Below are 65,567 nucleotides of genomic sequence, written 5' to 3' on the forward strand. Positions count from 1 at the left end.
TTAGTTTATTTAAGAAAAAAATCTGACTTATAAATAAAATTATCCAAACACTTATTTCAGTTATAAATATTTTTCTGTTTATCACTTATAATTCACTTATTTATTTTAAATCGTAATTTATTTATAGTAAAATTTACCAAACGGGCACATAGTTATAATAAGTTCGAAATAATCATAAAAGAACTACAGAATTGGTACTTGTTTCAAAATGGTTCACGTTTTTGTGTTTGATTTACATTTTATTTTATTTTATTTTTTTTATCGTAGGTAACCCGCACCCGAACCCTACAGGCTCACCGCATTTAAGCGATAAACTCTGACTCAGGAGGCATAATCATAGATTCTTCTCCCGTGAGATTCGAACATGTGACCAAGATGATAGTTTTCCTCTTTTTAACCAGCTAAGCCAACCCTTGCGGGCCCATTTTATTTTATTTTCTCCTTTTACAAGGGGAATATTACATGAATCAAACACCACCTTTGTGCTTTGTTAGGTTATTTCATATATAATTAAAACGAAACATTCTAATATTTCATAATGTTTACGCGATGATAAAGAAAACTTTTGCAGTAGATTTAGTGCAATTTAATATTACGTGTCCGAAAGAAAAAAAACATTATTACATGATGTGCTTGTGATTCAAGATTTTAATAGAATCAAATATATAAATTAACTTTCTACTCTAGGGACGTAAACGAGTTAAATTATTCGTGAGTGATCGAACTCGACTCGAAATTATTCGGATTTGGTTTGGTGATGATCGAGGGAAGCTCGAGCTATTTAAATTATTTATGAAATTGAGCTTGAGTTCGAGTAATAAATTACTCGACTCGTAAGGTTCGCAAACTTAACTACAACTTTATTATTTTCATTTTTTATATATCACAATTACATTTTTATATAAATAATTTGTAATCGAGTCGTACTCGAGTAGGAACAATCGTATTTAGAGATTTTGGCAATATTTAATAAAATTAATTTGAGCTTCCAACCCGAGTTCGAACTTATAAAATATTTTGGAGAAATTGCCAGAATACTGTTTTTTAATTTTTTTTGCGATTTTTCTATATTATTAAAATATTTGCAAAACACGGTGCAACCAAAATCAACCAGATGTGCAACTAGTTGCGTCGAGTTTTTTTTTTATTGCAATTGAGATTGCATGGAGTTGCAGTAACTCGTCAAATCTGCATATGATTGCATCGAAATGCAGAAAATCAGCATTTAAAAAAAATAAAATATAGTAAATTTGCATTTTTTTTTAAAAAAATTACAATATTTTTGCAACAATTTTTATAGACATGGTTATTTTTCAAAAAAGCGGTTAAAGTCTGTGCTTAAAAAATAAGACTTGGACGAACTTGACGATGACCATGTTCGACTTGTAAAAAGTGTAAAAAGTATAGTACCATAAAGTAGGGGTGTGCACGGTTCGGTTCGGCTCGATTTTTACCGAAAATTGTTACCGAACCGTGTATGTCGGTTCGGTTCGGTTTCTAGCTATTAACCGTAACCGAACCGTTCGGAACGGTTATTTTCGGTTCGGTTAACCGTTTATCGGTTTCGGTTTTTTTCGGTTTTTTTTAAAATAATTAAAAAATAATTATTTAATATAATACTAAGAATATTTATAGACGTTGTTTAATATAAATCTAAGAAAATTAATTATTTAGTATAATGTAACAAACAAGTAGCATCGTTAAATGAGGGATTCGTATTGATGAATTAATAGAGCTATAATATGAATGACTATCGAGTAAGGGCAAGTGCAAGTAAATGACTATCATGATACATGTATAGGCCCAACAACAAAAGATTTTTAAAATTCTTATATAAATTTGGCAAGTATCATATACTCATATTTGTATAAAATAGATAAGTAAATAAATATATATTAAATATTTTAAATTAATATTAGCGGTTCGGTTTTAAGGATAAAACCGTAACCGTTACCAAACCGTCCGGTCGGTTCGGTTCGGTTACGGTTTTTTTCGGGTTTTTTCGGTTTCGGTTTTTTCGGTGCGGTTTTTCGATTTTTCGGTCCGATTTCGATTTTTCGGTTTTTATTTGCTCACCCCTACCATAAAGTACTATGGTACAATATTTTTGATAGTATTCCGGAACTACTCTCTCCCAATTGTTTACGCTTTCTTTTTTGAGATATATCTTCTAATTATTTATATTTCAAAAAATTTCATAAATAGTAAAATTTTTATAATACAAAAAGTCACCACTATACCCACTTTATATATATAATATTAATCGGTTCCCTTACTTTACTCAATTTTTTTTATCTTTTTTTCACTATTTTATCATTTTTTTAGGTTGTGTTTCAGAAACATTTTTTGGAGAGAAAAGAAAAGAAATGTAAAGAATAGGTTTTTTTCAGCTTGTTCCTGAACAACTTTTATGAAAGAAAGGAAAAGAAAGCTGCAAATTTGGGAAGAAATTTTCTTTTTTTTTGTCTCCAAAATCTTCTTTCCATTTTTGAAAAAATTAGAAGAGAAAGAAAAATTAGTTATTTTCTATTATTTTCCTTTATATCCTAGATTCGGGAAGACAACATTAAGGTTCGTGCCCAAGAGACGGAGGGAGTATATCATAAGATATTTTGGATTGCCCAGATATTTTTTCCAAACAATCCACGTTCACAATCTGAGCGTTCTCATGCAAACCTACCAACAAAGCCCAAGGCCCAAGCCCAAAAGGCAACAGTTAATGGATGCACACACATCCATCACACAAACACAAACCGTTTTGTAATATAAAACCCAACCCAAAGACACACACAAATACACACAACAAACAACTCATCTCATCTCTCTACCGTCTTCTTCGTCTCCCCGTACACAACACCACAATCTCCCTAACCTATACATACACCTATACTTACACACACATTTTCATCCTCTCTCTCTCTCATCTCTCTCCCGATGATTCATTTCTCTACGATTCTCCACGCTTGAAGGTCCGATTCACATCTCTCTCTCTCTCTTATCTCTCTCTCTCTCTCTCTCCCCTCTCCCTCTCCCTCTCCCTCTCTCTCTCTCTCTCTCTCTCCCTCTCTCCTCTCTCTCTCTCCCGTCTCTCTTATTTTCACGCTTTTCGAGGCTTAATCGCATCTCTCTCTCTCTCTAGGTTATTGTTATGTTTTGTATCTATACATGTATCTATTGTTTTTTCAATTGAATCTGCGATTGTGTATGTACGTATGTGTTTATGTATTGTGTAATTGATGTTTTGCGTTGTTTTGATCATCGGATTGATGTTTGTTTTGTTTCGTTGAATATTGTGGATATAGATACAGATGTGTGTATGTATAGGTGATGATTGTGAAGTTTTTGTGGTAGTGTTGATGATAAGGATGAGAAATGAAGGTGCTTTTGGGGGAAAAAATTGTTGAGATGATTTGAGTGTGTGAAGGATCGGGTTTCACGAGAGTGAAGATCGGTAGATGATTTGATTGTTTGTTTATTGGTGATGTGGTGGTTATTGTGTGTTCTTGCTTTTTTAGATAGTAATGTGGTTGGAAGTGGTTGAGTTGTTTTTGCGATTGGTGGTAGTGTCACTGGTTTTGAGATCTTTAGAATGGGGGTTAATGTTTGGGTGTTGTTTTGTGTGTGGGATGTGTATGTAAAATGTGTGTGTTTCTTGGAAGAGTTTTTTGGGATTAGAATTTTATATATCGATTTGGGTTGAAATTAAATAGTTTTTGTTTAACGCAATGTGTTTTATGGTATGACTTGATTTTTGTGATGTTTATTGTTAAGTGAAGTTGAATAACTCTAATATGTTATGCAAATGTTGTCATCAGAGCGTGACTCCTTCAGAATGTACACAAAAAACAAGTAGTCGTGTAGTTATAACTGTGCAAATTTGATTATTTAAGTATTATCTTGGAGTCTTGGACAATGAAACTAATTGGCTTTCATGAGGTGCAATTTTCTGTATGTTAATAATGTTGTTTGCTATTTCATTGATACATCAGGGGTTAAGATATTTGAGGTTCCTCGTGGTTAGAGAAAAAAGTTTGGAGAAGATAAACTTTTGCATGGAAAAAATATGCCAGATTTGAGAAGTGGAGTTCGTCAATCAAAGAGGGGAAAAAATGTTGAGGATAACCCTGCTGTTGTAGCTCCTGCACCTCGACGAGGCACTAGAAGAGGTAATACTTTGAAAGCTGCAGTTTTAAGATCACCTGTGAATAATCCTGTGAACCCAGCAAATCCCAGTCCAATGTCAAGGCCTGCTGGTAGAGGTAAGGGTAGGCAGACAAACCAAGAGAAGAATGCTGAGATTTTTGGTGCCGGGGTTGGTGGTCGGGGACGAGCAGTTTTAGACGCAAGAGCAAAAGAAATGGCTGCTATTCCAGATGTAGTTGCAGAAAAGAGTGCGGAAAAGCTAGCTGCTGCTGAGGAAGAAGGAAGTACAAGTCCACTTCCTGAAAGGGTATAATTTCTTTGTAGAAATTTTGCTATATGTATAACATCGAAGATCTCCGTGCACAATCAAATTAAGTCAAATGTTTTCACAATGTCATCCACATTTAGGACTATAGGAAGCTTCAGACCGTTCTATCAGCTAAATATAATAATAAAAAAGGGGGAATACATGAATTATAATGCTGTGGTCCATTGAAGTTCATCTTGTTATACCATTACAGAACAAAGACATCCATGCAATTGTAAATTAAGGGCTTTAAAGGGTATATGGGACGAGGAGAATGTAAATTTTTTTTATGACATTATGGGTGAGCTTTCAGAAAGTTTGGGAAGCTGCTTCTTTCCACTTTCCTCTTAATGATATTAAGCAAACAATTACCTTATTTCTGGAATATCACTTGTTTATTAGTAACTCTTTAATAGTTGATAAATAAGCTCCAACAATTACTGTTTAAGCTCCAACTTTAATTTTTAGATATTTTAATTTCATATCTACCCATGATTTCTAAATAGTGGAATTCATTGATTTTATTTCTATCATGGGTAGTTGTGTAATTTACAAGTCTATTAGAGCTTAAATAGTTCTTTTTGGAGTTTATTTATGAATTACCTATCTTTATATTGAATAGGATATATTGGGGACAGATGTTTGTCTTCCGCTGTCAAAAATCTGGCTCGTCTACTGATATTATGTTTATTCATGTCACTAACAGGTGCAGCTCGGAAACTCCCCAGTGTACAAGCTAGATCGAAAGTTGGGTAAGGGGGGGTTCGGACAAGTTTTTGTTGGAAGAAGAGTTACTGGTGGCTCGGGAAATACTGGTCCCGATGCAATTGAGGTACTCTTATTATGGTTAAGCAACTAACTGGATATCTGTTAATTAAACTGTTACATTTTGTAGTGCATATGTTATTTCTTTCTTCTTTGACGTGCTATGTTGCATCTGCATGTTTTTAGGTTGCTATGAAACTTGAACATAGAAATGGCAAGGGATGTAGCTATGGTCCTCCTTATGAATGGCAAGTTTACAGGTAATATAATTTTTATTCTTCTGTCAAATGTTTATATATAATTTTGCACCACAACTTATTGACAGCTTGGTTATAATTTGTTAAACCCTCTTTTGCTTCCTCTTTTATAAAGCACTCTTAATGGATGCTATGGACTTCCTTTGGTCCATTATAAAGGTCGCCAGGGAGATTATTATATACTTGTAAGTTCCCCTCATTTTTCCATTTTAAGATTATCATTCTTTTAGCATGGAGTTAATAAATTTATCTAGTTGTGAAAATTTAAGTTTTCAACTGCACTTTTCTAACTATGTTGCGTTTTCCAAATCAGATCATGGACATGTTAGGACCGAGTCTATGGGATGTTTGGAACTCCAGTAATCAGATGTATGAATATGACCTTTCCTTTTAATAAAACATTACTTGTTACTATTGCATTAACTATTATTGATTTTGTTACAGGCTTTCGGAAGAGATGGTCGCTTGTATAGGGGTGGAATCAATATCAATACTAGAACAGCTTCATTCTAGAGGGTACTATTGCCTACCAGTTTTTATGTTGTTACTTTAGTTTATTAAAACCCTCAGTGTATACTTTATACGCATACTTAAATTTTATATTTCCTGGCAGCTTTGTACACGGAGATGTCAAGCCAGAAAACTTTTTGCTCGGTCAGCCTGGAACAGCAAATGAGAAAAAGTTGTATTTGGTGGATCTTGGTTTGGGTAATTCTTATCTGCTACCCCTGGTGTAATTCATATTTTTTAATATATTATGCTCTCCCTGTAAAATATGTTTTGGTAAACTAGTGTATTTTAACAATGTTAAGTTTTGATTGATCATAGCTTCAAAATGGAGGGATGCATCCTCTGGTCGGCATGTTGAATATGATCAAAAGCCTGATGTTTTCAGGTAAGTTTTCAGATAAATTATTTTTCCTTCGATTGGAATGCTAATGCTCCCTTTATTCCTGAAAATTTGAGGAATCCGTTGCAGACTTACAGTAGTATGTAATGTGTGTGTATTCTCAAAATTATTAAATCCAATGATTTACTGTCTAGTTTCTTTCTAAGATTTGATCTACAAGTATTGATGTCCAGGATCTGACTTGCTATTTGATCACATACATCATTATTATTCAAATTTTTTGAATGTGACTGATTTTTCTGTTCCATGTGTTGAGTATTACAGAGATTGTATATAATTTATGGTTGATTTTTTACCGTGTATAAGGTTTCTTTTTGATGTCAATTAAATGCTCTCAAATTATTAATAAAATGCTAGAAAGGTTTTGAACTTTTGTGTATCGCCCGTCAGACTATTTTAAGATCCAAGTGAGCATTATGTAGGCAGAGACCTAGAAAAGTTTTTTTTATTTGACAAAAGAAATGCAAAAATCCTTCAGAATTGCCGTATTTGCAAGTCTACAATGTAGAGTTCAGAATAAGTTTGCAAGCCACCCTCTAAACAAGGGGGAATGAGCTTGAAAGCTATTTATTCAGATCAAGGAGCCGCCCTCAGTCTATGAAAACTTGATACACTTTTAACTTTCTGGTTCAGGATACATATTATGAACTGAAAACATTTAGGTTGTTAATTAGCAAAAAGTGTCTTTTAAGTAGATAAAAGAAGAAAGTCTTTTGTTTCTTTTGTTTTGTCATTCTTGCAAAACTATTTCTGCGGTCACATGTATGTACCTGTTACCTAATCAAAATTATAGTGCTTTTTTAGTTTCCTTGTAAATTATGCATGTTTTGGGATTGTGCATGTTTCTTAAGAAAACAGTGTTTTTTGGTTTCATGTTAATTTTGTAGTCTTATGTGATAATTTTAACAGGGGAACAGTACGTTATGCAAGTGTACATGCCCATTTGGGGAGGACCGGAAGCAGAAGGGATGACCTTGAGTCGTTAGCTTATACTTTGATTTTTCTTCTTAAAGGAAAGCTCCCTTGGCAAGGTTTTGTGGTGAGTCCATCTCTCAAATTCACCTTACTCTAAGACGTGTTTTTACTTGTTGATCACTGGAGTGATTCTGTGTAATTGTCAATAGAACACTGCTCCTAAAGGTTAAAAGCATGCATCTAATATAATTTTAAGTAAATTGTAGTACTGAACTAAAAACGTTGAATGTAATCGCTATTCTGAAGATGGAGTACATATATATAATTCATTTAATTGTGTATTTCATTCGCAGGGAGAAAACAAAGGTTTCCTTGTTTGTAGAAAGAAGATGGGTACTTCTCCAGAGATGCTCTGTTGCCTATGCCCTCCCCCGTTTCAGCAATTTCTTGAGATGGTGACTGATATGAAATTTGACGAGGAACCTAATTACTCAAAGCTGATCTCCCTTTTTGATAACAGCATAGTTTCCACTGCCTCGTTGAGACCAATCAAAATAGATGGTGCATTGAAGGTCTGTGTTTGGTATTCTGTCTTTTCCAATAACTTAAATATTTTTGTAATTTTTCTGCCTTCTATCATTATAGCTTCTGCTCTTTTATAGGTCGGTCAGAAGAGGGGAAGGTCACCTTTTGAGTTAGAAGATAGTGGACCTAGAAAGAAAGTCAGACTAGGTACTCCGGCAACTCAGTGGATCTCAGTTTATTGTTCCAGGCCACCAATGAAACAGAGGTAAGTACAAAGAGTTAAGAATCCTTGTTTTAGTTTAACCTACATATGGCCGAAATGAGAATAATGAAAATCGGCAGCAGTAGTTATAACGAACAAAACACTGTCATGGTATCTTCCATAAAAAATCCGGGCCCTTCTCCATATATTTTTTGTGTGTGTTGTGTCATGCAAAGGAAATTAAAACTATAATGCTACTATATATACTAATGTTTTGGAGATTAATCAATAATTATATACCCATGGTTAATGGATGAGAAGACCTTGAGGAAAGAACAGCACTCGTAAAGAGATTAAATATGTGATGAATGCATGTTTTTGTCAACTGATTTAGCCACTTAAATGCAGATACCACTATAATGTGACGGATTCAAGACTATATCAGCATGTAGAGAAAGCGAAGGAAGATGGCCTGCACATTAGCTCTGTGGCTTCTTCGTCAAATTTGTGGGCTGTTGTTATGGATGCAGGGACTGGATTTACGTCCCAGGTTTATGAAATCTCACCTGTTTTCTTGCATAAGGTAATAGCTTACTTTGGTTTGCTATGATTTTTTTTTTAAACCATGCAAGTAATTTGCTCCCTAAAAGCTCTTCCTAATTTCCTGCATCAGGAATGGATAATGGAACAGTGGGACAAGAATTATTACATCACTTCACTTGCCGGTGCATCCAATGGCAGTGCCTTAGTAATAATGTCTAAGGGTGAGTTATATAACACATGCCTTTTCATCTTTCATACAGTAGTTTGATATTTTGGTGTATCAAACTTTGCAACTGTAATGGTATCATAGGATTTGATTAAGTTTTTCAATGCACGATACTTATGTGGGAAAGCATTGTATTGACAATTTTTTACTTCTTTATCTGGCACCATATATTGCCACCTGAAGGGACATCCTATACTCAACAATCATACAAAGTTAGTGATGTATTTCCTTTTAAATGGATCAATAAGAAGTGGAAAGAAGGCTTTTCGGTCACCTCAATGACCACTGCGGGTAGCAGATGGGGAATTGTCATGTCACGTGATGCAGGCTTTTCTAATCAGGTAATTGTTTTTCCTTATTAAGTGGCATGTCGTCTTAGTTAAGGACTATTTAAAGAGCTTATGGTCTTTGCTCTTATTCCAGGTTGTGGAACTTGATTTTCTGTACCCGAGTGAAGGGATTCACAGGAGATGGGAAAATGGATATCGAATTACTTCGGCTGCTGCAACTGCAGATCAAGCTGCCTTCATATTGAGTTCATCCAAGAAAAAATTGCAAGATATTACACAAGAAACTTTGCGAACATCTGCTTTCCCGAGCACCCATGTTAAGGTACTTGTCATTCTTTTATTTGACGATGATGTTTAATTTGACATATTTTGAGCTGGGTTACTGTTTTCCATATTTTCTGCTTATATCACCTACTATTCGGAGAATAAGGTGCTCTACATAACGTGGTGACACTTTTTTTTGTCTTTTTGACTTGTTCTACATTCAGAATTAGTTCTTAATAACGTTAGTATAGTTTAGTTGAAGTAGTTTGAATGTTTTTGTAGCTGGACAATGACTGTTAATATGTGTTCATCAAGAAGAAAGCTTGCATACTATTTATATTGAAGATGACTACAATTATAGCTGAATTTATTGTGATGCCTTTTTGTAAAAAGTAATATTGTGTCGTTTATTTGGCAGGATAAATGGTCAAGAAATTTGTATATTGCAACCATTTGTTATGGACGGACAGTGTCGTGAAGGCTTGGAGTGAACCAACTTTTAACTTGGGGGGTATGTCACTCTTGATTAAGGTGTTCGTTAAATTCGAAGGAATTTTTGTGAAGATTTTTACTTAAATGCTTGTATATAGAGGTTTAGAGGGCAGTAATGGTGAAGTCGATGAATTGTTTTGGATTGGTTTTCTAAAATTTGAAGTTAATATATATCGTATTATTCTGCGTTCCATAGCCCATCTGTTTCTTGTGCCTTTGTATCTTTAACTGTTCCTGTTTGAATACAAACCCTCTTGAATCCCTTTTTCAACCAAACGTGTTACTTTTTAATTTCTACAACATCTCAACCTTAACAGTGATTTTCTCGTCATACCTCCATTACTTTGTAACTAAATATTTATGAATATTGCGGTTGCAGTGTAAAATGGAGGTATGCTTGCATGATGTGGAGGATGGTGCCTGTAATTCTAGTTCTAGAAAGGGGATATGGAAAATGCTAGAATAATTTTATTCCGCCTTTTTGCCAGGGTGTAGTTTAAAAGTAAAAGATATCGGAATCAGAATGGGACATATAAACTAGGATTTTTGACTCTTGTAAAACTAGTTTTTGTAATACTCCCTCCGTCCCGGCAATTCTTTACGTTGGGCACGGAGGCTAAGAAATATTTATAAAGTAGTGAAAAAGAGAAAGAAAAGTGAGTGAAGTGGTAGGATCCATTGATTTTTAATATATAAAAGGGAGATAGTGGAGTAAAAGTAGTGTGAAAAGGGAGAAAAAGTGGGAAAGTGGTGGGACCCATTAACTATTTTTTGTAAGTTTTGAAATGTAAAGAATTGGATGGGACATTCCGAAATGGTTGGGACAGAGGGAGTATTAGTTTAGTGAGGTGTCTGAGATTTGAAGCTCTCGGCTTTGCAAATCTTACACATGATTACTACTTTAGGGTCCTTTGTTGTTACTGATAAAAAGTTCAATTTTAATGCAGGTTGATAACCATTTCGAATAAATTCTACTGCGCTCCAATGAAAGTGTAGATGGAGTTCTGCTGCATCATAACTTGGTCTCTATCAGGGGAGAACATAATAGAGGGGCTTGCTATATGCTCAGTGGTATTTCAGTAGCTTTCTTTTACCAAAACACAAGAGGTATTGTAAAAGAAATATCAAATATGCTTCGGCAAGGATAGGAAAGATGAGTCTCTTATTTTTCTGATTTTCAAGTTGACCCCCTAAGTGAAAGTGTTCCCGAGTCATTACCATACTGTATTACCCGCCGGTGCCTGGAGTCTGCTTCTAAATAATGTTATGTACTAGACTACTAGTTGCACACTCCTAATGAGCCACTTATTTAACCTTTATGCAGTTGTTGTAACTGGCGTATAGTATCTGTATTTGTTGTCAATATCATGAAGAATTGCTTTGAAGGTTTACAAGTATATAAGCATGACTATTGTGTGGAGTGGAATTGTGTGAGGATGAAAACCTTTTTTGTTTTTCCAATGGTGATTCCTCAATGTTCTTTTTTCCGTTCCCCTTTTTTACTGCCTTTGTGTTTACAGTAATACTTCTTGATTATTTATCGAGAAGTTCTAGGTACCCCGAATTGGTTATCAAAACTTTTTCCGAATGATGTGACATGTGGTGTGTTTTAATTCGTGTGCATATGCCCGTTGTGTCACATTTAATAATTAGGAAATAGGGTAGTTACCAACCATATGTTTTATACATAAGAATTTGAGAACGGTTTTGGGAGCCAATTCGTGACACCTAGCATTTTCCTGAAATTTTATTCACAAAATTCTAGTTTTTTGGTTTTAATTTTTTTTTGATTAATTTTCTTATTAATTCTTATAAGGTGTTCGAGGGAACGATTATTGAAATTCAATTAATTGTAACATATTTTGTTAAACCTAAATACTGAGGTTTATAAATCAAATTTAATTTTATTATTTAATATCTACAAATACTAAGAATTATCATTTTGATAAATTTTTGATTAACTAATTAATCACTATAACGAATTTACAACATTGATTTTTATTATCAAAAATCTTAAATTTGGTGATTCCCGAAATGCGAATTTTGGAAAACCGCGTTGTATATATTTAAAATAGATTCAACTCGGTTCTCATGGTAATGCATTTCAACTAGATTTAACATTTGGTGCATCGAAATTTCATTAGATATTTTTTCGGAGTGAAATAATAGGAATGACGGGAAATGGAACATATTGATTTTTGCTTATGTCAATTAGGAGATGGGGAGGAGGCTTTAAATTTAGAGTAATGTTTCGTAAAGAATTGTTTACAAAATTTTGTTACAGAATGACGTGGAAGCTCCAGCTCCACACTATATTAATGATCTTTGTCGGCCATTACGATTATAGTTGTTCACTATAGTTGTACACTCTTAACTAATTTTCATTGAGGAGTGCTGAGCTGCTCCATGACCAAGTAAAGATAAATGAGGTAACATATTCTAGTGTTCTTCATGCTATTTACCGAATAAAAATCATGAAAAATTCTGGGGAAATACAAATCGTATGTAAAATTTGACAGGCGTACATCACAAATGATAAAATGCACATGATAGTTATGAATTTGTAATTTGTATTTTACATGGTAAGATAGTGGAGTGGACTAATGGAGTATTAACAAGGTGGTGCTAAGTAGTTAATTAAGCAGTCAAGTAAGCTTGTCCCGCCATTAATTCAGTCATCTAATTTATATAATTAGGTGAATTAATTTAGACCTATTTGCCCTCTTCTTGAACAATGTATTGATGTTTTTTAAAACGGTCTTTCTAATATGTGCCCAAGGGCACACAATAAACACCAACTCTCATGAGTTTGATGCATTTTTATTGGTGGAGTTGTTGTAAATACTTATTGTGTGCCCTTAGAAAACCCGTTTTAAAGTTATATTTCATAAAAGTTTGGTAGTCAGCCGGTCGGTACTTGATGAAATTAATTAATTACCCTTACTTAATTATTTCAATTCTAATTATTGGGTTGATCAATTTTAATTCTAATCGATATTTAAGTCAACTTCCTCTATTATTTTACCAATTTCAATTCTATTTTATATCAAACTCTATATCATAATAATTTATATTAAAATCAACTTCTTCTACCAATTTATTAATTAATTCATATTGAATTCTATATTATTCTAATTTGTTACTTCGGGCTAAATTAATAAGCAAATTAAATATAATTATTAAGATTTAGTTGATATGTTATGTGAATCAGTTTAAGATAAAATATTAGTACTATCAGTCCTCCTAAAAAATTCTACAAATGAACTTGGATAAACAAAATAATATATTTTATTTATCTAGGATAAAAAAATACATTATACAATTGATTCAGACAAACACAAAACTAAAATAAAAATACAATTCGACCTACAAAAAAATAATATATACTAAATATTCAGTCTAAAACAAAATTATCTTATTGATCCAAACTTAAAAAAATTAAAATTAAACTAAAAATAATTAGTTTGATTTGGTCGGTGTATTGTGCATCGGGCTAAAATAAAATAATATAAACCACTGATCCGAGTTAAATCAAATTAATATTAGACTAACTATAATTCGTATCGTATTGATGTGAACTAAATATCAAATTTGTCCGCAAGGGTTGCTCAGTTGGTTAAAGAGGGGATAACTATCCTCTTGGTCACATGTTCGAATCCCACGGGAGCCTGTTGCTTAAATGCGGTTTACCTTGGTTCACGTGGTTTGCAGGTTATTACGTGAGCCTGTAGGATTTACCCGGTGCGCACCCAAAGGGTAGCGGCTGCTGGTTACCTACGATAAAAAAAATATCAAATTTTAATTAAAACATAAATATTATTTTTTTAAAAAAATACACATAGAATTATCAATAAAACTATATCGTTCAATCAATAATATTGTATTTTTCATATATTTTTTATAGAATTACTGTTAATAGATTAAGTAATCAACATGCTAAAATAATATTTTTTAAGGTCCCAACATAAGAAAGACATTATATTTTTACCCTCAATAAAATAATAATTTCGTTATAATAACATTTCCCTCCTTACCAATGCTATCATTTTAAATAATTTTAAATATTTTAAAAAGTTATGAACATATACGTCTACTAATATAATTATTATGAAGTCATGTCATTTAAAATTTTAAATGAACAAAATTCGAAATCGAATTCAAATTTTTTTAAAAAAATTATATAATATTAAAAAAAATCTGTGCGATCATATATATACTATATTATAATAGACAAAATATTAAAAGTTTGGTAGTCGGTCGGTCGGTACTTGTTGAAATTACTTAATTACCCTTAGTTAATTATCTTAATTATAATTAGTGAGTTGGTGGATCAGTCAATTTCAATTTCAATTGATATTACAGTCAACATCCTCTAACAATATAAATTATACTCCCTCGGTCCCTTCCAATTATTTACATTTCTGAGGAAGTGTCCGACACATATTTTAAGGTGCATAAAAAATATAGTTATGTAACTTATTTTTACAATTTTCTTTTTCTGAATAAAAGTTGAATATTTTAATTTTTATTCAGAAAAATAAAATTGTAAAAAAAAATTACAGAACTATATTTTATATGCACCTTAAAATGCGTGTCGGACACTCTCTAAAAAATGTAAACAATTGAAAAAAAGGTAAGAATTTAATAATATAAAAATCAACCACATCCACTACTTTCACCCACTACACTCACTTTATTTATTAAATATCGGTTTTTCTAGTGTGTGCCCAAGGGCAAATGCTAAGAATTCGTGCTTAATGAGTTGTCAACATTTTATTGGTGGAGATTTTTGTGCATGCACGGGGTCCATTATTATTAATAAGCTCCCCACCAATAAAATTTTGACAACTCATTAAGCACGGATTCTTAGCATGTGCCCTTGGACACACACTAGAAAATTCGATTAAATATTGATGAGTCCCACCACTTTACCCAATTTTACACTTTTTCTCACTAAACTACACTTTTTTATTCTCTCTCATTCCACTATTTTACCAAAACTAATACTTCCTCCGTTCGATATAACTGTCCACTTTTAAAAAAATTACGCATATTAAGAAATTCTAACATTTTTGAAAAAGCTATAAATAGTTTCGATATAACAAAACTAAAAAAAAGAAAAAGAAGACTAGCAAACAAAAAGGTGCTATAAATAGGTAAAGACCTGACTAAGCAGTGAGGAAAATAGGCAAGGATCCGAGTTAGCACCACATCATCCTCGTCTTGTCTAAACCACTTTACACCCCATTTTTGGAATAAATCCTAACGTCCTTAACACCATCTTCATCCTCATCCACACTTTCTTTCATAAGCCTAACAGCCCTCAACTTCATTCATAGACTACACATGCCAAAAACCAACCCCTCGTTACGCCAAATGCGTATGCCTCCTAATGAGGACAACCAATGTGTTATCATCCGATACGAAACACGCAATTTTTTCGGTTTTAAGTTCGTTGTGAGAAACCGGATGTTTTAGGCCATGACTCATAGTAACATAACACGTATCGTGAACTAATGAATAATGTTTTCTTTTATTTTTTATCGTAGAAAACCCGCGGCCACTACCTACGAGTGCGCATTGGGTAAACTCCACGGACTCACGCAATAGCCTGCAAATCACGTGAACCAAGGTAAACCGTATTTAAGAGACATGTTTCAGCTCAGGAGGCTAGGTTTGGTTTGATGGTTCTCAGGGGTAGATGTATGTGTGCGTGAGAATGGTAAGGGTGCGGAAATTGCAATGCGCTACTTGTATTACGATAATTCGTAGCTGCAGAGCATCTTGTACCAGCATCAAAACGCAGGACCCATTGCGAAGAAAAACTCACTGGGGAATTGGTGCTCTTGCCAATAGCTTGTATGATTATATACAACCATTTTCTAATACGTGGTCATTGTTAAGTAACCGTTTCATCTAAAACGTTAAGGTTTCGGAGTAAGGCTCCAACAAGATCTTATACTCTTCAATAGTCAAGAACAATCATCTAATATAAAACAAGAGTAAACTTGTCAATATCCTAATTTCATCGTTTTCAATTGGAGCTTCAAATTTATATTGCTATATCTAAACATTAGAAAAATATATTATATTATGGTGTACATTTTAACTTTCAAGATATAAGAAATATACCTTTTAACCCTCAAACCATTAAAAATATACTTTTTAACCCATAACGGTACAACTCGGAGGAGGGTAAATATCTTTTTTGTCTCTCTGATTTATACCGGTAACGATATAAAAGGCTAAATGGTATGAAATCTCATACCTTAAGGGTTAAAAGACACGAGTTCAAACATTTGGGCTGATAGGTATAACGCTATATACTTTAATGGTCAAAAGGTCATTAACCCTTTTTTAATATGTGGTCATTGTTAAGTAACCGATAGTTATGTTATCTCCCAACTCCGCCACTTGCACACGGACACTCGGTAATTTGACAACTTGAAGAAGCATCTTAATTATTTTCGTGAAAGTTGAACCTTTTGTCGATTCTGATCCTAAAGCTCTTTATACCCGCCTTTACTTAGCCACCTTTCTTTCCTTTTCTCCAAACTACTAAATGCCTTGACACACATATTCTTATGCTTTCCACACAAACCTTCTTATTTTGTTGACAACACAGGGAGGCCAAGGAACTAGAGAATACAAGAATGTGTCTCGCGCCTGAAGGAAATTTGGTGACACGATGGCATAGGCATGTTTTACGGGCACGTATCGTGGCAGAAACTAGGAGGCAGCGGTTACCAAGGAGTACGATGCCAGGGACAGATGACAGCAGCAAGCTGAAGCAGTGCATATGTTCACCAACAACGCACCCGGGGTCTTTTCGCTGCAGGCACCATCATGCAGACTATGTATGGGGATGTCGTAAGCTGTGAAGACATCGTGAAATTAAAATGAATGGAAGATCGAGGTGTTTATTATAATAAGGGTTAGCTTTCTTGCAATTTCTTTCTGTGTGAACTGCGAAATGCTTGGCTATGTTGTATTCTATCCAAAACGCACATATACCAGACATAAATGAAATCAGGTTCTTGAATCAATAAAATCACTCTTTATTCCTGCAATAATGCATATGTGCGGATTCTGAAATTTTATAATTTACAAAACGTGCAGTCTCGTAAATGTGAAAGTATCAAAGTAAAAACAAGCCAGATCAAGAAATCATATTTAACCATTGCGTATATTTGAGAGGCTAGTAAAAAATCGAGAAAGTGGAGAAGGGGTCGTATACTTTGGTTTTCAAAAGACCAGACTATGTAAGGGTTGCTGATGAAACTGCACGATGAGAGCGACAACTGTAACAGTCAACGTATAACACCAGAAACGAAATCATGAAAATGAAGCCTGAAACAAAGTAGTTATGGCATAGATATGATTGCAAATTCAAAAAATAAAAAGAATCAAGATATATCAGTGCTGCAGTGCACATTAGTTGCTGGAAGACCTCGTTAGAGTTGTTAAGTAACCAGTCGCACTAAAACCTTAAGGTGATAGAGGAAGGCCCGAACATGATCTTATACTCTTTAACAAATGTGAGTGGATCATCAACCAATTAGGTAGAGAGGGAGAAAGGACCGGAAACCACAGCTGAACAATCGACCTTTCAAAACAGATAAGTTGAAGCAATCCCGACGATTATGCATTTTTGGCATTGTGATTACCAGTGAAAGAAGCTCCTTAAATCATAACATGTTCATATGTACTTCAAGAGGTGCTAGTGCTACTATGATCTAAAATCTTAATTATCTAAACAAACAAGCTGAATTATAAAACTGACACCGAAACCCTTTCAATTGCAACAATGAAACTGCGATTTGCAGCCAACAGATGGCTAAAAAGACCAGTCCAGAAGAAACAGAACTTCTATTGACCTCGACAACATGAATTACAGATTAACGAGTATCTAAATTGTTCGTCGTATCCTACTGAATGATCAATGCTTACTGCATAGGCAGGGATCAAGTCAGTATGGGACTGCAGTGGCTTTGCATATCATAAAGTTCATCGTCAGTCATATTTTAGAAAGATTTTCAAGCTAACAAGAGGCGGATAAATGATACCCGATTTGGTACCTCTAGTACTACTCTTTTTCGAGTTTGGTTTTTCTGACTAAACTAATGAGTTCAAAATGTGCACAAGTATCAACCAAAGAGACAGTGAGGGTTAATTACATATTCTGTTACAAACAGCATCAATACAAAGTTTAAGCTTCCAAATAAACAATCACAGTGACCAAGGTTAAAACTTGATTCCTAGATACAGTCAAGTAGAATTTCAACCCATCTCGTATAGTTCATCTGGTTGAGACCGGGATTTTAGGGGTCTGCCAAACCCAATGTCGTAGGTTCGATTCCGAAATTATGAAAAGTCAAAGGCAGCTATCAAAAGTATTCTTCAACTGTCACTATTAAAAAAAATGGTCCAAACATCAAGATTTTCATGTACCTGTTTGCAGGAAATAAACATTTTTAGTTTATTTCATGTGGTGAGAAACTATTTGTTGTTACTTGTCAGTGTTACAGATTTCAGAAATCGGAACTATTCGGTTGAGGTACCGATTTACGATTTATCGGACGATTTTTAAAAAATCGGATGATTAATCGGCGATTTATTCTGAAATCGGTCAAATCGGACAAATATTTTTGACCAATTTTTGAGCTATTTATCGGCGAAGTTTGAAAAATCGGTCGATTTCTATAACAGAACCCGTTACCATTGAAACTCATGTTGTTCTTTCACATTTTTCCTATTGGTTGGTTTTTCTTTTTTTCATACACAGCTAGAATTTAAAATAAAATTAGTCAAATGATACAAAATTGGAGGATGATAATGTATAAAATTCCCATCATCTTGGACCATCCAAATCTCATCACGATCAATTTGTTTTGGACCGGAAATAATCGAATATAAAAATTAAAAAATATATATTTAAATTAACAAAGATGTGAATTTATAAAATGAATGGATGGGAACTGTTATATGATCCAGAATCTAGAAGACCAGAAACAAAAGTATTCATATTTTTTTCATGCAGTGTAATTTCAATCCGTAAATATCTTACCGATAGGGGTGTAATCGAGTCAAGCCGAATCGAAGACTATTAGGTTCGGTATCAGGTTCGGCTCGAGCTCGATTAAAATTTTGGCTTCGAACTCGAGCTCAAACTCGACCAAGTCTTTAATTTCAAGTTCGAAACTTCGTTCGTAAAAAGTTTAGTGCTCGAATTCGATTTGAAAGCTATTTCACTAAATAGGTGAATAATCTTGGCAAATGAAAGCGTTAATCTTTAGAAATAGTAATTTGTGTAAATGAGCAAAATTATGCGATTCATTATCATCTGTGCTACCTCACACACTGTGACGCACAGAGAAAATATAATTTTTTCTTCCAGAAGAACGATGGCACAGTGACCGATGCAAACATTATCTAAAATACCAGAATAACTGATTCATGCATAAGCATGTATCATGTATGCACGCAGTACTTGTTATTGTAGGGCTGTATTTTTAAGAAATCATCCAAAATCATATGAATATATATATACCTGATATGATGGGATAACTCAATTGGTTAAGAGTTTATACCCTCTCGTCGTTCTTTGATGGCTAGAATTCTGTCGTCCTAGGTCCTTGGTTCGACACAAACCAATAATTTCTTAGACATGTACTCAATTGTAAGGTTAAAAAAATGAATATCTGCACTATTCGGTTAAGCTATTTGTTTTCGTAAAATTTTAAGGTGTTAGAAAGCGGATATCACGAACGGATTCACAACTAAGGAATCAAGAAAACAAGCATATGATTGCATACTTGAATCTGTAACAAGAGAAGAAAACACTAGCATCACTATCATACACAGACCACACAGGATATTACAGTGCATAAAACACAAACAATATGTTATAGAGATCACAAATCACAACTCTGATACGAGAAGGATTAGACTAGGAGCCCAGCAGATCGCGATTTTAAGCCATAACTGATCATGTGGAGGACTCCACAGGTTTAGGAGAAACAGGAGGTGCATTTCTTGGTTGTGGTGGCATGGAATTGGATCTTTTGAACCAACCAGCTCCGCTACTGGATCGATGATACTTGCACCGGAATGAACCCTGATGTGTCGTCGGAGAGCACAGACACTGCCCCGGACCTCTTGGTGATCCAGATGCTGAACCACCACCTTTAGGAGATGATGAATAAGTTGTTGTTGTCGTCACACTGATTTTCTCTTGAGATGCCATGTATGATATAAAGTGTACGTGAACAGTGACGGAACCAGAATGGAATCAGAATTTCGAGAAGATGTATTTTGAACCAAATATAAGAATAAATGGATGGAGAGGGAGATGAAATGGTATGGGATTATATAGTGAGAAAGAGAGCTAGAGGAGAAGAAAATATAGAGGTTATGATATTTTTATTTATTTATTTTTTGTTGTTATAATGAAGAGATAATATATATTGTAAGTGGATGCACACCTATCATATTTATCTTAAAAAAGTAAGAGGTGAGCAACTGGCAAATGGTGAGCTCTGATTTGCTGTTGCTTTTGTCTAGTGTGAAACTAACTTAATACTACATAGGATTAGGATTTAGATACCATGATTTGATGTTGATTAGCAGCTTTGTAAAAATTAGCTGGAGCAATGAATGGTAATTGACTTTTTACTGTTGTACTAGTTCAATATTTTGAATAAAGAGGTAATATACTTACTCGCTCCGTCCCTCCCAATTGTTATCGTTTCTGGAAGAGTGTCCGACACACATTTTAAGATGAAGAGAAAGTATAGTTATTTAACTTTTTTCAAAATTTTATTTTTCTAAATAAAAGTTTAAACATTCTATTTTTATTCAGAAAAAGAAAATTTTAAAAAAAAGTTATAAAACTATACTTTCTATTCATCTTAAAATGCGTACCGGACATTCTCCCAGAAACGATAACAATTGAGAGGGACGGAGGGAGTATTTCTTTGCATTCTATTTTAATTAATGTTTATACTAATAGACCCATTGTTAGAATATGCCCCGAATGCCTCAACCTTTACGGTATCTTATTTTATACGTAGAATTATCTATTTTGTGCCTATTTATTTTGCACCTATTTTTCTAAACTATTCTGTAATTGTTTAGAGTGTACTATATAAAATCTCTACGGTATAAATTAAACATATGTTGTAACCTATATTGTCAAAATCAATAAAATTATTATTTTCTGTTAATTTGGGTTCTTTCTTTATATTTATTATAATCTTTTTTCCTTCTGTTATAACACCCATCACTACAAGAAAATATGTAATTATCGATCATCAAAGCTGGTACCAAATGTTAATGAAGAAAATGGTTGATTTCAAGAAATTCATTATCGTCTTTTTAGTCTCAAGAATTGCACGTAGCAACGTTGACATGGTTACATTAACTAAACTAACATTAAGATAGTCAACTTCAAGAAGTTAATTATTGTCTTTTTAGTTTCACAAATCAAGTAGCAAACCTGATGCGGTTACATTGGCTGAACCAATATTTAAAATTAGCAAAACTGATGCGATTATATTGGTGAACCAATATTTAAAATTAGCAAATCTGATGCGATTACATTGGCGAACCAACATTTAAACCTAGCAAACCTGACGTGGTTATATTGGCTGAACCAATATTTAAATAGACTGATTTTAAAAAAGAATAAGTATTATCTTATCAATCTCACAAATTACGTAACAAACCTGATACTGTGGGACTTTTAAATAGTCGACTATATTTAACCAGTATACCAATCCTTTGTGTTTTCTGGGAGGCAATACCTTGGCAAATACTCTAAAACAAGGTGTTGGATCAACAAATGAATTTCATAAAATAATTAATTAGGACATTATGAATTGTTTGTTTAAGATTAGATCCACAGTTCAAACATGAGAATGTGGGACAGAATCAAGATATGCTATAATGCTACTACACATGCTCATATGTTATAGAAAAGGTTATTAATGTCTATAAACTGAAGTACATGAAATATAAACTACCCTCTTGGTCATATGTTCGAATCTCACGACAGAAGAATTTATGATTATGCCTCATGAGCCAGAGTATGTCGTTTAAATACGATTTAACTTGGTTCATATGATTTGCAGACTGTTGCTTGAGCCCGTAAGATTTATCCAATACGCACCTGAAGGGTAGCGACTACGGACTACCTACTATTAAAGAAAAACTTGAAATTTGTTTTGTCAAGCACGATCAGGCCAGAGTCATCTAGATCTCTTCAAGTTCTTTTAAAGTTTTTGGTTTTGAGTGAATAATTAAAGCTTGAAAAAAAGAGAGAAAAATACAAGCACATGACAAGATGTTCAGTTGCTGCAAGATGAGATGAGGTTCCATGTGGGGGCATCATTCCCTTGGCTGTACTATGATTCTCTAATCCTCCCTAAATTTGATTAGTTTTCACTTAATCACTCACTAACATCTTGTAATTAAAGTTTACAAATTTGTTACTATGTTGTGGTTATACTATTAACGCCTGAACCAAATACCGCTTCGTTCAATTTTGTGAAATACACGTCAATCGTCAATCGTTGGCTTTGTTATTACGTCATGATTGTAATGACCAAATTACCTAACCAAATACCGACTCGTTCGATTTTGTGAAATACGCGTCATTTGTGCTAACAGAAGCATTTAGAATTGACCAAAGTTTCTAACTTTGATTAGTTTTCACATAACCATGACTCACTAACATCTTGTAACTAAAGTACAAATTTGTTACTACGATGTGGTTGTAATGATTAATGTCCGAGCAGAATACTGAATTGTTCAATTTTTTAAAATACGTGAATCCTTCCTAAATTTGATTAGCTTTCACATAACCATGACTTACTAACATCTTATAACTAAAGTGTACAAATTTGTTATTACGTCGTGATTGTAAAGATTAATGTCCGAGCCGAATACTGAATTGTTCGATTTTTTAAAATACGCGTTCATTATTGACCAAAGTTCCGAGATAGGATGCAATGATGCAGATTTGGATAGCATTTCAAGAATTCATGCCCTCACGGCTCTCGTATATTGTCCACATCAATTTTTATCTTTTTTCTTCTTTACGACAAATCTAAAACTTCATCTGAGCCCATGATGGATAGTTTAAACAGTTTTTCTAAAGATGGGATAGAAGGAGCCGCCACCGCTATAGACCAAAAGAAACAAATGTGAGTGACAATTTTCATTTTATTGTGGTGATAATGGGCTTGATTGGCGCCGAGCTTATAAGACACTTATGACTTATAAGTTCGTAACGTAACAACTTATTTACGATCGTTTGTCGACCTAATTTATAAGATGAATTTATAACTTATGAGCTGATAAGTTGAATGTTGGTAACGACGTACTTTTTCTCAACTTATTTTAATTTTTCATTGATTTATTAATTTAAGTTTTAAAATATATATTTTTAAATATTAATCTAACTTCAAATTCAAGAATTAAGATAATTATATTAAATAATTATTTATTTTAGTTCATTTAAGAAAAAAAAAATCTGACTTATAAGTAAAATTATTCAAACACTTATTTAACTTATAAGTATTTTTCTACTTATCACTTATAATGTACTTATTCATTTTAAGTTATAAGTTATTTATTTTAAAATTTTCCAAACGTGCACATTGTTACATTAGTTTCCAAATAATGAATGATATATATAGAAAACAAGACTATTTCATCAGCTTCTATATGCAGACAGAAGAAGAGTCTTGTGACATTAGTTAGCTCACAATTTCGACGATAAGGATAAAATTGCGTACATCAAAATCTTCTTCTGCCGATTGAGGAGACTTCTTGATATGATAATGATGTATCCGTGACGGAACCAGAATCTTAAAAGATCCAATAGTATACTTAATTTATAAATATACCATTAAGTTCTTAACCTATCAGTGTCGAAACTAGAATTTTAAATGATCCAAAGATAAAATGCGTAATTTATAAATACGCAATTACGTTTTCAGAATAGCTGAGAATAAAAAAAAAAGTTATTTGCTGTATTTAAATACGAGGTCAACAGGTTTCAGTGTCCTGTGGTCAACGTAGTGCATGAGATTTCTCATATAATTATATGATTGAAGAAGGGTTTGAAGTGAACAGAACTGTACTAGTCATTTGCTGCCCACTGGACTTGAATGTTAAGGTATCCTGGATCATAAAACTGGGCTTGTACACAATGTGGAGGGGATCAAGTGTTCAAATTGATTGGAAAACTAACAAGCAAGAAGCAGCACCGTAAGAGCAACTCCAACCCTTCCTAAGTGTTAGCTATATCAAGGGCTCGGTCTCAAGGTTCAAAGTCACTTAGCTATCTTCTATAAAAAACACCGCTCCAACCACACACTCCTGTTAGGCAAAATTTTAGCCATCAAAAATTCATACGCCAAATCTGTTGGTCCCAATCTCGTTTTCTATATTTATCCAACTCATCACACGCTCAATCACTCACCGCTTCCGCCTGTTTTTTTATTTGCTCCATCTACATCAGTTCCGAATTCAGAGGTATGAGTTTATCTTTAATCATTTAATTTGCTCGAATTAAGGTTGTTGATTTCTTCGTTATTTTGTTTGATTATATCTTTGGGGGTTTTCCACCAGCTTCCTGATTAAAGAAATTGCAGGTTTTTATCGGTGAAATCTTGCCGAAAGGTAAATACATTTGGGGTCAACATAGATATAGTGCTTTCTAAGAATGTTTAGTGACTTGTATGTACATTCAAGTTGGCAATTCTGTGGTCTGGCAAGTTGACATATCTTCCTGATTTATAATCCGCTGCTAATGAAATTTTGTCAAGTACTCCCGATAATTAATTTTTCGGGTGAATCTTTCGACAAAATGTAATGAATAGGCGACCAGGTGGAATTTCTATATTGTCTTGTGGACAAATTGTAAATATAATGATACTTTTACTGCTCAAACTTCTAGCAGTGTGTCTTATGAAACTTTAATCTACTGATTATTCATATTGCATTCAATGTACCAGTAGATTGAATTCAAAGTACCATCGCCATGGGCATGAATATAAATTCATGACCATAAATTTCTTTCTGTTTGAATTTGAAAAAAATATTAAAATATTTTTTAAGAAATATAGTTAACACTATTGGAGCACAACATCTTACAGATTCAACAAATTTTAGCTAACAATTATTTTACAATATTTTAGCTAACCATTATAGCTACAACAAATTTTAGCTAACCATTATTTTACAATATTTTAGCTAACCATTATAGTTACCCCTCAGAGATGCTCTAATAATTTAAGTGATCGTTTGAAAAATCTTAAAATAAATAACTTCTAATTTAAACTGAATAAGTGACTTATAAGTGAAAAGTTGATGAATGTTTATAAGTTATAAAAATGTTTGGATAATTTTACTTATAATTCAGAATTCTTTTTACTTATATGGACTAAAATAAATAATTTTTAAATATAATTATCTTAATTCTTATATTTTAAGTTAGATTAATATTTTAAAGATATTTTTTTAAACTAAAATTAAAAAAAAGGCAAAAAATAAAAAAATAAATTGAGAAAAAGTACGTCGTTACTAACATTCAACTTATGAGCTTATAAGCTGAAAATTCAACTTATAAATTGGGTCGACAAATACTCGTCGATAAGCTGTTGCGAGCTTATAAGTTATTAAGCTGACTTATCAGATTTGCCAAACACGCCCTAAGTTTATATAAGACTTGATTTTTTATATAAAAAAATTAATAATATAGTAATCAAGAGGGAGAAATATTTGTACTTGTTTTATTAGTTGAACAGTTACACACTCACCATATCTTTGACAAGGTTCGAATTTTCAGCATCCCGTAAAAGAAGTAAGGGAGATCATCCCGTAAAAGAAGTAAGAGAGATACCAACATGAAGAGGTGCTTCTTTCTTCATTTGACAGTGAGACGCCTGTTAACTATATATGGTGAAAAAGAAAGGAGAGGTAAAGATTATTAAATCACATTTATAACCTGTACATTCTGCTGTATCTAGATGGCAAGCTGCAAACAGCTGACTCCAATAAGAGCATCTGAAAAAGCACTGAATGGGAGACAGAAGTAGCCATTTTATACAGTACCAAATGGATGAGACGTACATGATACAGCCATAAAGTTGTAGTATAATTTACATAGCAATTTCAGCTCAAGTCTTTTTTATACTCTTTTTTAAAATTCTGAATTTCAGGCATACTCTCCACTACCATAAATATTCAATTTAGGTTGGACGTTTTTTTCCGCCTTTGAACATTTTATAAAATACTACTAGCTTAAATATCGTGCGATGCACGGGTTTCCGTTATTATTTAAATTTTTTATTTATTCTGTTATTCCCTCTGTCCCGTTGGATAATTTACGTACACTGTTTGTACGTATTTCGAAATTTCAATAAAATATAGTTTCATAATGTTTTTTTTTAAAATTTTTTTTGAATAAAAGTTTAAACATGATTTTTAAAAAAAAATATTATGGAAGTATACTTTAAACGAGTATTGAGAAGCGTGCTGAAAAGTTACATAAACAATCCAGTGAGACTGAGAGAGTATATTAAAATTTTAAAATATTTATATAAATATGTAATAATTATAAATTTATAATAAAAATTATAGGATAGCACGTGGTCGTAGTTTAGTAGGATAACTAGACTATCTCTAGTAGTTTAAGAATTTAGTAGTTTAGCGGATATATACCACTATTTATTTATTTTTTAATAACAGAATAAGTCGTGGTCTTAGTTTACCGGTACTCTAAGTCTTTTAGTTTAAAAATTTAGTAGTTTAACGGATATATAACACTGTTTATTTACTTTTTTAATAACTAAAATTAGGTGATAACCGTTGAAAAATTTTCTAAAAAATTATATACTTGTTAAATGTCGATCATCCAATAAATTACCAGAGTGAAATAAACTCTCTTGAAAAATATGAATCCTAGAAGAGTTGATCATCTAATAAATTATACGAGTTCTGGTAATAACGAAAGGTACAAGTCTGAGTTCTATTTCAATAATTTGATCCAGTAAATTATACGAGTTCCGGTAATAATGAAAGGTACCCGTCTGAGTCCTATTTCAATCATTTGACCATCTAATAAATGATACGAGTTCTGGTAATAACAAAAGGTACAAGTCTGAGTTCTATTTCAATAATTTGATCCAGTAAATTATACGAGTTCCGGTAATAATGAAAGGTACCCGTCTGAGTCCTATTTCAATCATTTGACAATCTAATAAATTATACGAGTTACGGTAACAATGAAAGGTAGAGTCTTGAGTCCTATACGCGAAGATATTCGAGTTTTAGGTTTGATACAAGATTCTATATGCTACACTTGATAGTTTATGCAGGTGCATTATGTATGACAGTGTAAAATGAAAACTCAGTCCTGTGACTTTACACAAGAACAAATTCATGCCAAAAAAGAATGAATATTCGTGCAGGGAAAGAAACAAGATTCATTGTTATGTAATTAGAAAAGTTCCAAAATGTTGCAGTTGTGTACTCTTTAATGTCTTGGATGAATTGAAAAATCAGCAAACGAGGTTCATAAAAAACAGAGTCATTTGCATATTTTACAGACCTGTTTTGGCTCACCACGCTTCACATGCATCTTCACAATCCCAACACTCAAAACAGACAAAATAAGCAGGTTTCTTCTTCTAGATTTACCTCTTCAACATCAAGTGAATGGGTAGAATAATCCAAATCAATATCTTGAATTAAGGGTAAAAATTTTATAAGCTTTTAACTGATTTTTTTCGACAGTATAGGTTGGGATGTAATACTGGTCGAGCTGAGCACTGATTTTTTTTCAACACTATAAGTAGGGATGTACTACAGTCTATAGGTCGAGCTGAGCACTGATTTTTTTCGACACTATCGGTAGGGATGTACTACAGGTCGAGCTAAGCACTAATTTTTTTTCGACACTGTAGGTAGGGATGTACTACTGGTCGAGCCGAGTGCTGATTTTTTTCGACACTATGGGTAGGGATGTAATGCAGGTCGAGCTGAGCCGATTAGCTGATAAACGAGTTCCAGTTCGGGATTAAGTATTTTGTTACTAATGGGGTGTATTCAATTGGGATTTTGAAGGATTTTTATGGATTTTAGAAATCATGGGGTATTCAATTTGGATTTTAAATAATGCTTTAAAATCTGAAGGTATTCAACAAGGATTGGAAAAAGTCTTTTAAAATCTGAGTGTATTCAATTTAGATTTTAAAAAGTCAATCAAAATTTGGTGGTATTCAATTTGGATTTTAAAAAATCCATCAAAATCTGATGGTATTCAACAGTCCATGGATTTTCTTTTATTTAAAAAAGTTGTGGATTTTGATGGATTTGCTAGTACATTTTTAATATCTTGAAATCTCTTTAAAATACATGACATTATGATGGATTTCCAAAAAACTCCACAAAATCTGCAAGACTCTACAAGATTTTGGATCAACTCCATCAAAATCCACGAATAATTGAAATCAACGAAAATCTTTTAAAATCCATAGATTATTAACAATCCTTTAAAATCAGAAATGAATACACCCCCTTAAGATGAGCTTACTGTGATTCATTTTTCAAATCCTAAATAGAATTTAAAGAATCCTTTTTAATAATATATCGAGAAAATAGAAATGGACAGAAGAAAAAGAAGGGTGAAGGACAAATTTAGCCTAATTTTTTTATAAAATTAACAAAAATGACCGATTTCTAAAAAATTGGTCAACTTTAGCCGATGGGATACCTAGCTATATTCATTTTATATGAGATACCCGACTGTTAGTGGAATATCCCATATATGAAATATCCAACTACTAGTGGAGTATTGTATACAAATTGGAATACCCAACTAACTGGAGTATTCAATCGGCTAAAATTGGTCATTTTGTTCGGAATGACTTATTTTTGTAATTTTTTTTTAAAAATCAGATATTTTGTCACTTTTTCGAGAGAGAATGAAAGAGCTTGGTTAGCACTTAGCATAGGAATGCTTTTAGTAAGAAACATGGACATAGCTGAGCAAACAAAGGTTATTAGAGACTAGTATATGAAGTCTCTATCATAAGCAATTTGACCATAATCAGCAGTTCAGTACAGTATGCACAAAAAAAAGTGACATTCTAACAAAGTTAACAAGATTGCCAAAAAAATTTGAACTCTTATAGCGGTGCTAGCTAGTCGAATCATAACATAAATTGAATCCGAATCACCAAGGATGAGAAGTGGAAGGAGATCCGGAAGATGATGAAGAAAGATCACCATCATTACTATTGGAATAACTAGCTGTCGTGCCAAGTGACCGAGCATCTTTAAGAGGAACCGAGCATGCCTCGATGGGAAGCTTCTTCATCGGTGTCAATGGAGGTGTAATAGGGAATGCGGTACCACCATCATCCTCCTCGCTGGAGGAGCGACTTATCTCTAACCGGGATGGTGATGAGTCAGGAGTTCCGAATGGTGTATCAACGATACTTGTCTGGTTGACTGCGTTATCGTAAACTGGATTCGATATGTACACTAGATTTTCCTCACAATCAGAACCTGCATTCTTAGAAGTACTAGCACCACCATTATGATTTGGGACCTTCAGAACAGGCTGGAATGGGGCTGGAGGGGAAAGGGGTTCGGCAAAAAAGATTCTAAATTGATGAGAGGTGGGGAAAGGCTTCTGGGTTCGAGATTCTGATGCTTGTGTCGGTGCTTGAGAGAGTTGATTTTCTATGTCTACTTTGTCTTTACTAGAAACTGCAGGGAAGAGTAGGCTTCTTGGAGCCTTTAAAACTCCTTGCGCATGAAAGCTACTCAGAGACGTGATACATGATGGATTATGACTCTGCTGAGAGGAATTTTCAGCAGTCGAATTGGCAGTGCCAGTGGAAGTGGTGGTTCTGAGTCCTTTCCGTCGACCGAACAAGCCAGAACAGTAGAGCTCAGCTACTAGCACCAGGACCAGGCCTAGGACAATGGCCAAGGACGCTACCATCACCAGTGCTGCCACCATCATAACCTTGGATGCACCCTTCATCTCTCTCTATATCTCTCTCTCTCTCTCTCCCTCTCTCTCTCTCTCTCTCCCCTCTCTCTCTCTCTCTCTCTCTCTCTCTCTCTCTCTCTCTCCTCTCTCTCTCCCCCCTCTCTCTCTCTCTCTCTCTCTCTCTCTCCTCTCTCTCTCTCTCTCCCCTCTCTCTCTCCCTCTCCAAGTGCAAATTTGTGTTTGCAGAGGGAAAAGAGAGCTCTGAATTCTAATATATGGCCATAGAGGGCAAGTTTGAGGGTAAAATTTTTGGCGGTAAAGAGTGACTGACTGGGACTGAGTCTGGGAAATGGCTAAAGAATCTTTTGATGTGGAATTTGGTGGGCTTGTGTGGGGTTCTGCACTTCTGGGCTCTGATTCCTTTTATAAAGTACTACTTTTTCTAAAATATATGGTCAAAATGGTCAATTCAGAGGATCTTAAACTTCTCTATTCTTGATACAAACGAGAGATAGTAACAAATCAATTCTTTAAAAAAGAACTCAGGCAGCTAGGGACTAGTAAAATATGACTATGGCACAATGAACTTCAAGATAAACAGTTGTTGAACACAATTGAAAACAAAATATAGAACATATGTTAACGTGGTAGATGTAGATATATGCAGGTGCAGCCCATCCACTGTGGCATAGAGAACTCTAAGTCTATTAAAATCATAATTTCTGTCTTTTGATGTGTAAGTGTAACATTAAATCATGCAACAGTACAAGCCAAGTGACAGTTCACAAGTATTCCACATAATGCACACGTACCAGGTCAAAATTTGGCTCGCATTGCACAGATGAGAAACTCGGCATACACATATCTTAATTAAGATTATAGAATATTAAGCTACACTATGACTACTGTGCAGTGGGAAGGCTGATGATGTCATGTAAGATCTGGTGAATTCAGTGATTGATCATAGCTAGTTGTCAGATCACAGCTAGTGGAAACCAAAGCTTAATCCTTCTCAGTCAACACAATGCCCATGCAAATATATGAAGGCGGGAGATATCTAAAGTTCGACTTGCACATACCACTTTATCGTCCTCGCATGGCTGCAAACTGGGCAGCCAAGTCATCGTAATCTGGCAACTTGGGATGCACATGACGTGCCATGTTATCTGGCTGAAATGAATTGGCACGGGCGTAAACTTTTGTAGGCTCTACAAGAGCAGTTTGTTCACGAGGTAGAGAAACAGACCTGGTGGGAGGAGGAACCATCTCAGAATTCACATCAGGACCATCTCTGCTTCTTACATGCTGTAATTTAATACCACTAGAATCTATGTGATTTGAAGCATGAGCCTGAGACTTTTTTCTCAACTTCCCCACATCAAAATCTGATGGCTTTTTACTATAATGCAGCAACAGTTTATCCATCATTCTTTCTTCCTCGTCCTTCTCATGATGCTCATCATCAAACAGGAGCTGTAAACCCTTTCTTGGGTGCTCTTTTTTTCTGCTACTTGAACTTTTCTTTACAATCCCAATATCTTCAATCTTCTCATCATCGTAGTGAGTCGACATTGATTTTGATTGCTTCCTCCTACTTGATCTTGGTTTTGGCAAGGGTATGTCATTCTGATAATTAGGCTCTTTCTCATGATGATGACCATTCAATCTGGGGGGACCAAACCCTTCTTCACGGTGAGTATGATGTTCTTTGTGGTTCATATGTGTGTTTGCAACTGCATTGCCTTTGTGAAGGAGTGAAATAACAGCTTCATTATTGCTACTTGAACTTTTCTTTACAATTCCAGTATCTTCAATCTTCTCATCGTCGTAGTGAGTCAACGATGATTTTGATTGCTTCCTCCTTGTTGATCTTGGTTTTGGCAAGGGTATGTCATTCTGATAAGTAGGCTCTTTCTCATGATAATGACTATTTACTCTGGTGAGACCAAACCCTTCTTCAAGGTAAGAATGATCTTCTTCTTTTTGGTTCATATGTGAGTTTGCCACTGCATTGCCTTTGTGAGGGAGTGGAACACCAGGTTCATCATTGCTTACTCTCAATTTAACATAAGGCGCAGGAATGGCATTATCTTTAATTTTGACATAAGGTGGTGGCCGAGGACTGCTGTGGTATGACTTGAACCTATATGCCTCTTCCTCCCCCACTTTTCTTTTTGACATAGCAATATCAAGTCGACTATCATGTTCATTACTCGCGGATGAGTCACTTCTACCATCAAAACCACCAGGGAGTTTAGAAAAGTTGACAGACACTTCTGATTTTCCACGGAACAAAGTGTCCTGCTCTTCTTCGTTAGCGATTGTAGTCATCCTACCAATTTGCATTGTATATATACTGGCAGCATATTTTCCATTAGATGAGCTTCCCGACTTGTCTGCTTCTACCTCTCGCACCTTTTTTGTTGACGTCACAATAAGATGTTGACTGTTTGGTTCATTACTCATGGATGAATCACTTCTACCATCAATACCACTAGGGAGTCTGGAACAGCTCCAGCCTTCTTTAGTAATAGCACTCAGCTTTCGATCTTGAATTGAAGATATGTTGCCATGGGATGAGCTTCCTGAACCTACTGTCAGAGTTTTATCATCTTTCTGATTCGACCTATGTTTCTCCACATAATGCTCTGGTCTTCCTCGATATGAGATGTCACTGTTCTCTCCTTTTTCTCTACTGATCAGCAGTGGTCTATTTCTGTTATCATCATATTCTTGTCGCTTGACAAATTTTTTGTCCATGTCATCTCTCGTTGACACATTCCCCCCTTTGCTATTGTGCACTGTCTGCCCATCTGAAACACTATTGCTCCTTTCTTTAGAAATAACATCACGTTTGTCAGACTTTGAATTGGTTCCATTTCCATTAGAGCATTTGGAAATATCAGAAGTGATCTTGGGTGGTCCATACTTCTTGTTTTGGTCCTGAAAATTTAGTCAAACAAGTAAAAAACAGCGTCAACGTCAACCCTATACTGATAACAAGTAATTATTTTGGAATGAACAACTTTACAGAAAATTATATTTAGGGTAGGGTTGCAATGAAGTGAGATTACACATGACATTACTTCTCTTCTAACTGACAAGTTCAATGAAATAAAATCGACATGCCTGCACAAATGCAAGTGAACTAGCCATCCTTTGCTCAAATCCACGGGAGTCCCATCTGATTGAAAATTCTAATGCTATGTCGCGCAACAGTTGAAGTCTCTTCTCCAATGTAGGAGGCCTGGAAGCTAGTTTATCCACAAACTAAATTTAAAAAAGAAAAACGGGAAAAAAACTGGTCAGATGAAACGGCATAACATTGAAAAGTAAAAAACAAAAACATTATTTTCAAACACTGTATATGTACATAGAAATTACCACTTGATTTACAAAATGTTCAATAGAATTTCCGTATCGATCCTGAAATGCATCTCGAAGGTCACGTAGTTCTGGAAGATCAGAAAATCTTGCTGCAGCAAACATCAAAGATCCCACAGCCTCCCTGCAATTTTCTGGACATTCCCTGAAGGGAGAAAAGGAGGCAAAAACTATCATGAGATTCATGACACGAATCGATTCTTCTGCAGGTTACATCAATAGAAGATAACCTAACTTTGACATATCAGAGGTCATAGTCCTATAATATAAATTCTCTTTTAATAATATAGAATTGATATACAACACTACAGTTATTGGTGAATCTCGGGTAACAGTATATGAAGTTCAAACATAATAGCATTTTGTTTTTTGAAAATAGATGTAGTAGTATAACTGGTTTAGCTTCCGCTGGGTTTCGGAAGGAATCCAGAGGGGAACAAAAATAAGGGTTTAGGGGAGTATAAAAGATAATATTAATACAAAGAAAATTAGTAACTGTATGTGTACTTCATTAAAAAACTGTTTCTATAAATTAATAATTGGCATAAACTTTTTGACATATGCACGTTTTATTTACTTATATGTCCTCAAAGTATTTGAATAATTCATGTTTACCAATCACATCTTTAGGATTTTATATGGAACTATTTTAGCAAAATTTGAGAGAGCAACAAACTTAAAACCTTATTCACGTAATTTTGGAGAAAAGTTGCCATCCATACCTTTGTTTTTGCATTATGGAAAGGTTCTTCAGTATAAAATCACACGTGTACTCAATGAAATCATAGTGAGATAACAGGCAAAGTCCAGCAAGAAATTCTTCAGTCTGTTTGACCATCAAGCATCATAGAATTTTAGTAAGATGCATGCATTAATTTACAGGCCATTACCTATGACAATTTAATACGTAATAACAATACATGTGCATGTTTTAAACTGAGTAGAAGAAATGATGTAGGCGAGCAAAAGGTAATTTCAGAAATCAGGTGACTTTTCAGAGTTATACGAGCACCATGAATACCCAAAATATAGTTCTCTCAGTATCCACACACTCTCCAACCTCCTACCCTTCTTCTGTTCTTTCTCTACGTCTATGATATATACACATCATTTGCAACATTTCTACCATGTACATGTTGCAAACAAAAGCAAATTTAAACAAGTGGGACATTTACCACCACAACTAGGAGCAGCAAGTAAAATGTGTAAATTCTTCAAATATCGGCACTTCATCTTCTTAATAATATATATTCTTATCTTACTTCTACCACTTTCAAGTTTTATGCAAAAAAATGTTATAAACAGTCTTTAAATCTTATGAAGATCATCACTAACGAAAGCACATCCCTACATCTCAAGTCTTAGAAGTTAAAACCTAATCCGACATTGTAACTCAATTCTATAAGAAATGCACTAATTATACTTACTCATTTACCACCTAATCATGCACAGTAACAAACAATAAAAACGAAAATCGATCACGAATTACATTACCCTTCCATAAGCATTGATATCAAGCCCATTAGCAAGCAACTTAGCCAGATCCTCCTTCAAAAACCTCTGCTTCGCTTCCGCTCTCTTCCTCAACGCCTCTAACCTCGTCTTAGTCGGCTTTATCAACGATTTACTGCACACATTCCCCAAATCAAACAACTACATCACTTCACATATTAAACATCAACAACATTACAAACATCGAAATCACACACTAAAACACCTCAACTCACCATTTCGACACGAATCCTCGCCCTAACAACCCGTCCAACATCTCGAAACCACAATCTAAAAAAAATCAGCTCAAATCATCAATACAACATCAAATTTATACAATTAAACACGAATAAAACACATAATCAACATCATCAACACTAAATTAAATCAAAACAACTCAAATAAACATACAATATAATCGCAATCATTTCGAAACTAATTTAGAAAATTCAGCTCAAATCATCAATACAACATCAAATTCATACAATTAAAACACATAATCAACATCATCAACACTAAATTAAATCAAAACAACTCAAATAAACATACATTTTAATCAAAATCACAATCTTTTTCGGAATAATCCAAACAATTCAGCTCAAATCATCAATACAAAACACATCAAACACATGAAATACATACAACTAAACACAAGTAAAACACATAATCAACACTAAATTTAATCAAAACAACTCAAATATTTTCCGAAACGAGTTTAATTTTTTTAGCTCAAATCATCAATTAAACATCAACTTCATGCAATTAAACACAATTAAAACACATAATCAACATCATCAACACTAAATCAAATCAAAACAACTCAACTAAACATACATTATAAACAATCACATACAAAACATGTAAGTATATGTGTGTATATATATATGTATATATAAGATTAAAGTGTAAATAAGTTACCAAATGAAGCAAAACCCTAGCTCTTCAACACAGCAATACAAAACATGTATGTATATATGTATGTATATGTGTGTGTATTGTTGTGAAGTTAGATCTTGAAAAAACACACACAGTGTGTGTGAATTTAAGAGGAGGATACAAAAGGAAGAAGCTTTAATGAAGAAAATGTGGTTTTATAGTGTGTGTGTTTATTGGATTATACGTACAAGTTTTGTGTGTATAGGTTTAGTGGAGCTTTAACTAGCTTTTAACGGCGTCAAAGGTGATTCAAATTATACTTGAGTAGTTTAAAACTTGTGTTGACGACATTGATAATGGTTTGTTTTGGAAAATGAAAAATAAAATAGTCATCCGTCCCAATTTATCTTTCACTTTTGCACTGTACATTCATCGTATAGTTCGGTTGATTATCTTTCAAATTTTTTTTTAATAAATATTCAAATTTTAAATTTTTATTCACAAAAAAAAAATTTAAAAATAATCAACCGAACTATGCATTCAATGCACCTTAAATTACGTGCAAAAGTCAAACTGAACAACACTAAAAGTTAAAATTTAGCGAAAAGAGGCTATGTTAATGACTGCCTGTGACCGATTTCGATACGGTTTGTCGGAAGAAAAAGGCATGATTATCGAGAATAAAAATTTGTCTAGGTTTTTTTCTTACATTTATTTATGATTTTTTTTGTCGGGATGTATTTTAAAATTTTAAGTAACTTAAGAGGGCGTTTGAAAACTTACATTTCATTTCAAATGAGGTATTTGAGTTGTCATTTCAAATTTTCATATTTATACTAATACTAATATTTGAATGTCATGTATTTTAGATAAAATTCAAATTCAAATTCAAATTTACAAACAGCTTATTTAATTAAATTTAGAATTCCAAATGAAATCCGGTCCTAAATGGACCATAAATTCAAAAATTCATTATCGATGATGAACTAAATTTGATTTATATACAAATCAAACTTTAATAGTGAAACATGATTTTCCTAGCTTGAAAAAATTAAATACTGCTCTACTTATTTAATTTAGCTTGAAAAATTTATTCTCATTTTCGTTAATTGAATTTATATGGCCAGTTAAAGGACAATGATGACGTGGAGCGGAGTGGTTTGTTAAGGTGGTCCATAGTGAAGATAAGGTGGACCCAAATGGGTGATGAGGAGAGATACTGACCGTTGGATGAAGTGAGTTTGCGGAGTTGGTCAACATGGTGGGCTTAGTGGAGGGTCCAGATTTTATGAGACAGTTGAGCGTTTGAGTGGGACCCACATGTGATTGAGTTTCGGTTCGTGTAACAAACGTTTGGCACGACAGGGCCGTTGTGTTAGTGGAAAAGGTGATTATTAAAAGTAACTGGCCCCTTAAACTAGTTTAGTTATTTATTAATCTTGCTTTTACTTCATTTAATTTAATTATTCAATGTGTATTTTTACTAGTATTTAACTAATACTCTGATTTTTATTTTTTAAATTTTGAAATTTTAGAAACATTTTTCAATTTAATAGCAATTTCTTGGCCTATGTTACATTAAAATCGGAAAAATTATTACGAAAAAAATTGAGTTTCATTAGAATGTAATACATTTTTTGTTCTTTTTTTGTTATCACATTTAAAAAGCTAACATATTAAGTAAAATTAAATTATATTTCTTCTTTTCACGTATATCTTTAAATATTGCATTAAATTGTGAGTTACACGATGCCATTTTTTTAAAAAGTGACGGCCAGAAAGAAACAAGTACAGTTAAACATCTTTAAAATAACAGGATTGAGATCAAATTTTTTTTACTTTAGTAAATTTATTACTTTATCGGAAGTAAAAATACCGTGTGTCTATTATGTTAGTACCAAAGAAAAATATTATTTTAAGGAGATTATTATTTTATCGAGATTTAACCGTATATGATTTTTTATACAATATTTTAGAGTACGATACGAGATATAAGCCCGCCTAATCTTAGATTTGCTCTTAGCCCCTCCCCATAATGTTTGATTCAATGTTGTTCAACACTTTAAAGTGTTACACACTGCAGAACAACATGCAGAAACATGGGGGAAAGGAAGGTACAACAAAACTTAATTATTGATATCAACAACCAGACAAAAGAAACATAGTCATATAATTAGAGATCAACTCAGCATAGAATGTTAACATGATCTTCTTTATATCTTACTGACAAATAAAGCCAATCTTGTTTCTTTCGACTAGATTTAATCAAACCTTATCGAACAAATTAAATAGTAATCAATCAAGTGCCGCAGATTATGTGAACATGGCTAACATGGACCCTGACTGTGCATTATCAAAACTATTCAGCTAAGTCCTCACTGCACAAGACTATATTCTGTAGCTTCACGAAGGAAAATGACAAAAACAACATGCTGTGATTGCTATGTATCCCCATTTTTGACTGAGGTTTCCTTGTTAAATTCGACTATAAGTTAGTTCGACAAGATAATGTTAGAAGTTGTCCCACATCGTTTGTGGGAGGGGCAATTTGCTAAAATATAAGCAGTCAGACAACTCCAATTAGTATGAGGCTTTTTGGGAGGTGCCCAAAAAAAACAAATATGTGCGGGCTCGGCCCAAAGCGGACAATATCATACTAATGTGGAGTTAGGCCTGCTCAGCAAGCCCAACAATTGGTATCATAGCTATGATTGAAACGGTCCATAACAATCTCATATGGGCTCCAGAAATGACCTAGGAAGAGGCAGATGGGCTTGCCCCAGAATAAGCTCAAGAAAAGGCAGACAAGCCTTCTAGTATGGGCCTAGGGGAGCAGAAACGGTCCATAACAATCTCATATAGGCTCCAGAAGTGACCTAGATGGGCTTACCCCAGAATGGGCTCAAGGAAAAAGGCAGACAAGCCTTCTAGTATGGGCCTACGGGGAGCAGATAGCCAAATGGACTTTCAGTATGGGTCGAGGGGGAGTCTGGTCACACTGAAGGAGGCAGAATCGACAGATGTCAGGTCCGATGTGTGAAGGGGGAGATTGTTAGGAGTTGTCCCACATCGTTTGTGGGAGGGGCAATTTGCTAGAATATAAGCAGTCAGACAACTCCAATTAGTATGAGGCCTTTTGGGAGGTGTAAAAAAAAAAACAAATCCGTGCGTGCTCGGTCCACGTGCTCGGTCCAAAGCGGACAATATCATACTAATGTGGAGTTAGACCTGCTTAGCAAGCTCAACAGATAAGTGATTACGAGCTTAAAGGTGAATAAGTAAATTGTGTCGGTCAAACAGGCCCTAGTAGAAATACACAAAATTAAACTTCAATGTTTGCAGGGCCGAGATATATAAAACCCCTGGCTATATGCCCCAGGCTATATGCATATTTCTCGGTAGCTAGATGTATTCAAGTCATTCCAGTTCTTCATTTTCCACAAATTTCAGATAAAACACTAACATAAAGTATATTTATGTTCATGATCTTTGACAATCTTTTCAGGAGACTTTGAGAGTAACTATTTCAACATTTCTAACTTCAGAGTTATGCAAACTTATCTCATTAACATGGAGTTTTAAGTTATCATTGCACAAGTCATTTAGTCATAATCTATACTATAATAAAATAATTGAACGAGTTATATTTTGTTTCAAAGGTTATTCTTTTATTTTGATTATTAAAAATAAAAATATATACTAAATTATTAAACAGTCTACTCCAGAAACTACTTCCCATCACATCTCCTTCTTAATTTTTATTATAAAACTATAATTATAATATATTTATATAAATTTATTAAAATTAATATATGATTGAATAATTAAAATTAAAATTTATTTAAATATTAACGGAACCCGTGTATCGCACTGAATTTAAACTAGTAATCATAATACATATTCCATTCCATTTGGGTTAAATAATTGTTTCAAAATAATCAGATGATATAATTTTTTAAACTATATATTTTGGTCATGAAAGAACATTTTTTGTTTACAACTAAGAGCTATTAAAAATAAACTTTAGTGGATAACATTGATTTTGTCATTTTAACGTACTAACAAATATTTAAAATTTGAATAATTTAATGGTATTAAAATATAATATTTATATTATACAATTACGAGATAACAATAAAACTTAAATATACCACCGACTAATGAAGATCATATGTCCAATATTATTTTTATCTACTTCATATGATCAAAGTTATAATATTTATATGTTCTTCAACTGTTTTATTAAAGGTCTAATATTGATATCTTATCCAAATATTTTATGTCAATTTGCATGACATTATAATTCTCCTCATGTATTAGTTTACTCCCCTAACTTCCTAATATACCTACATGCCCATTAAAAAAAACAAATAAAGGAATATATGCTACCATTTCATCCATCGTACATGTGTTCATTTTACCACTTAAAAGTGTGATTTATTTATTTATTTATTGTAATCATAATATTTTAACAGTAAGTTATGAATTTTTGGTTTTACTGCTCAACTTTATGATTTAGAACCCGAAGAACTGCAAATAAATGACTCCATACCTTTTGTTTATGTTCAATTAAAATTTTAATAGTTCATTCTTGTAAAAGAAAAAGAAGTTATTATAGTTCATTTAAATACAATGAAAAAACTTGAATTATCTATCCTAATTTTATCGGTAATGTCAAGCATAAACAGACAAAATTTTGTTTTTTTTTATCATTAAATTTTTTGAAAATATATGAATGCTCTCCGAAAATTTAAAAATATAAGAGTATATTCACAAATGTGGTCGGTGTCCCCCCGAAATATAATTTTTGGATCGGTCACAGAACATAGATACATGTTCAAATATCGGATTTGATAATATTATCCAAATTCGAAAGATAATTGTCCGACACTGTCCAAATCCGAAGGACAATTGTCAGATATAGCTACTCGAATTTAAAATGAAAATGTTCGAGTTACATAATCCATTTTCTTTTATCAATATTAATATTCGGAAACACCCGAAGAATAATTGCTAAAGGAACGTGATAATCAGCTACATCTCCCACTTATAAGCCAAATATATATACAATTATTGGACTAATGTAACACAGTAGTCGCCGTTTACCTCCCACTTATAAGCCAAATATATATACAATTATTTGACATGTTTGGCTAACAGCTGTTTATTAACTTATAAGCTGATAAGTGCTTATTTAATGAGTGTTCATCGGTCCAATTTATAAGTCTATTAAACAATTTATAAATTGATGAGTTGAATGTTAGTAACGACATATTTTTAAAAATTTAGTTTGATTTTTTTGTTTTCTATTTACTTTTATATTAAAATATATGTTTGTAAATATTTTTTTAATTTAGAACTCACGAATTAAGATAATTGTATTTAAAAAATATTTAATTTGATTTATATAAATAAAAAAATTCTGATTAATGATAAAATTATCCAAACACTTATATAATTTATAAATATTTATCTACTTATTACTTAAAAGTCAATTACTAATTTTAAGTTATAAGTTATTAATTTTAAAATTTCTCAAACGAGCACAATTAACTTGTTAATTATATTAAGTTCCGCAGTGTTGCTCTGCCCTGAGTGAAGAATTAAAATGTGCATCATTTAGTGGAAAAATATTCAAAATATTAAATGACGGGAATTTCCGTCCAAAATATTCATAAAATATGTATTAAAAAGATGCATATTTACTTTTTTAAAAAATAATAAAAAATATGTATTTCAAGAATGTTTATTTATTTTTATATTTTAGTGAATACATATGTACACGATGCATAATCTTTGTCTTTATAAAAAAAATGATAAAATATTTTAAGAACATGCTGCCAATCAACATTTTTGATATTTTGAACATTTTTTCATCTGCCCCGCCTGAGTATACTTTCCTTGCAATCCCTTTTTCTTTTTCAAGGATTACAATAGTAGCTCCATAAAATCTTCAATCTCCATTATCTTCAATTGCCACCGGTGGCAATTGATAACTGTATACAGTAATATTTTATTTGTACATTCGTTTCATCTAATTAATACAAACACAAATTCACACCTATGGTATGGTACCGAGAAGTGAGAATGGAGCCAATAAAGAACAATGAAGCAGGAACCCATGTTCAGTAAAAACTCTATAAATTAATAATTTCGGGACCGGAGAAATTTATTAATTTAGAGAGTTATTAATGTTAGGAGTTGTCCCACATCGTTTGTGGGATGGGCAGTTTGTTAGAATATAAGCAGTTAGACAACTCCAATTAGTATGAGGCCTTTTGAGAGGTGCCCAAAAACAAATCCGTGCGGGCTCGGCCCAAAGCGGACAATATCATACTAATGTGGAGTTAGGTCTGCTTAGCAAGCCCAACAAGTGGTATCAGAGCTATGGTTATAACGGTCTATAACAATCTCCCGTGGGCTCCAGAAGTGACCTAGGAAGAGGCAGATGAGCTTGCCCCATAATGGGCTCAAGGAAAAGGTAGACGGGCCTTTCAATATGGGCCTAGGGGGAGCAGATAGCCAGATGGACTTTCAATATGGGTCGAGGGGGAGCCTGGTCACACTGAAGGAGGCAGAATCGACAGGTGTCGGGCCCGATGTGTGAAGGGGGGGATTGTTAGGAGTTGTGCCACATCGTTTGTGAGAGGAGCAGTTTGCTAGAATATAAGCAGCCAGACAACTCCAATTAGTATGAGCCCTTTTGGGAGGTGACCAAAAACAAACCCGTGCGGGTTCGGCCCAAAGCGGACAATATCATACTAATGCGGAGTTAGGACTGCTCAGTAAGCTCAACAAGTGGTATCAGAGCTTCAGGTTATAAACGGTCCATAACAATCTCAGATGGGCTCCAGAAATGACCTAGGAAGAGGCAGATGGATTTACCCCAGAATGGGCTCACCCCAGAATGGGCTCAAGGAAAAGGCAGACGGGCCTTCCAGTATGGGCCTAGGGGAGCAGATAGCCAGATGGACTTTCAGTATGAGTCGAGGGGGAGCCTGGTCACACTGAAGGAGGCAGAATCGACTGGTGTCGGGCCCGATGTGTGAAAGGGGAGATTGTTAGGAGTTGTCCCACATCGTTTGTGGGAGGGGCAGTTTGCTAGTATATAAGCAGCCAGATAACTCCATTAGTATGAGGCCTTTTGGGAGGTGCCCAAAAACAAACCCATGCGGGCTCGGCTCAAAGCGGACAATATCATACTAATGTGGAGTTAGGCCTGCTCAGCAAGCCCAACAAGTGGTATCAGAGCTTAAGGTTATAAACGGTCCATAACAATCTCCCGTGGACTCCATAAGTGACCAAGGAAGAGGCAGATGAGTTTGCCCCAGAATGGGCTCAAGGAAAAGGCAGACGGACCTTCCAGTATGGGCCTAGGGGGAGCAGATAGCCAGATGAACTTTCAGTATGGATCGAGGGGGAGTCTGGTCACACTGAAGGAGGCAGAATCGACAGGTGTCGGGCCTGATGTGTGAAGGGGGAGATTGTTAGGAGTTGTCCCACAACGTTTGTGGGAGGGGCAGTTTGCTAGAATATAAGCAGCCAGACAACTCCAATTAGTATGAGGCCTTTTGGGAGGTGTCCAAAAACAAATCCGTGCGGGCTCGGCCCAAAGCGGACAATATCATACTAATGTGGAGTTAGGCCTGCTTAGCAAGCCCAACAATTAATTTATCGATAAATTAATAATTATTAATTTATAGAATTTTTAACCTATTATAATGTACATATCTCTTAGAATCAACTTGAGATTCAACATAATTAGTAACCATAATTAGTAACCTTGTAAAATTAACAATGACTTTTGAAGTTGTACTATATAATTAATGTAAATAAGATTAATGAATGTGTTCAATAAGAAAAGTTAGAGATAAGCTCCAAATAGACTTGAACTTTAAAATAAAACAGATAACTATTGAATCATATTTCAATAAGGTGTAATATATTTTGTCAGTTCCTATGCATTATTAATTTATGATTTTCTTGGGAGTGAAAACTATAAAGGGATTTCCCGAAAAATTATTATCTTATTATTTTATCGAGTTTTTCAATTTTTTATATTGGCCCAGGTCGGCACCAGACAAATTTATTATTTTAGAGAGTTTATTAATTTAACGAGTATTAATTTAAAGAGTTTCTACTGTATATCATTATTTTGGATTAAATAATTGTTTCAAAAGTTTAAGATATATTGATTTTAAAATTTCTACTTTGGTTGTATTTTTTAACAAAAAAATTGATTGTAGAAAGATGATATTTTTTTAAAAAAAGTTAAGGGCTATAAAAATAAATAAGTTGAAATATTTAATTTTGACTAATAATAATAAGTTCACATATGGATGCAATATTTTTTATAAAAACAAGAATTTGGGATGAGTTACAACTTAAATAAATATACCACCAGTATATAATTCAAGAAATAAAAAATACAGCATTTTAAGTAAATACAATGCTTATAAACCGATCTCATACAAGAAACAGGAATAGCTGCAACTCAAAAAATATAAAATACTGCATTTTAAGTGCATGTGCTTACCTAATTTCCATTTAAAACTCTCCATATATATTAATTTTCTCCACTATCTTATTACTGTATTATATATTACCCATAAAAGTAAAATACAAGTAAATAAATTTATGCTCACACTTCATACCTATCATGTGCATTTTTGATATAAGTGATTTATACATGTCAATTTTCGCATATGAAATGTATTTTTTTGTCGGGACATATGAATTATATTTCAATTCTAAGTTTTTTATAATTTTTAATTAGTATTTTAATTAATTAGCGTAACTTTATAAAAAAAATTCATTTATACTTTTCACAATTAAACTTATTAAAAGAAACATATTCATACTATATTACTATATAATTTTCAATGTTCTCACCGCATCTAGTCTTCAATAAGATTCAGGGTGATTGCGGTACAGTTTGGTTCGGGTTAGATATCAAATCAGAATTAAAAGGAATAATTACAGTTTTGTAAAAATTCGAACCAACTCAAACTTTGTAATACAATAAAATCAAATCACTCGATTCGATTTTACTCGGTTCGGTTTCAGTCGGTTCGATTTAGCGGTTTTTGGAGGTTAAAGGCATTTCTTATTAATGAACTCTGAAAATAAAATAATATTTCTTCTATTAAAACATTCTTTTTTAAAATTCACATAAATAATTAAATAATTATTTTTTCATATCAAAGTTAATCATTCATATTAATTGCAAATAACTAATATTTAATAATATGTTGATCAATTTAATTGTAACACATAAATGTTAAATGCAAAACATATGTAAAAGCCTTCATCATTATTTTTAAAGGAAAGTAATGCGAAATCAATTAATATTTATGATAAGTTGGTAATTATTTGATAAGATTTAACACGAATTTAGTTTATAATTATAAGATAAATTTGTTTACGTAATGTAAATATAAACACACACAGATATATATATATATATATATATATATATATATATATTGATGTGGTTCGGACTGAAAGTGGGTTGAGTTAAAATCAACCCAAAATCGCCCCATATGTCACGAATTTTTAAATTAATTGAACCGTAACCTCAAATCACATTTCAGTTTCGGTCTGGGACAATTTAATATTGGATCGATTTACACAAATTATGCGGTTTAACCCTAACCATGATTACCGTTAAAAAGTTCGAGAAATCTAATATGAACGAAAGGAATGCTAATAAATCATTACGTCACAGGTTTAAGTCCAATAAAATTGCTATCGTTTTTTCAAGGACTAGATAATAATGCCATAAAATCTTCAACCTCCATTATCAAATGTCAAATTATCCACAGATAACTTGACCGTGATACAATAACCGTAATGTTTGATTACTACTGCCGCAATACAATCACATTATTTCATTACGACGAATAAATGCTAATGCAATCAAATATCGCGGTTGGTATATCCAATTTAACGATGGTCGGGAATAAGTTCCCTTATCTAATATTCGAAAATTAATAACATGAATTATATAATATATATATTTAATGAGTAATGTTGAGTATATGTAATGGGTTAAAATCTGTAACTACTATTATGTAAAACATTTTATAAATAAATATTATAGTGATTATGTAAAAAGTTCTCTAACTCCAACGGTGCATTATCCTTGATTAATTTTTTGGCAAAATTCCCTAATGTTGACTATATTTGTCGAATCAGTCCAGAAATGTAACAAAATTATACATCATCTTTTATCATTAAAAAATAATTATATAAAAATAATAAATTAATTATAACATGCTATTTTTAAAATATAATTAATTATTAAATCCAACTCCATCGGAGTCCATCACCATACAGATTCATCAAATTTTATATAATCATTATTTTATTTAATTTTAACCGATAATTTCAACAAATATGATCGAAGATACTCTTAGCAATTAGTGTATAATATTTTATTTGTACATATGTTTCTTTCGAATAAAAACACAAATTTACACTTAGGTGATAACATATACATCAGGTTCCATGTGCGTATAATTTAGGATGAAGGGGATAAATAAACAATATTAATATACAAGTGATGAAAATAATGAAAGGTTAAAAATAACGGATTAATTACACATTTTGTGACTGCAGGGTAATAGTAAATACCCATTGTCCAAATGGGTAATCTTATGATACGCATGTGAAGTAAGGGTGTTATGTGTTAAATTTATTTTTTCAAAAGTGTACGCAAGTTTTAGTTGGATAATGTACATATTCAAACATATAGTATACCCAGATAAGAAATGCCTCATGAGTCAGAACATGTCGTTTAAATGTGGTTTACCTTGGTTCACATATTTTGCAGGCTATTGCGTGAGGCCGTAGGGTTTACCCAGTACGCACCCGAAGTGTAGCGGCTGCGGATTAACTACGATAAAAAAAATAGAAAAATAAAAATAAGAAATGCGGGATTTTTTTAATGCGCATGTGTATTTTGGGTATGTTATAGAAATGTGCTCCCCAACTTATAATTGCGTATCTAAATCGTTAAAATTCGCATTCGCCCAAATAAATTGTCAGTTTTGTTAATTTTGTTAAAAAAACCTATTATTTTTTACATTTTTTCTATAACTTACCGAGAACATGAAGTAAGAACCGCATTAGAATATCGTGCATACTCGTTTTGATGGTTCAAGTATACAAATGATAATTATTTTGAGTCAAATATTTATTTCAAAAGTAATGAGATAACCCTTAAAAATAGTAAAAATATAATATTAATTTTAAAATTTATATATTAGTTGTAAAACAACATTTTCTAAAATAAAATGAAGGGCTAATTAATTATTGTTTTAATATTTAATTTAAATAATAATAATAAATAACTTTATACATCAACAAAATGTCTTATTAGTTTTAAGTGTTTACCCAGGAATAAATATATGCTTCAAGAACAACATATACATGTCTAAATTCACTCTAATTATAATATTGGGTGACTAAATTATTGATTACGTAATAGAAGAACCATTTGTACTAATATTTTAATTCACACTAGTTATTTTATTAGCCGACAAAACTAAATTTGTCAATTTTATACCACTCACTAAAACATTTCCTAGAAATTAATTTTTGTTACAATTTTAGTTTGCTCTACTGTCTTACGACTTCTAAATTCTGCCCATAAAAACCTTTAATACAAATAAACAAATTTATGCGTAATGTAATGTTCATACCTATTGTATGTGTTTATCACCATGTTATTTTAAAGTTTGTGATATATGCATGTCAACTTTTACATACGATTTGTGTTTTGATTCTATTTTTTAATAGATTAATGAACTAATTCATGTTTATTTGTTATATCAGTTTCGAAGTCTTTTCAGAAACTACTACAAACACTACATCTAATGAGTTCCTTAAATTACAAAAGTAGTTTACAACGGTTTGTTAGATGCATTTCCTCGTGCAGCTCAGGCTCCTCGTAAGACATGGAAAGGGTAACTCATTGAAGCTGTAAGAGCGGGTCCAAGAGATATCTTATATGGTGTCCTAAATTGAAATTTAAGGCATATTATAAAAAAAATTGATCCAACAATGTCGTAGTGATAGTACAACATCTTTGAGCCTTATTTTTAAGTCACCTCTCTCGTTGCCCTATTTTATATTTTATAATATATTATTGTACGCTCTTTTTTTTTCTCTCTACTATATATTGTATTTTAATGATGAAAGTAAATTTTTAATAATAAAATATTAAATATATAATGAGAATAAAGCACATTGTTGGAGTTGAAGTTAGATAAATATGTCCTAAGTTACTAGGACATAATATTTTATATTATATTTAAGACTTCAACTAAGACATTGTTGGACTTGTTCTAAATAACAAAATTTATATTTTATATTATATTTAAGGCTTCAACTAAGACATTGTTGGACTTGTTCTAAAGAATAAAATTTATGGAAGTCTCACCACTGAAAGGGAAACCATATGCTTTCTGGCTTGTCCCCCTCCTCTTTCTCGGAATCGTCTTCTTCTTCTCCTTCTTCTTCTCCTTCTTTTAGGGAAACACATGATATTATACCTATCCCCATACCACTCTAACGAGATTACTGATTCCAACCCGATACCACATCTTAAACCAAATTACCCCCAAGTTATTTTTAAGTTCAAAAGCCTCCCCTGAAAATAATGTTGCAATTCATTTTTCAAGGATTATATTACAATTCTGAATATGCAACATTCTTCACAATTTTCATTAGAACTTCATACAATCTCATCTTCGATGTTCAAACTATTTACTGATTACAAACTTACTTGTTACTAGCACTACTTGTTTACATTTCTTGTTGAGTAAGTCTTGAGATATGAAATAACTAACTAACCAAAACCTATAGTCTAGTCTGATCTTTATATGAGGCTGTAAGTTACAGCTTGTGTTGAGCTGTCATTCTGTTATAACAGAATGTTGGATGTCTGATTCTTTGTTGACAGGCGATGATGTCGTTGTGAGATCACATATCTCAACATCCCCCCTCAAACGAGGAAGAGTAGAAGTCATGCCAAGTTTGCCAAGAAGGTCGTTAAAATGTGCAGAAGGAAGAATCTTAGTGAAGAAATCAACCAATTGAGAAGTAGTAGGCAGATAAGTGATATGTAGAAGGCCTTCTAAAACTTTATCCCTTGGGAAATGAACATCGATTTCAATATGCTTAGTGTGTTCGTGATGAACCGAATTTTTAGAAATGTGGATGGCACTCTGGTTGTCACAATGAAGAGTGACATGTTTGAGATTAGTGATACCTAACTCTTCGAGTAAGCGAACCAACCAAGTCACTTCGGAAGCAGCAACAGACATGGAACGATACTCAGCTTCAGAGGATCTTTTAGAAACCACGCTTTGTTTCTTGGATTTCCAACTAGCATGAGAGTTTCCAAGAAGTAAGATATAATTAGAAATAGAACGGCGAGTATCAAGATAAGCACCCCAGTCGGAGTCAGAAATAGCCTGCAGAGTTCATTTCCTTTTAAAAGAATTCCCTGACCCAAAGTAGAAGCTACATATCTGAGGACATGGGATAAAGCCAGGAAATATGGTACTCAGGGTTATTTGAGAAATTGACTGAGATGTTGTACTGTGAAAGCCAAATCTGGTCGAGTATGGGTGAGAAAAATCATTTTACCAACTAAACATCTGTATTGTGAAGGATCATGATAGAGATCACCTTCATTAACTTGAAGTTTGAGATGTAAAGGCAGAGGGGTCACAACAAATTTAGAATTAGTAATGCCAGCAGCCTGTAAGAGTTCAGTAGTGAACTTCTTTTGAGTTAAAGAAATCCCTATAGAAAGGTAGCCAATTTCTAATCCCAGAAAATAACTCAGAAATCCCAAATCCCTGATATTAAACACTCCATCAAGATGAACCTTTAAACTAGTAATGTTGTGATGATCATCCCCGGTAAGAATGATATCATCAATATAAACAACTACTACAGTGATCAAAGCAGCTTGCCTCTTGATAAACAAGGAGTAATCATTCTTAGATTGAGTATAACATATAGAAATCAACTCACTGACCAGCTTAGAAAATCATTTCCTGGATGCTTGTCGTAAACCATAGAGAGACTTATTAATTTGCAGACTTTGTGATCAGGATTAGACATTCCATGAGGTACTAGCATATGCACTTCCTCTTGCAAATCACCATGGCGGAAGACATTATTTATATCTAATTGAAACAATTTCCAACCTTTACGTGCAACTGTAGCAAGAAGGCACCTAACAGTAGCCATTTTTACCACGGGTGAAAATGTTTCTTCAAAATCAATACCTCATTTTTGATTATAACCCTTTGCTACTAAATGTGCCTTAAATCTCTCTACACTTTCATCTGCCTTGCATTTGATTTTGTATACCCACTTGTAACCAATTGGTTTCTTCCCCGTAGGTAATGAAACTAACTCCCAAGTCTAACTCTGATGAAGTGCCAACAGCTCTTTATTCATGGCATCTTGCCATCTGGGATCTAAACTAGCTTCATCATAAGTAGAGGGTTCTAGTAGAAGCTCATATTGAGAGACCAAAACATGGACTGAAGAAGGTAAATGATCATAAGAAACCAGATTACACCAATGAGATTCATGACAGACAAAATCATTGTATTTAAAAGGTAATCTGGAACTTCTAATACTTCTTCTTAGTGATAAGTCAAGATTTTCAGAATTTTGTGATGCAGGAGAATGATCATGAATGTCAGAAGGAGAACCAGTATGATCATGATTAGAAATATCAGCTAAATGATAATGATCATCATTGTGATTTGAGGAAGTAGGAGTAGTAAAAACAGAAAACATATATGGTAGTATAGTATTATGAAATGGAGTAAAATCAGTACAAGTAGGCTGAAAAAATGGAGTAGAAGTTTGATTGTCAGCAACATGGAAAGGAAAGTGTTGATCATGAAAAATGATATTTCTAGACACAGAAATCTGCAGAGATTCCATATCTAAAACTTTGTATCCCTTGATACCAGCAGGGTACCCAATAAAAGTACAAGCCTTAGCTCTTGGATCAAACTTCTGTCTGTTAGCTGGAGTTGTGCTAATATAATATAGACAGCCAAAAACCTTAATATGCTGCAAGTCAGGAGGATCACCATGCAATGTTTCATAAGGACTGATGAAGTTCAAAACTTGTAGTGGCATTCTATTTATCAAGAGAACTGCAGATAAAATGCATTCTCCCCAGTAAGCTAGTGGTAGTTTAGACTGATAATACAATGCTCTAGCTGTCTCAAGGATATGTCTATATTTTCTTTCCACCAAACCATTTTGCTGTGGTGAATAAACACAACTCTTCTGATGAACTATTCCCTTTTGCAGATAGAATTTCTTTAAGATGCCTTCACAAAACTTTGGAGCATTATCAGTTCTAATAATATTCACATCAGCACCGAATTGCCTTTTTACATAAGCTACAAAATTTTGAATGAGTTCAACATCATCAGATTTATGGTGCATCAAGAATACCCAAGTCATCATTTGATAAGTATCAACAACTGAGAGAAAGAACCTATAGCCATTATAGGTTGCTGTTTTAAATGGTCCCCATATATCAATATGGATGATATCAAAATTATGATACACTTGAGAATCAGTTGAATGAGGAAATGAAATTCTAGACTGCTTTTCTACCGGGCATATGTGATAGATACTAGATAAGGAAGATGAGACATTATGCTTCAATTTTTTAATATAAGACAATAGAGGAACAAGTAGGTGACCCATTCTGAGATGCCACAGTTTGGCATTAATATCAGCATTATTATGCTGAGAAGTAGCTGCTGAATGAGCTACTATAGGATGGACCTGTAAACTTGGATTCTTGATCTGTTCAGTCATGCTTTCCAAGTAATACATGCCACCTTGTAGACTACCAAAAGCTTGTGGCCTAATTGAAGGCCCCTGAAGAAAGCAAGAGTTATTAGTAAAAGTTACTGAACAACCCTTGTCTTTGCACAATTTGAGAATAGAGACCAAATTGAACTGAAAATCAGGTACATATAGGACATTATCCAAAATAATATTATCATTAACTTTAACCATTCTAGCATATGTGATAGAAACTTGTCTACCATCAGGAATGGTAATGAAATTGTTGGAACCTTCAATCTTATGATAATGTGTAAAAAGAGATAAGTCAAAGCACATATGGTCTGTTGCCCCACTATCTACAATCCATTTGATTCCATTTAGAGAAGTGATGCAAAATTTACCTGCAACATTTGCTGATCTGTTGCAGTGGACGTCAATGTCACCACCCTTATCTTTCCCCAATAGCTGTAATATCTGTTGATATTGTGCTGCAGTAAATGTATTTGAAGAATCATTCTTGTCATTCTCATTAGTCTCTTCTAATTGTACTGCAGCAGCCTGTCTTTTCTCATTATTATAATGCTGAGGATATCCATTCAACTTGTAACATCTTTGAATTGTATGACCTTGCATCTTGCAGTGCTCACAGTAAAAAGTTCTGACTCCTCTTGTATCAGAATAACCTGGTTTAAACTGCTGAGGAGGTCTATACCTGTCTTGATCAAATCTTTTACCAACTGCAAGTGTTATTGGATCATCTGTGACTGAAAGGCATATGTCATAGCCTATTTGTTTATTCGAGGATTTAACTCAACTCAAATAAGAATGTAATAAGTAAATAGTGGATCTATCGTCAGAGAGATCTCACAAAGTAACATATGTCAAAGGGTTAAGAAACATTATTCATCTACAGACTTGAAGACTTATTCACTATAAGAAGCTCAAGAAATTGATCAAGCCTCAGTGATATAAATCAAGATTGTGGATTTAATCAAGTGACAGAAATCTCGTAAGGGTATCAATTAATTACAAGGATTTAGTCTGAAGAAAGTCAAGAGTATCAAGGTCAAGGCTTGAAGAAACGTCACAGAAGTTAGTCACTCATGAACCAGACAGTACATCGAGTGTCAATATTGAAGTGGTGGAATTGATTCATAATTGACAATGATTTTCAGAAGATTTTCAGAAGAATGGTTGCTGCTCAAGATTAGTATTAATTCTCTATTAATTAATTAAGTCATATAATTTAATTAAGAAAATAAATTATATATGCACAGATTAATTTATTGATTAATTGAATTAATTGACTAATTAATTCAGAATTAATATTAAGGATTTTCAGAATTTTTATTAGACTAAAATTTAGTAATAATTCAGTAAGACAATTTGATTTGAACTACTATGACAATCGGTATGACAATTGATAGTCATACCGAAAGTCTTGCTAGTTCATTCTGATTGTCTTGCTAGCTATTGGGATTGTCTTGCTAGTTCAAAAGGATAGTCTCACCGAAAGTCCTACCAGTTCAAATGGATTGTCATGCCAGTTCATTTGATTGTCTTGCCGAAAGTCTTGCTGATTCAACTGGATTGTTTTGTTTACTTAAACAACAAAAAAAAGCAGAAGACATTCATGCAATTATTCAAACAGAACACACAAGTCAAGAACACAGCAGAAACAAAAGCAAATCATTTCATTTTTTATCTGCTCTATTCAAGATCAAAATTCTAGATTGTAAAGTTAAATCCAAACCACTAGAATTATTTATCTTGTTCTTGTGTAACAATCTAGCGGATTAAAATCCCTAGAACTTAATCTCAAATCGCATTTAGCATTTGATCTTTTCATTGCAAAAATAGAAAAAGTTCATGTCGAATTTATTCTAGATTTGTAATAATTGATTTAAGATTAATCCCTTGTAACAGATACCGTTGTTGTAACACCTTTCAAGTTTAATAAAAGTTTTATTTAACTTGAATTTTGTTTCACCTTTTTATTCCGCATTTTATTCGATTAAACGGTATTATTTGCATTCAACCCCCCCTCTACAAACAAATTGGGACCTAACAATTGGTATCAGAGCCTTCTGATTAACGTACAAATCAAGATCCTAGACTTTTGTATTTCTTTCACTCCTTGAATTTTTTTTATTCACTCAAAAATTCATAATGACTACACAAAAAGTTGGAACCGTTAAAATTCCACTATTCGATAAAGAAAATTATATCATGTGGAAGAAGAAGATGCTATTGTTTTTACAAGTTGCTAATCCCAAATATCTGGAAGTGTTAAAGAAGGGTCCAAAAATTCCAATGGTTATTGAACCAGAGGTAATAGAAAATGATGTGGTGTTCACCAAAGCTAGAACTTATGTGAAAGATCCTGAGGATTTCTCTCCTGCTGAAAAAGAAGAAGCCTCCCTGGATGCTAGCCTTCAATTAATTTTAGTAGATTCCCTTGATCCCTTGATGAATAGACATGTGATGAATTGTAAAGATTCCAAACATATCTGGGAAACTATTGAAGTTATTAATGAAGGCACAAAGGAAGTTAGGGAGAACAAGTTAGAAATCCTAACCTCTGAGTATGAATACTTTAAATCCAATCCAGGAGAAGGAATCACTGAAGTGTTTGAGAGGTACAATGCATTGATCAACAACCTGAACATTAATGGTAAATACTATTCCATCAAGGAGGTCAACAAAAAGTTCCTTTTAACACTGCCAACTCATCTCGAACATAGAATCACTGCCATAAGAGAAGCAAGAGATCTGAGTGAGATTTCTTTGGAAAGGCTCTATGGTGTGTTAAAGACTTATGAGTTGGAGCAGATTCGGCAGAAGGAAGTTTACGGGAAAGGAAGAGTGGTCAGCACGTCTACTGCTCTAGTAGCTGATGAACAACAACAACAACCATAATATCAACAACAATCTCAACAGTCAGAAAGAATGGTACAGTCTTCCAAGGTTGAAGAAAATGTGATAGTAGCAGAATTTGATCCTCCTACTATAAATCAATCAGGAGATGATTTTTATTCCTTGGAAGAATTGGAGCAATTGGAGGATGAGTCAATGGCCCTGATTGTCAAGAGATTCTCAAATGTCAGATTCAAAAGGAATCCCAAGTTCAAGTACAAGTCCAACTACAACAGATTCCAGAAAGGTGGATCTTCATCCTCTAACACCAGCAGTGGTGGGTATAAAACATGGATGGTTGATCGAAGCACCATTCGATGCTTCAACTGCAATGAGTTGGGACACTTTGCCACAGAATGCAGGAAGCCAAAACAAGTTAGGAAGAACTCTTATGATTCTAATCAGAAGAGTAAATCTGAAAGGGCTTACCTGGCAAAGGGAAGAAGCTGAGATGATACTGACAGTGAAGATGAAGAAGTTGGGAATCTTGCTCTCATGGCTAGTGATGCAAACACCTCATCGTCAAGAAAAGAGGTAAAATTTACTGATGCTGAATTAGTTTATCATCTAGGAGGTTCCTTAGATTGTGCTCGTCGTGATAATAAATTGTTAAATCAACAAATCAAAGACCTTGAGAAAGAGGTCAATGAATTAAGACTTGTGCACATTAATCAAGATAAATTAAAAGAACAAGTATCTTTTCTAGAGAATAGAGTTGACTGTTATAGACAACTTGAAACTATTCTCAAAGACAAGATCACCGGTCTTGAGGCTAAGGTTAAAGCTTACTTTAATTCTTGTTCGAAGTGCAAAGAGTTTTACAATAAGCAAGCTGTTAATCAAACATCTGGAATAGGTTATGATTACAATGCTGCTATTGGAAAATTTGGCATAAACTCCCCTCCTCATGTTTGTGCTAAAGGCAGGGAAGTACCACATGTGCTTAAGGGTGTTGATGAACCCCTCTATAAAGAATCAATTGCTGAACCATTTGATGAGACCTCATTTATTATTGAAGAAGAAATCCGTGCTGAAGATAATGCTAATGAGAAAGCTGTCTCCAAGTCAAGTGTGTCAAAAGTTCCAGTCAAGGTTGTAAAAGCAACTGAGACTAACTCAGACACACATGAGTTGGATAACACAAATGCCATCTCTACCATGCATAAGTTGCCTATTGTTAATCCCTCTCATAAAGCATGTGGTGTTCCTGGTTGTATGTCTTGTGCTTTTAATCTGATGTATGCTTATTTTAATGGTAAGCATGTTTCTAATGATAAGACTACTCCTCGTCAGCATGTGAATAATAGAAAGCATGATAGGTCTAAGACTGCTAGTCCTCCTAAAGCTAGAAAGGAGACATTTGTGCCTAAGCCTAAACAGAAATTTGTCAAGGCTGTTCACAAGGTCAAATGTCCAGTCATTGAGAAAGTTGAGAATATTAAAATTAAGAATGTTGTTTTGCCTGATAAAGGCCAATTTTACAAATATGCCGGACCCAGCCAAGCTTGGGTTCCGAAGAAGCTCTAATCCATTTGTATTGCAGGGCATTAAACAGGTACAACCGGTAGTGTGGATTCTTGACAGCGGATCGTCAAGACATATGACCGGAGATAGAGCCCTGCTATCAAATGTGGTTGAGAAAGCTGGCCCAGTGGTTACCTTTGGAGATAACAACAAAGGTTTAACGGAGGGATATGGCTGTTTGCTAGCTGGAAATGTTATCATTGAAAATGTGTATGTTGTGCAAGGACTTGAACATAATCTGCTTAGCATTAGTCAGTTCTGTGACAACGGCTACAATGTTTTATTCGACAAGCTGAAGTGTCAGATTCTGCACAAGAAAAGTGAAAAACCCTCCTTGATGGGAATCCGGAAAGGAAATCTGTTCGTAGCTGACATGAACTCTGGAAGTAATCCTGAAGTCAATTGTTTCTATACAAAGGCATCGTCAGATGAGAGTTGGCTATGGCACAAGAGACTTTCTCATCTCAATTTCAAAATAATGAATTCTCTTGTCAAAAGAGAATTGGTCAGAGGTCTGCCTCAACTGGAATTCTCCTCAGAAGGACTATGTGAGGCTTGCCAGAAAGGAAAGTCAAAGAAAGCAAGTCACAAAGGCACTGACACATCTTCTATAACTGGTGTTCTGCAATTATTGCACATGGATTTATTTGGACCAGTTAATGTCCTTTCGATGTCAAAGAAGTGTTACTGTCTTGTGATAGTTGATGACTATTCCAAGTATACGTGGGTTTTATTTCTTCACTCTAAGGATGAAACACCACAAGTTGTGATTGATCATATCAAGATGATTGAGTTAGATTCTAATGTCCCTGTTAGAGCAATAAGGTCAGATAATGGAACAGAATTCAAGAATTCACTTCTCAATGGATTCTGTACAGATAAAGGGATTACCAGACAATTTTCAGCTCCTAGAACCCCTCAGCAAAATGGAGTGGTAGAAAGGAAGAATCGTACATTGATTGAAGCTGCAAGAACGATGTTAAGTGAATCAGGTCTTCCAATGTACTTTTGGGCTGAAGCTGTCAATACTGCAGGTTATACTCAGAATCGAACTCTAATTAACAAAGACTTCATGAAAACTCCTTATGAGATTTTGAATGAACAGAAACCTTCTATCAAATACTTTCATGTATTTGGTGCCAGATGCTTCGTGCTCAAGGATGAAGATGATCGTCGTGGTAAATTCGAGGCAAAGGCATATGAGGGTATTTTTGTTGGATATGGAAGAAGATCATACAGAGTGTATATCATTGATCAACACAAAGTAACTGAAAGTGTCAATGTTACATTTGATGGCACTAAACTCCCTAGTATCCAAACTGAAGATCCTTATGAGAAACTGAAGTTTGATGATATGTCAGATTCAGAATCAGAACATGGTCAAGAACCTGATGTTGTTGCTGGTGAAGAACCTGTTAATTATGATGATACTCAAGGTAATAGTGATGGAAACTTTGGCAACAATGGAGATACCACTGCTACTGACGGAGAATCTTCAAGTCAACATGGCAACAACTCAGGGGGAGATGCTGAAGGATCATCTAGTAGGACACAACATCCCAATGAATTTCAAGGCGAATCATCAAGATCAAATCTTCCAAGACAGACTGTCTGGAATAAAGCTCATCCTTTTGAGTTGATTATTGGTGATCTAGATGTTGGAGTCAGAACTAGACGTGCTACTCAAAATGAGTGTTTGTTCTCAGGATTTCTTTCTGAGATGGAACCTAAGAAGATTGAGGAAGCACTAACTGATCCAGATTGGGTGATTGCTATGCAAGATGAACTCAATCAGTTTGAAAGTCAACAAGTCTGGAAACTGGTACCTAGACCTACACACAAGAAAGCTGTTGGTACTAGGTGGGTATTCAGGAATAAACTAGATGAAGATGGTGTGGTTACAAGAAACAAAGCAAGACTGGTAGCTAAAGGGTATTCTCAAGCTGAAGGCATTGATTATGATGAAACCTATGCTCCAGTGGCTAGACTAGAGGCCATCAGGATATTTTTGGCATTTGCAGCATTCTCTAACTTTAAAGTTTATCAAATGGATGTCAAGAGCGCCTTTCTGAATGGAAAGCTGGATGAAGAGGTATATGTAGAGTAACCTCCTGGTTTTGAAGATCCAGATCATTTGGATTTTGTCTTCTTTCTTTTCAAGGCTATCTATGGGCTCAAACAGTCTCCGAGAAAATGGTATGACACTCTCTCTGAATTTCTTATTGAAAATAGCTTTATTAGAGGTGTCATAGACAAAACTCTCTTTTCTAAAAAATATAAGAATGATACTATATTAGTCCAAGTCTATGTGGATGATATAATATTTGGGTCTACTAATGATAATCTCTGTAAGAGATTTGCTAAGTTAATGCACAGCAAGTTTGAAATGAGCATGATGAGAGAGCTGAAGTTCTTTCTTGGATTACAAGTAAATCAAAGGTTAGATGGAACATTTATTTATCAATCCAAGTATCTCAAGAAACTCCTCAAAAAGTACAATCTAGAGGATTCTGCATCAGCAAGGACTCCATCAACTACAGCTGTCAAGCTTGGACCATGTGAAAACTCCATTAAGGTAGATGTCACAAGCTACAGAGGTATGATTGGCTCGTTACTCTATCTTACTGCAAGTAGACCAGATATTATGTATGCTACATGCTTATGTGCAAGGTTCCAAGCGGATCCCAGAGATATTCATCTCGTTGCTGTTAAACGAATCTTAAGATATCTTAAGGGAACACCAAATCTAGGTATTTGGTACCCTAAAGAATCTGGTTTTAACCTTGTTGGATATACAGATTCAGATTATGCAGGAAGTGTTGTTGATAGGAAAAGCACCTCAGGGAGTTGTCAATTCCTGGGTAGCAGACTAGTCTCGTGGTACAGCAAGAAACAGCAAACAGTTTCCAACTCAACGGCCGAGGCTGAATATATTGCTGCTGGAAGCTGCTGTGCTCAGATCTTGTGACAAAATTCCTATTTTATGTGACAATACAAGTGCAATAGCCATCACCAACAACCCTGTGCAGCACTCGAGGACAAAGCACATTGACATCAGGTATCATTTTATTAGAGAGCACGTCATGAATGGTACTGGTGAACTATTTTTTGTTCCAACAGAAGAACAAATAGCAGATATTTTCACTAAACCACTTGATAAATCCACATTTACCAGATTAGTTGGTAAATTGGGTATGATGAATAGTTTTAGTGATTAATCTAGTTAATATCTGAGATCTGTTCTTGAATGAATTTATAAATGAATTTTTCATAAATAAAAAATTCATTTGCAAATTTATTTTATCATTTTATCATATTTCTTGCTTATTTCTATGTAATTTCTATTATCTTATCTTATTTATTTACTCAACTTGTTAATTTTAATGTCTCAGAATATTTTATTTTCTCTAAAAATATTTTTCTATGAATTTAATTTGTTAAAATTCAAAAGAAATCTATTTTTGGACTGAAAATATTATTATCTCTGAAATATTTTAATTATTTTAATTATGTAAATATTTTCTGCAATATTCATTTCAGTTTTCTGAAATTGAAATATTTTATATATTCTGTTTTTTTTATTATGTGTTTTTAACAGTTTTTATGTTAATTATTCAGTATATTTAAATACTTAATTTATGTTATACTAGAATGACAATCGGCAAGACAATTGAAATTGTCTTGCTGAAAGTCATTCCAGTACTAATACTTGTTTATTTTATAACTGGCAAGACAATCGGTATGACTATTGATTGTCATGCCAGTAATAAAATTAATATCAGACTTTTTATGTTTTATTTTGTACTGGTATGACAATCGGTATGACTATCAGATTGTCATACCAGTTATACTACTTAATCGTTTTTGTGTGTGTTTTAATTTTCACCAGTTCAGTTTTTTTGTTTTTCAAAAATTCCATCAGTTATCTCTCTCTCTCTCTCTCTCTCTTCGACCAAACACCAATTCCATCGCCATTATCTTCCTTGCTCGAGTTTTTACTCAGCAATCTAAATCATCACTCCTGTGATATATACATACAGAAGTGCTGTTGAATTTTTGTTAAAAAAAATCAGTTTGTGTTTGTTGATTTTGGGTATTTTTAATTTTAATTTCTGTTTTGTGTCTTTTGGCTTTTCAAATCTGCGTTTGTGAGTTAAGAATTTTAACGAGATACATTTCTGTCTAAATTTTTTGATTATAATTAATTTAATTCGAATTATTAAATTAATTTAATTAATTCGAATTTTCTTAATATTATTCTTAAAATTCTGAAAGTGTGTGTCTTATTATTATTTTAAATGGCTCTCAATTTCCAAATTGTTTCGCATAATCTTGTTGGTTATTTTAATCCAGAAAAATGTGATGTGGAAAAATTTAAGCCATGGATTAGATTTTTAAATGACCATTTGATTGTTAGCTCTGCTATTAAATCAAATGTGATTTTAAATGTCGATCTGCTTAGACTGATTTGCACAACCTCTACTGTGGCCGATGATTCAAAATCTTTTTCATTTACCGTGGCAAACACACAGTATGTAGTTGATGAAACAGTCATCAATCGAGCGTTAAATTTTCCATTGGACAATTTCTGTAATTTACCCTCTGAAAATGATATCACAAACTTTTTCCATGCTATTCACTATCAGGGGGTGATCAATTTAACCAAACTTTCAAAATCCAATTTGGTGTCTGAATGGGACATTTTCTTCGATACACTTTCTAAAGTGTTTGCCAACTGCACTAAATCCAACTTTCACAACATCACTTCCACTCTGCAGTATATTGGTCTTGCGGTTGTTTTCAATCAAAGGATCAATTTTGGCCAACTACTTTTTCCCATTCTCTTGAGACGTCTCACTACTGCTTTACGTGATCATTCTACAAATCGTAGGGTCTCGTGTTACTATGCTCGTTTTCTCATGCTTTTAGCAGATCATCTTCTCACACCTGAGCACAAAGCCCTTTTTGCTAACTCTGCAGTAACCGAACCCCCTCCTGTAAGCAAAAAGATTTACACCCGCCAAGACACAACTTTCAAATTCATGCAAGTTCCAGTACTTGTATCTGCTTTCATGGCCACTTATATTCCCTTACCTATTTTCAATCTTCCCGGTCATGAACAGCAAGCTCAACCTCCAGTGGTTCAAGCCACCCAGGCTCCTCCAACATCAGATGCTCTTCCATTACAGGTAGTAATTCCTCACTCTCACTCCATTCCTACTTCTGTTGAAAGACCCCCAGTGGTTGATAGGGCTGACCATGAAGTTGTAGAACCACAGCTTCAATCCCAGGTCATAGAGCCAAACACAGAGTCACAACCTATCTCAACCTCTCCCCCACTGTCTAAAATGTTACCTAGAAGATTAATAGGAAGTAGTGTATTGTTAAATGTGAGTGAACCCTCAGCTCTGCCTCCTCCCAAGAAAAGAAGAACATATACTGAGGCATCTGAAAGCCCATCCTTGTCCTCCCAACAGGACATGGACTTTGAAATGGCCAATGAACAGTTACTAGAGATATTCTCTCAACAGGATGAATCCATTGAAATTCGCCATAGGGCCGTGGCATCCTGTATTGAGTCAAACACAATTCCATTACTCACAATGGAACCATACATACCCGTAGATGATACTCAGGACACGGAGCGAGGAGTGCACATAGAGTCTGTTACAGTGCCTGCCATAGTTACGGCAGAAGAGCAGTCACATGCTTCTGAGGGAAAATCTGACTCTCATCCACCTTTAATAGAGTCATTTTCTCCCCTCCCAGATCCAACACCTCTGGCTCCCTCACGGGATTCTCCACTCGCATATTTATCTGGAGAAAGTGGAGGGTAACTCGGTCAATCTATCCCTGAAGCAATTCAGACATCTATTTCAAATGAACTGATAGTATTGACTGAGGATAGGGACTCGCGAATTCCCATTGCACCACCACTGACCTCTCTTGAAGAGGCAAGGGTGATTTTAATTGCAGGTACAGAAGAACAGCAACAGGAAGACTCCTCACGAGCAATTATATTGAGAGAAACACAAGCACGTGAGGTGAGTGAACCAAACACGAGTGAAATTCAGGTGAGAGCACACACAGACACAGACACTGAAAACCTGTTAGCTCAAATTACTGCTTTAAAAGAAGAACTTGCTAAAAGCCAAGCTGAAGCTAAATCATTCAAAGCATAAGTGGTTGAACGGTCTTCTTCTTCCACCTCTGTCAACAATCAGCTGGCACTCATTAGGAATGATATCTCAGATCTCAAGACCACTGTCATACCAAAGCTCAATTCCATTCAGGAAACTCCAACTTTATCAGCTGATGACATTTCTAACTTCTGCTCTCTACATACAAGAATAACTTCTCTTGAAGACCTGGTTAAAATGAATCATGCACTGGACTCCTCCAGATTTCTAAAGATAGAAACGGGCATGGAACATCTTAATGAAGGAATGAAACACTTGTGTTTCATGATCAAGAATTCTCACTGCCCTAATGAAGAACAAAGAACTTACTTTGAAGGGCCGTCTGGTGGAGGCTCAGGCTCTGGAGGTGATGGAGGTCATGGAGGTTCTAAAGGAAAGTCAGTAGAGGATCCCTCAACTAAGAGGGAGAAGAAATGGAGTAGTGGAAAGGGAAAAGAAAAAGATACCTCTGCTGGAGACAAAGGAAAGGCTGATGATGTCTACTACAGTGGAGAACAGGATGACTTTGATATTTTTGACATTCCCACTGAACCAGTCTTGGAAGATAAAGATGGTTTATTTGAAGCTGAAGAGGAAAGTGATTTTGGAGAATGGGAAGAGGAAGCTACAGTGGATCCTATCTTTGAGAAAGAGTTTCAGCAGCAGCAGTCAGAGATGAAAAGAAAAGAAGCTGAACTCAAAAAGGTCTCCCAGATCATTGACATGAGGAAAGACATACAAAGAACAGAAACTCTTCAAAAGCAACGTCTTCATGACATTAAGGCTCAAGAAAGGAGAAGAGATGTCAGACTGAAGATTGGTAAAAAATGGGATGAAGCTACGAGAGTACTTGATATACCTCAGCCGAGCACTAACAATGATAGGCAGTTCCTACATCTTCTTGACAAGCTGGAAATCTCAAATCCTAACAATGACATGTACATGAATGCTATCAAGACTGAAGTCTCAAGGATCACAGCTGCTTTTGACAGATCCCTAAATGAGATGAGCATTTTTGTATATTATCAGAGTGAAGGATCTTTCAAGGTGTCACTTCATCTGTTTGAGAATCGTTCTTTGTCAGAGATTTGGGTTCTTCTCAACAAAGTAAAAAGAAGCTCAGAATTGAATGAAGTTCTTCGAGAAAGGCTTAAAGAGTTTGCCAGCAGGGCTAGTCCTCAAGTGGTCAACAATCCTCATCAGGTGAGATTCTTTAAGTCTGATTGTCTTCAAATCTGTCAGCTAGATGTACAATCTCTTAAAGACTACTCAGCTAAGCATCTGGTCTGGATGGAATATCATTTAAGAACTGCTGGATACTCATCCATGTTGAAGACTCAAGCTGCTGATTTGATTCAAGCTTATTATGAAAAGAATATTAAAAGGTACAATCAGTTCAAGAATAAGCTGAAGTCAGTTGGAGTTCAACCAGTCAGACCAGCAAGCTTCACTTCAGAAAAGGATCGTGTCTTTGACAAGGAGTTGCTTCAAGATCTAGAAGAAGGTGAAGTCAGAAGAGAAGACAACTGAAGTCAATTAGCTCAAAACTCAATATAATATGATTAGAGCTTTATGAATCAAGATAGAATAATGTAGTTATATGTTCAGGCTAGAGGAACATCTATCTTGTATTCACTTGTAAATTTCTTATGGAATCTGGAAAATGTTAAATATAATCCAGAACTTTTCTGCTATTTACTTTGCATTACTGTTTATATCTTTTTCTTATTTGTTAGTTGAGTTATCCTCTAGGTATTTGTTGTTATTGTCTAACAAACAAATAGGGGGAGATTGAAAGGCATATGTCATAGCCTATTTGTTTATTCGAGGAATTAACTCAACTCAAATAAGAATGTAATAAGTAAATAGTGGATCTATCATCAGAGAGATCTCACAAAGTAACATATGTCAAAGGGTTAAGAAACATTATTCATCTACAGACTTGAAAACTTAATTCACTGGAAGAAGCTCAAGAAATTGATCAAGCCTCAGTGATATAAATCAAGATTGTGGATTTAATCAAGTGACAGAAATCTCGTCAGGGTATCAATTAATTACAAGGATTTAGTCTGAAGAAAGTCAAGAGTATCAAGGTCAAGGCTTGAAGAAACGTCACAGAAGTTAGTCACTCATGAACCAGACAGTACATCGAGTGTCAACATTGAAGTGGTGGAATTGATTCATAATTGACAGTGATTTTCAGAAGATTTTCAGAATAATGGTTGCTGCTCAAGATTAGTATTAATTCTCTATTAATTAATTAAGTCATATAATTTAATTAAGAAAATAAATTATATCTGCAAAGATTAATTTATTGATTAATTGAATTAATTGATTAATTAATTCAGAATTAATATTAAGGATTTTCAGAATTTTTATTAGACTAAAATCTAGTAATAATTCAGTAAGACAATTTGATTTGAACTACTATGACAATCAGTATGACAATTGATAGTCATACCGAAAGTCTTGCTAGTTCATTCTGATTGTCTTGCTAGCTATTGGGATTGTCTTGCTAGTTCAAAAGGATAGTCTCACCGAAAGTCCTACCAGTTCAAATGGATTGTCATGCCAGTTCATTTGATTGTTTTGCCGAAAGTCTTGCTGATTCAACTGGATTGTTTTGTTTACTTAAACAACAAAAAAAAGCAGAAGACATTCATGCAATTATTCAAACAGAACACACAAGTCAAGAACACAGCAGAAACAAAAGCAAATCATTTCATTTTTCATCTGCTCTATTCAAGATCAAAATTCTAGATTGTAAAGTTAAATCCAAACCACTAGAATTATTTATCTTGTTCTTGTGTAACAATCTAGCGGATTAAAATCCCTAGAACTTAATCTCAAATCGCATTTAGCATTTGATCTTTTCATTGCAAAAATAGAAAAAGTTCATGTCGAATTTATTCTAGATTTGTAATAATTGATTTGAGATTAATCCCTTATAACAGATATCGTTGTTGTAACACCTTTCAAGTTTAATAAAAGTTTTATTTAACTTGAATTTTGTTTCACCTTTTTATTCCGCATTTTATTCGATTAAACGGTATTGTTTGCATTCAACCCCCCTTCTACAAACAAATTGGGACCTAACAGTGACATTAGTTACTTGATATATCTTCTTGTGGTTATATCCTCTTGAATTAACAATCTGTAAGCATGAACAATACTAGGCAAATGACTCATAATCAATATGCTACCTTAGTTGACTTTAAAACCTTCATTCAATTTCATTAAAAATTCCACCAGTCTTCTATCTTGTTGTGATTTCACCATTTTTGTATTAATCAAACATGTACAATTAGTACAGAGCTTGGAATTGTATAAATTGCATCTAATTGATCCCATAACATCTTGATCTTTGTATAGTAACTAGAGATACTATCATGACCCTCTCTAATTTCATGAAGAGATCGTCGTAAAGCATATAACAAAGTTCTTGAAGCTTGTCCAAACCTTTCTTTCAAATTCAGCCAAATATCCCTTACTGTA

The 65,567-nt window shown here is 33.9% G+C and overlaps 3 protein-coding genes across 4 annotated transcripts; 1 reads left to right on the plus strand and 2 right to left on the minus strand.

Annotated features, from left to right (window-relative positions):
- Positions 1–2,788: 2,788 nt before the first annotated feature.
- Positions 2,789–11,326, plus strand: LOC141679245 (casein kinase 1-like protein HD16). The gene is made up of 18 exons (XM_074485750.1): positions 2,789–2,969; positions 3,990–4,450; positions 5,157–5,282; positions 5,402–5,475; positions 5,588–5,657; positions 5,786–5,841; positions 5,917–5,988; positions 6,086–6,180; positions 6,301–6,367; positions 7,292–7,421; positions 7,651–7,869; positions 7,960–8,087; positions 8,433–8,607; positions 8,698–8,788; positions 8,977–9,134; positions 9,217–9,405; positions 9,766–9,858; positions 10,787–11,326. Exons 2-17 carry the CDS (start codon positions 4,064–4,066, stop codon positions 9,823–9,825), a joined length of 2,097 nt encoding a protein of 698 aa, XP_074341851.1. The 5' UTR covers positions 2,789–2,969; positions 3,990–4,063; the 3' UTR covers positions 9,826–9,858; positions 10,787–11,326.
- Positions 11,327–28,836: 17,510 nt separating this feature from the next.
- Positions 28,837–30,270, minus strand: LOC141681010 (uncharacterized). Its single transcript, XM_074487075.1, has one exon. The coding sequence runs from the start codon at positions 29,902–29,904 to the stop codon at positions 29,086–29,088; it is 819 nt and encodes a 272-aa protein (XP_074343176.1). The 5' UTR covers positions 29,905–30,270; the 3' UTR covers positions 28,837–29,085.
- Positions 30,271–30,537: 267 nt separating this feature from the next.
- LOC141681009 (uncharacterized) lies at positions 30,538–35,877 on the minus strand. Of its 2 annotated transcripts, XM_074487074.1 has the most exons (8): positions 35,647–35,877; positions 34,965–35,019; positions 34,732–34,864; positions 33,960–34,063; positions 33,238–33,382; positions 32,983–33,123; positions 31,100–32,796; positions 30,538–31,023 (listed from the first exon to the last, which is right to left on the minus strand). In XM_074487074.1, exons 2-8 carry the CDS (start codon positions 35,003–35,005, stop codon positions 30,870–30,872), a joined length of 2,415 nt encoding a protein of 804 aa, XP_074343175.1. In that variant the 5' UTR covers positions 35,006–35,019; positions 35,647–35,877; the 3' UTR covers positions 30,538–30,869. The 2 variants fall into 2 exon arrangements, with proteins under 2 accessions (XP_074343175.1, XP_074343174.1); XM_074487073.1 differs by having other exon boundaries at positions 30,538–32,796; positions 35,647–35,872.
- Positions 35,878–65,567: the final 29,690 nt, after the last annotated feature.

The sequence above is a fragment of the Apium graveolens genome, chromosome 8 (assembly GCF_009905375.1).
Source record: "Apium graveolens cultivar Ventura chromosome 8, ASM990537v1, whole genome shotgun sequence".
NCBI classification, from domain to species: Eukaryota; Viridiplantae; Streptophyta; class Magnoliopsida; order Apiales; family Apiaceae; genus Apium; species Apium graveolens.

Coding starts and splice junctions, on each gene's coding strand:
- LOC141681009 (XM_074487073.1), bottom strand. CDS start 35,005: ATGTTGGACGGGTTGTTAGGGCGAGGATTCGTGTCGAAATG. Junction 34,064..34,731: donor ATATCAATGCTTATGGAAGG/GTAATGTAATTC, acceptor ATGGTCAAACAG/ACTGAAGAATTTCTTGCTGG. Junction 32,797..32,982: donor GTTCACTTGCATTTGTGCAG/GCATGTCGATTT, acceptor CTAAATTTTCAG/GACCAAAACAAGAAGTATGG.
- LOC141681010 (XM_074487075.1), bottom strand. CDS start 29,904: ATGAAGGGTGCATCCAAGGTTATGATGGTGGCAGCACTGGTGATGGTA.
- LOC141679245 (XM_074485750.1), top strand. CDS start 4,064: ATGCCAGATTTGAGAAGTGGAGTTCGTCAATCAAAGAGGGGAAAAAAT. Junction 4,451..5,156: donor CAAGTCCACTTCCTGAAAGG/GTATAATTTCTT, acceptor TGTCACTAACAG/GTGCAGCTCGGAAACTCCCC. Junction 8,789..8,976: donor CTTAGTAATAATGTCTAAGG/GTGAGTTATATA, acceptor TGCCACCTGAAG/GGACATCCTATACTCAACAA.